This window comes from Nomascus leucogenys, unplaced genomic scaffold, assembly GCF_006542625.1.
Source record: "Nomascus leucogenys isolate Asia unplaced genomic scaffold, Asia_NLE_v1 001042F_57941_qpd_obj, whole genome shotgun sequence".
In the NCBI taxonomy this organism is placed as follows: Eukaryota; Metazoa; Chordata; class Mammalia; order Primates; family Hylobatidae; genus Nomascus; species Nomascus leucogenys.
Genome location: NW_022097908.1, coordinates 1 through 58,547, shown reverse-complemented (window position 1 = coordinate 58,547; position 58,547 = coordinate 1). Strand labels below are relative to the sequence as shown.

Below are 58,547 nucleotides of genomic sequence, written 5' to 3'. Positions count from 1 at the left end.
AGGACTGTCCAAAAAAAAAAATTAGGCCGGGCACGGTGGCTCACGCTTGTAATCCAGCACTTTGGGAGGCCGAGGCGGGTGGATCACGAGGTCAGGAGATCGAGACCATGGGTGAAACCCCGTCTCTACTAAAAATAGAAAAAATTAGCCGGGCGGGTGGCGGGCGCCTGTAGTCCCAGCTACTCGGAGAGGCTGAGGCAGGAGAATAGCGTGAACCCGGGAGGCAGAGCTTGTAGTGAGCCGAGATTGCGCCACTGTACTCCAGCCTAGGCGACAGAGCGAGACTCCGTCTCAAAAAAAAAAAAAAAAAAAAAATTAGCTGGGTATGGTGTGTGAACCTGTAATCTCAACTACTTGGGAGGCTGAGGCAGGAGAAATTGCTTGGAACACTTGAGGCCAGGAGTTTGCGATCAGCTTGGCCAACATGGCAAAACCCGTTTCTACTAAAAATACAAGAAATCAGCACAGCGTGGTGGCACACGCTTGTAATCTGAGCTGCTAGGGAGGCTGAGGTGTGAGAATTGCTTGAACCTGGGAGGTGGAGGTTGCAGTGAACCAAGATCACGTCACTGCACTCCAGCCTGGGCGACAGGTGGAGACTCTGTCTCAAAACAAACAAACAAACAAACAAAAATATCCTTATTGGCAATTGGTTGAAAGAGTATATCCGTTGAAAGGAATGTCTGGCTTATGATGGTGTTGTAGAGACCGAGGTTTTATTATGCAGATGAAGCCTCCCAGGTAGCAGGCTTCTGAGAGAAGAGACTGCAAATATTTTTTCCTTTTTCTTTTTTTTTTTTGACGGAGTTTCACTCTTGTCATCCAGGCTGGAGTGCAGTGGCCCAATCAGGGTTCATTGCAACCTCCGCCTCCCAGGTTCAAGTGATTCTCCTACCTCAGCCTCCCGAGTAGCTGGGATTACAGGCATGCACCACCACAACCAGCTAATTTTTCTATTTTTAGTAGAGATGGGGTTTCACCATGTTGGCCAGGCTGGTGTCGAAACTCCTGACTTTGTGATCCGCCCGCCTCAGCCTCCCAAAGTGCTGGGATTACAGGCGTGAGCCACCATGCCTGGCCTTTATGGTTATTTCTTGATGATATGCTAAACAGGGCTGGATTATTCATGCCTCCCCTTTTTAGACCACATAAGGTAAATGAGGCTGAGACCTACTGGACTGCCATTGCCAGATCGTTAAGTCATTTTAAGTTACAGGATGAGATAGGAGGTCGGTACAAGATATAGATCATAAAGACCTTGCTGATAAAAGTGGTTGCAGTAAAGAAGCTGGCCAAACCACACCCAAAACCAAGATGGTCACAACAGTGACCTGTGGTCGTCCCTCACTGCTACACTCCCACCAACACCATGACAGTTTACAAATGCCATGGCAACATCAGGAAGTTACCTTATATGGTCTAAAAAGGAGAGGCATGAATAATCCACCCCTTGTTTAGCATATCATCAAGAAATAACCATGAAGGCCACGCGTTGTGGTCTCACACCTGTAATCCTAGCACTTTGGGAGGCTGAGGTGGGCAGATCATGAGGTCAGGAGTTCGACACCAGCCTGGCCAACATGGCAAAAATAATAAATAAATAAAGCAAAATAAAAATCTGAATGGACTCCCCCCTTGGCCAGGACACTCTAAATTTAACGTGAAATTATTTCAATTTAAATTTAAAGTTGGCCGGGCGCGGTGGCTCAGGCCTGTCATCCCAGCACTTTGGGAGTCTGAGGCGGGTGGATCACGAGGTCAGGAGATCAAGACCATCCTGGCTAACACAGTGAAACCCCGTCTCTACTAAAAATACAAAAAAATTAGCTGGGCATGGTGGTGGGCACCTGTAGTCCCAGCTACTCAGGAGGCTGAGGAGGATAATGGCATGAACCCAGGAGGCAGAGGTTGCAGGAGCAGAGATTGTGCCACTGCACTCCAGCCTGGGCAACAGAGCAAGACTCCATTCTCAAAAAAAAAAAAAAATTAAAGTTCATGCCATGTTGGAAGTGGAGGTTGGCCAGGCCTCACTACACCCCTCTGTTACCAGAAAGCAGTCCTCATCCAGATCCCAAGAGAGGGTTCTTGGATCTCATGCCAAGAAAGAATTCAGGGCAAGTCCGTAGAGCAAAGGGAAAGCGAGTTTATTGGGAAAGTAAAGAAATAAAAGAATGGCTACTCCATAGACAGAGCAGTCTCCAGGGTTGCTGCTTACCCATTTTATGGTTCTTTCTTTCTTTTTATTTTTTATTTTGAGACAGAGTCTTTCTCTGTTGCTCAGGCTGGAGTGCAGTGGCCCCATCTCAGCTCACTGCAACCTCCACCTCCCACGTTCAAGCCATTCCCCTGCCTCAGCCTCCCGAGAGCTGGGACTACAGGTGTGCACCATCATGCCTGGCTAATTTTTTATTTTAGTAGAGATGGGGTTTCACCATATTGGTCAGGCTGGTCTCGAACTCCTGACCTCAAGTGATCCGCCCACCTCTGCCTCCCAAAGTGCTGGGATTACAGGCATGAGACCACCATGCCAGGCCCGGGTAATATCTCTTATAGCCAGAGTGATTTTAGAGTGACCTTCACATATCGTGACCCTTGAATGAGTTTCCTGGGTGTGATGGTTAATACTGAATGTCAACTTGATTGGGATTGAAAGATCCAATCAAAGTGTTGTTCCTGGGTGTGTCTGTGAGGTGTTGCCAAACGAGAATAACACTAGAGTCAGTGGACTTGGGAGGGCAGACCCACCCTCAATCTGGGTGGGCACCATCGCATCAGCTGCCAGTGGTGGCCAGAATAAAGCAGGCAGAGGAGCGTGAAAAGGCTAGACTGGCTTAGCCTCCAGCCTCCATCTTCCCCCTTGCTGGATGCTTCTTGCCCTGCACCACTGGACTCCAAGTTCTTCAGCCTTGGGACTCAGAGTGGCTTCCTGGTTCCTCAGCTTGCAGATGACCTATGGTGGGACCTCACCTTGTGATTGTGTGAGTTAATACTCCTTAATAAACTCCCCTTTATATATATATAACTACATACATATATATGTGTGTGTGTATATATATACATATATATGTATGTGGGTATATGTGTATAAATAGGTATGTGTATAATGTGTGGTGTGTATTACCTTCTATTAGTTCTATTCCTCTAAGGAACCCTGACTGATACAATCTATATGGTCTAAAAAGAGTACACATGAATAATCCACTCCTAGTTTAGCATATCATCAAGAAATAACCATAAAAATGGGGGGCCAGGTGCGGTGGCTTACGCCTGTCACCCAGCACTTGGGAGGCCAAGGTGGGTGGATCGCCTGAGGTCAGGAGTTCGAGATCAGCATGGCCAACATGGTGAAACCCCATCTCTACTAAAAATACAAAAAAAAATAGCAGGCATGGTGGCAGTTACCTGTAATCCCAGCTACTTGGAGGCTGAGGCAGGAGAATCACTTGAACCCGGGAGGCGGAGGTTGCAGTGAGCCAAGATCATGCCACTGCACTCTGGCCTGGGTGACAGAGTGAGACTCCGTCAAAAAAAAAAAAAAGTTGTATTCTTTTGAGTCCTTGATACCTTTGACTGAATACATCATTTATTACTTTGGTGTAGAAGTAATGGAGTGAAAACAAAACAACACCACAACCACAAAAACAACAACAAAAAACACCCAGGCACAAAAGTGCAAAATGGCACAATATCATTTGCATGAAGTGTCTAGAATAAGACTGTTTGCAGAGTCAGAGAGCAGATGGGTGATTGCTTAAGGCTGAGAGCAGGGAGATTGGGGAGTGACGGTTTAATGGGTATGGGGTCTTTTGGGGGGGGTTATGAAGGTGTTCTGGAACTAGATAGGCTGGCAGTTGTGTAAAATGCTCAGTGCACTAAATCATCTCTTCCTTAAAATGGCAAACTGTGTGTAATGTGCATTGCCCACAGTAAGAAACAACAGCAGCACAAAGGAGGTGATAACTCAGGTCATATCACACCCTGTAGGCCCCATCACCCTTCCTCCTTCCTCTGTTCACCTCCTCCCTTTCCAGGCTCTGCAGACAAGCCCGGGCAGCCTCCCCTGGCGGTCTGGACCCAGGCCTGCCTGTCTTGGGTGCATTTTAGGATATTAAGTCTGGCTGGAACCTGAGAGCGTCAGCCATGCGGTAAGTCCCCACGTCCCTCCAGCAGTCTGGGAGGGGAGCTCTCTCCTTTGCTTTTGTACACCCTGGAGAAAATGGTCAGGCAGCAGACATGAAGAGCCTCTGGGGAGATTCAGTGAGGACTGGCAGGCAGGTGTCCAGGAGCCTGAGTGACTCACGAGAGAAAGGACGTATTCCTTAAAGACAAATTCATCAAGGGATTGGTTTAAATAATTCCTGCTCAGCACATCCCAAATTAAGCTTCATCATCAGACACTGCATCTGTTGCCTTTTCTAGAAACGTGAGCTCTCAGTTCAGTGATACCGTCTGTCAGGGTTTCAATGTCTCACCCCCCAGGGGAGCCGGTTTGCATACACCAAAGCTCTCCAAGGTCCAGTTCTGAGGATGGGGAACACTGGCTGTCTGGTGACGGCTTTCAAAGCTGCCCTGTCCTCTTGCATTAAGAAAGATTAGTTTGTACTCCGGGAGGAGAGTGCAGAAGGTTAACAAGATTAGAGAGAGCTCCTGAGACCTGCCGTGAGATTCCCTGAGGGATGTGGCTAATAAAACTGTAAAACCAACGCAGGCAGTGTCTCTCACGCCTGGGTCCTGATTTCAGAGCTGGAAATGTCTACCTCTTCTAGGCAGTTTGCTACCTCAATAATTTAGGTTGTCAGTTGTGGTATCCAAGCCCCAGCAGAGTTTTTTTTTTTGTTTGTTTGTTTGTTTGCAGTTTGCAGGTGATACTTAGTTTCTAAAGGTGTGTTTTTCTATTTTTCTTTTTTTCTTTTCTTTTTTTTTTGAGACGGAGTCTCACCCTGTCGCCAAGGCTGGAGTGCAATGGCGTGATCTCCGCTCACTGCAACCTCTGCCTCCCGGGTTCACACCATTCTCCTGCCTCAGCCTCCCGAGTAGCTGGGACTACAGGCGCCTGCCACCACGCCTGGCTAATTGTTTGCATTTTTAGTAGAGACAGGGTTTCACCGTGTTAGCCAAGATGATCTCGATCTCCTGACCTCGTGATCCGCCCACCTCGGCCTCCCAAAGTGCTGGGATTACAGGCATGAGCCACCGCGCCCGGTCTATTTTTCTTAACTAAGAAATGTGTATGTGTGTGCATATAGTTGTCTGGCTGGTAGAGGTGGAGAGCTTCATGAATGTGTGTATGCGTGTGTGTTTCTGCGTGTGTCTGTGTGTATGTGTTTGTGCGTTATCTGTGTTTGTGGTTATGTTTGTGTCTGTACATATGCATGTGTCTTTGTGGATGTGTGTTTGCATATGTATGGCTGTCTGTGTGTGTGTTTGCCTGTTTGTGTATGCATGTGAATGTGTGTGTTTATATTTGTGTATTTGTGCCTCTGTGTGTATGTGTATTATGTATTTGTACGAGTGTGTTTGTGCATGTGTCTACTTGGGTGTGCATGTGTGTGTGTGCATGTGTGTGTATATGCATGCTAGTGTGTGTGCAGTTGTTCGTGTATGCACTTGTGCATATTTGCATGTGTGCATATGTTGTGTAGATATGGATATGTATCAGTGTGTATGCCTATTAGTATCTGTGCATTTGTGTGTATGTGTTTGTGTATGTGTATAATTGGGTGTGTGTGTATATATGCGTGCTAGTGTGTATGCAATTGTTTCTGTATGTATTTGTGCATATGTGCATCTGTGCATTTGTGTGTGTAGATATGTATATATATGAGCGTATTTGCCTGTTACAGTCTGTATGCATTTGTGTGAATGTGCTTGTGCATGTATATTTTTGGGTGTGCATGTGTGTGTGTGTGTATGCATATGTGCATATATGCATGCTAGTGTGTTTGCAGTTGTTTGTGTATGCATATATGCATGTGCGCATTTGTGTGTGTATATACGGATATGTATGATCATGCATGTCTATTAGTGTCTTTATGCATTTGTGTGTTTGTGTGCATATGTGCATGTGTGCATTTGTGTGTGTAGATATGGATATGTATGAGTGTGTTTGCCTGTTAGTGTCTGTATGCATTTGTGTGTGTTTGTGCATGTGTATATCTGGGTGTGTTTATATATGGATATGTATGAGCGTGTATACCTGTTAGTATCTGTATGCATTTGTGGGTATGTGTTTCTGCAGGTGTATATTTGGGTGTGCATGTGTGTATGTGTGTGTATATATATGCATGCTAGGGTACATGCAATTGTTTGTGTATTTGTGCATATGTGCATGTGTGCATTTGTGTGTGTAGATATGGATATGGATGAGCATGTATGTCTATTAGTGTCTTTATGCATCTGTGTGTTTGTGCATGTGTATACTTGGGTGTGCATGTGTGTGGGGATGCGTGTGTGTGTGCATGTGTGTATACACATGTTAGTGTGTATGCAGTTGTTTCTATATTCATTTGTGCATATGTGCATGTGTGCCTTTGTGTGTGTAGATACAGATATGGATGAGCGTGTATGTCGATTAGTGTCTGTGCATTTGTGTGTATGCATTTGTGCATATGTGCATGTGTGCATTTATGTGTGTATGTATGGATACAGATGAGCCTGTATGCCTGTTAGTGTCTGTATGCATTTGTGTGAATGTGTTTGTGCATGTGTGTATTTGGGTGTGCATGTGTGTGTGTGTATATGCATGCTAGTGTGTAGGCAATTTTGTGTGCATATGTGCATGTGTGCATTTGTGTGTAGGTATGGATATGGATGAGTGTGTATGCCTGTTAGTGTCTGTATGCATTTGTGTGTATGTGTTTGTGCATATGTGCATGTGTGCATTTGTGTGTGTAGATATCAATATGTATGAGCATTTATGCCTGTTAGTGTCTGTATGCATTTGTGTGAGTGTGTTTGTGCATATGTGGTATGTGTGCATGTGCATATTTGGGTGTGCATGTGTGTGTGTGTATGCATTGTAGTGTATACACAATTGTTTGTATGTGTGCAGATGTGCAGGTATGCATTTGTGTGTGTATATATGGATATGGATGAGCGTGTATGCCTGTTAGTGTCTGTATGCATTTGTGTGTGTGTGTTTGTGCATATGTGTATGTGTGTATTTGTGTGTGTATATATGGATACGGATGAGTGTGTATGCATCTTAGTGTCTGCATGCATTTGTGTGTGTTTGTGTATGTGAATGTGAGCATTTGCATATGTGTGTGTATATGTGTGTCTGTATGTGTGCATCTATATGTGTGTGCATGTATGTGCATGTGCGTATGTGTATAGGCACATGCTGATTTGTGTGTGTGAGGGGAGGGGGCACAGGCAGACCCTCTCTGTGTGGTCCCAGGTGGAGCCTGGTGGCAAGGAGCCTACTGCGTTCAGCCCGGGGTGGATGCGGTAGCGGAGGGAACAGCAGGGCAGCGTCTGAGGTGTGAAAAACACAACCTGCCTCGAGAGAGCCCTGTGCTCTGGGCCATCTTGGCTTCTCGGGCCACAGGTGCATTCCTCACAGGTGACCTGAGGGTGGAGGAAAGGCCGTCTCTGCAGGCCAGGGGGCTCGCTGGTTAGTGCTCACACCCAGTGTGCACCTGGACGGCACCAGAGATCTTCCTACCTCCCAGGAGCCGATGCACGATCTCAGGGAATCTGGCCCTCGTCACCCTCGACTTCGGGCACCACGAGACTCCATTTACAGACGGGAAGCCGCCTGGGGCTGACCTTGCTGACCCCTGTCCGGCCTCGATGGGTCTGAGCGGCAGGTGCCATTGTCTTCCCAACAGCGGCGTGTGACCCAACACGAGTTCGGGAATGCGAACATTCTCTTCTCGGAGCTTCGCAAGCTGTTTTAGCACAAACTCACTGCTCAGCAGACTTCTTTGAACAAGGAGTCGTCTTAAAAAATGACACTTAAGCCTGTAATCCTAGCACTTTGGGAGGCCGAGGTGGGCGCATCGCTTGAGGTCAGGAGTTCGAGACCAGCCTGGCCAACATGGAGAAACCCCATCTCTACCAAAAAATACAAGAATTAGCCAGGGTTGGTGGCTCATGCCTTTAATCCCCGCTACTCAGGATGCTGAGTCAGGAGAATCGCTTGAACCCGGGAGGTGGGGGTTGCAGTGAGCCGAGATTGCACCATTGCACTCCAGCCTGGGCAAGACAGCGAGGCTCTGTCTCTAAAATAAAATAAAGATAAAAGAGTAAAATAAAGTAGAATAAAGTAAAATGAAATATAAATATAATAATAACAATAAAAATATAATAATATAATAAAATCTGCCTACATAGGTCAGTGTGCAGGTGGCGAATTGACTCCTTGCTCCGTGGCGTCAGAGCCTTGGAGAAAAGGGGGGTCACTGAGAAGGGGGGGCGGGTCAAGTAAGAAGAAAACACCAGGAAGGCTGATGCAAATCCCAGACCTCAAAGAACAAGGGAGGGGCTGTTCTATCAAGTCCTGACGCCCAGGGGTAAAGGTAGAGGAGAAGGAATCCATTCTTTGCCTTCCCTCTCTTCCCGCCCCCTAGCCCCTGCACCTGCTCCCCATTGTCTGATCCCTGCTGAAGTCACCCAGCCAGGGTGATGTCAAGCAGAGCCAGGCAGATGTCAATTACACAGGGCCTTCTCTCTCTTCCCCCCCCCTAGCGCCTGCACCTGCTCCCCATTGGCTGAGCACTGCTGAAGTCATCCAGCCAGTTGATGTCAATCAGAGCCAGGCCCATGTCAATTACACAGGGCCTTCTCTCTCTTCCCGCCCCCTAGAGCCTGCACCTGCTCCCTATTGGCTGAGCCCTGCTGCAGTCACCCATCCAGGTGATGTCAATCAGAGCCAGGCAGATGTCAATTACACAGGGCCTTCTCTTCCCGCCCTAGTCCCTGCACCTGCTCCCCATTGGCTGAGCCCTGCTGAAATCACCCAGCCAGGGTGATGTCAATGAAAGCCAGGCAGATGTCAATTACACAGGGCCTTCTCTCTTCCCGCCCGCTAGCCCCTGCACCTGCTCCCCATTGGCTGAGCCCTGATGAAGTCACCCAGCCAGGTGATGTCAATCCGAGCCAGGCAGATGTCAATTATACACGGCCTTCTCTCTCTCTCTCTTCCCGCCCCCTAGCGCCTGCACCTGCTCCCCATTAGCTGAGCACTGCTGCAGCCACCCAACCAGGTGATGTCAATCAAAGCCAGGCAGATGTCAATTACACAGGCCTTCTCTCTCTCTCTCTTCCCACCCCCTGGCCCCTGCACCTGCTCCCCATTGGCTGATCCCTGCTGAAGTCACCCAGCCAGGTGACGTCAATCAGAGCCGGGAAGATGTCAATTACACAGGGCCTTCTCTCCCCGACCCCTAGCCCCTGCACCTGCTCCCTATTGGCTGACTCTAGCTGAAGTCACCCTGCTATAGAGCCAGGCAGCTGTCAATCACACAGGGCCCACAACAGCCCAGAGATGGGTTGAGTGCGAATTTGCTGGACCCTGTGAATCATGTCAGCGCCTGCACAGTGGGAAGGGGTCCCCCATGTCACGTTGCTGCCAAGTTTCAACAGCGCTTAGAGGGGAAGCGGCAGAAGCGATTCGGCTTCTCAATGGGCTTGCCCCGGCGTGCACTTGAACGAAGCATTGGCGGGAAGGAAGCTTACAAATTCATCTGGGACCACCAGCTTCCGGGGATCCCGTGAGATGCGGCGCATGGAGGGTTTGTGAAAACAGCAGAGTGAGTTCTGTGTCATTTACTGCTGTTCTCTTTGGTCACATTGTTCTTTTGTTTTTTGTTTAAAAATAGGTGACTTTTAGGCCGTATGCAGTGGCTCACGCCTGTAACCCCAGCACTTTGGGAGGCCAAGGCGGGAGGATCACCTGAGGTCAGGAGTTCGAGACCAGCCTGGCCAACATGGTGAAACCCTGTCTATAATAAAAATACAAAAATTAGCCTGGCGTGATGGAGGGTGCCTGTAATCCCAGCTACTTGGGAGGCTGAGGCAGGAGAATCACTTGAGCCTGGGAGGCGGAGCTTGCAGTGAGCCGGATAGGGCCACTACACTCCAGCTTGGGCAACAGAGCAAGACTCCGTATTAAAAAAGAAAAAAAAAATGTGACTTTTAGGCCGTACACAGTGGCTCACGCCTGTAATCCCAGCACTCTGGGAGGCCGAGGTGGGAGAATCACTTGAGCCCAGGAGTTTGAGACCAACTTGGGCAACATAGCAAGACCTCGTATCCATTTATTAGATTAAAAAAAGAATAAGTGACTTTTATTTGTCAGAATGAGTTATACAAATTCTGTGCTTTTTAAAATTTTTATTTTATTCTTTTTTTCTTAATTTTTTATTTTTTGAGACAGAGTCTCACTCTGCCACCCAGGCTGGAGCACAGTGGTGCGATCTCGGCTCACTGCAACCTCCACCTCCTGGGTTCAAGCGATTCTCCTGCCTCAGCCTCCTCAGTAGCTGGGATTACAGGCAAGCACAACCACGCCCAGCTAATTTTTTTGTATATATATATATATATATTTTTTTTTTTTTTTTTAGCAGAGCCTGGGTTTCACCATGTTGGTCAGGCGGATCTCGAACTCCTGACCTCGTGATCCGCCCAGCCTCCCAAAAGTGCTGGGATTACAGGCGTGAGCCACCGCACCCGGCCTTATTTTATTCTTTTTTAATTGAGAAAAATTGCACATATTCACGGGATACATAGTGATGTTTCTATGCATATAGTGTATAACTATCAGATCCTTATAGCGTATAATGATCAATGTATAATTAATGATCAGATCCATATAATCTATAATGAGATGATTGATAGCACATCCATCATGTCAAACAGCCCTTCCTTCCTTCTATCCTTCCTTCCTTCCTTCCTTCCTTCTTTCCTTCCGTTCTCTCTCTCTCTCTCCTTTCTTTCTCTCTTTCTTTTTCTGTCACTCTCACTTTCTCTCTTTTGGTCTCTCTCTCTCTCTTTCTTTCTGTCTTTCTTTCTTTCTTGTCTCGTGCTCTCATACAGGCTGCAGTGCAATGGCGTGATCTCAGCTCACTGCAACCTCCACATCCAGGGTTCAAGCAATTCTCCTGCCTCAGCCTACCAGGTAGCTGGGATTACAGGTATGTGCCACCACTGCCAGCTAGTTTTTGTATTTTTAGTAGAGACAGGGTTTTGCCGTGTTGGCCAGGCTGGTCTCGAACTCCTGACCTCAGGTGATCCACCTGCCTCGTCCTCCCAAAGTGCTGCGATTACAGGCGTGAGCTACCATGCCCATTATTTCCTTGTGAAGGGAACATTTAATATCCTCCTTCCAACTATTTGAAACTATAGGCCAGGTGTGGTGGCTCACGCTTGTAATCCCAGCACTTTGGGAGGCCGAGGTGGGCGGATCACGAGGTCAGGGGATCAAGACCACAGTGAAACCCCAGCGCTACTAAAAATACAAAAAAAAAATTAGCCGGGAGTGGTGGCGGGCGCCTGTAGTCCCAGCTACTCGGAGAGGCTGAGGCAGGAGAATGGCGTGAACCTGGGAGGCGGAGCTTGCAGTGAGCTGAGATTGCGCCACTGCACTCCAGCCTGGGCGACAGACGAGACTCCTCTCAAAAAAAAAAAAAAAAAAAGAAACTGTAGAATATATTATTGTTAACTATCATCATTCTACAGGCTTTAGAACACTTAATTTATTCACCTGCTAGCTTAATTTTTATTTTATATTTTTTCATGGACATAATAATTCTGGAAAAAAAAAAAAAAAAAATTCACAGAACAGTAATCATAATGCTGTAAAACTTATTCAGGTGTGTGTGGCTCATCCTGTAATCCAGCACTTTAGGAACGAGGCGGTGATCATTTGAGTCAGATTCGAGACCAGCTTGGCCAACATAGTGAAACCTGTCTCTATAAAAAAAAAAAATTAGCCAGGCGTGGTAAGTGCCTGTCATCCAGCTACTTGGTCCCCCCGCAAGCGCCCCCTCCCTGCCCCCCCCCCCCCCTTTTTGGCCCCCTCCCCCCCCCCCCCCCCCCCCCCCCCCCCCCCCCCCCCCCCCCCCCCCCCCCCCCCCCCCCCCCCCCCCCGGCACCCCCGCCCCCCCCCCCCCCCCCCCCCCCATCCCCCCCCCGCGCCCCCCCCCTCCCGCCCTGCTGCCCTGCCCAACCCGCTGGGCCGGGGCGCGATGCCCTTCCGAACCCCCCCCCCCCCCCCCCCCCCCCCCCCCCCCCCCCCCCCCCCCCCCCCCCCCTCGGGAAGAGACCCAGACCCTGCTGCCCCCCCCCCCCCCCCCCCCCCGCCCCCTGGCATGGGTTTCAGGTTTGGATATTTAACCTTTAATCGGCTGGCCCCAAAGTAAATGTTTGCGATGACTTAAGGCCCTGGGCCCAAGGCCAGCGCGCAGCCCGAGTGGAGGCCGCTCTGGAAGCCTCCCAGAGGAGAAGGCAGGGCTCATACACTATCTTGTTGAATGCATGAAAAATGCACGTGCGCATACTTGCACCCATGAATGAATGAATGAATGAATGAGTGCACGAAAGAGAGAAAAAATGAGTGTTCAGGCCTCAGCTGTTGAATGCATAGCGAGTGAGTGACTGGCTATACGCACGCGGTGAGTGCGTGTATGCGTGAGTGCAGGTATGCGTGAATGCATGTGAGGCGAGAATGAACAAACAACTACTCGTGACTGAGCGAGCGAGGAAATGAATGAACCAGTGAATCAACGTTTGCGCCAAGGAGGGAATGAATGCATGAGTTGAAGGCATGAATGAGCCAATGCATATATGAATGAATTTAGAGATATATGCATGAATGGAGGAGTGACTGTGTGGAAAAAATAGGTGAATGCATGCATGCATGAATGAAGGCATGAATCCATGAATGAGTGAATGAATGAGTTGAATGCATGAATGATTGAATGAACAAGTGAATTCATGCATGACCAAGAGGGAACATGAATGATTGAGTGAACAAGTGAATTCATGCATGCATAGTGCATGAATTAGTGAAAGGTGAATTCATGTATGCATGAATGAGTAAACAAGCAAATTAATGCCTGCATGAATGAGTGAACAAGTGAATTCATGAGTGATTGAGTGCATGAATGACTTAAGTGAATTCATGCATGTATAAGTGCATGTATGAGTAAGTGAACAGGTGAATTCATGTATGCATGAGTGCATGTGTGAGTAAGCAAGTGAATTCATGTATCCTTGAGTGCATGAATGAGTGAACAAGTGAGTTTATGCCTGCATGAGTGAGTGTATGAACGAGTAAATAAGCGAATTCGTACATGCATGAGTGAGCGCATGAATGAGTGAGTGAACAAGTGAATTCATGCCTGCATGAGTGAGTGAGTGAGTTCATGCATGCAGGATTGAATGAGCACTTGAAGTCATGCATCTATATGGAATGAATGAATGAATGTGTGTGTGAGTGAATGAACAGAATACATGACAAGGGAATATGTGGATGAGTGAGTGAATAAATATGTATGAGTACATGGATGAGCTGAACAAACTAGCATGTGTGTTAATGCACACACACGAATGAATGAGTGAAGACTGCATACATTTCATGAATTAATGTATTATGTATAAATGAATGAATGAATTGAATGCATGAACAAGTTAATGGATGCACGAATGAATTAAGTGAAAGTGTGAATGCATGCATGCGTGAGTGAGTTAAATGAATGAATCAATGAATGTGAGTGCAAGCATGTATGAATACATGAGTTGAATGAGTGATGATTGTGTGAATGCAAGCATGTATGAGTACATGAGTTAAGTGAATAAGTGAATGTGTGAATGCATGCATGTATGAGTTGAATGAGTGAATGAATGTGTGAATGCATGCATGTATGAGTGCATGAGTTGAATGAGTGAACTTTCTTGGAGAAAAAGAATCCAAAAGAGACAGCAAAGGAACCCAGATTCTTCCTAGAGCTGTCAATAGTGATCAATGCAAGCTACAGCCAGGCCTTCCTGATCTAGATTAATAGATGATCGATGGTCTGTGGATATCAGGCACTCTGCTGAGGTCTGTTCCTGCATCAGCTCAGCCTTGGGAACAGGTATCGGTGGTATTTTTAGGTCTACTTCATAGATGGGCCCAGAGCTGTAAATAAACAGTGGAGGCTATCTCTGACCTCCAGCAGGCTACATGCAAGAATTTAACTCATGACTACTGGGGCTTTGTAGGATATCTGCAGGGCATATTAAGCATCAAGAAAGCACCTTTATTTATTTTTTATGTGTTATTACAGCATAGGTTTTTCTGCGTTTGTTTGTGTTAAACAGGTTTACATATCTAATTTTATTGATTTATTTTATTTGTGTAAATTTATGGGGTACAAGTGCAATTTTGTCACATAGTTAGATACTGAGTTGTGGTGAAGTCTGGGCTTCCAGTGTAAGCATCACTTAAGTCATTCATGCACGCAATCACTTATGAATTCACTTGTTCACTCATTCATGCACTCATGCAGGCATTAATTTACTTGTTTACTCACTCATGCATACATGAATTCACCTTTCACTGATTCATGTACTATGCATGCATGAATTCACTTGTTCACTCAATCATTCATGTTCTCACTCGGTCATGCATGAATTCACTTGTTAATTCAATCATTCATGCATTCAACTCATTCATTCACTCATTCATGGATTCATGCCTTCATTCATGCATGCATGCATTCACCTATTTTTTCCACACAGTCACTCCTCCATTCATGCATGTATCTCTAAATCCATTCATACATGCATTGGCTCATTCATGCCTTCAACTCATGCATTCATTCCCTCCTTGGTGCAAATGTTGATTCACTGGTTCATTCATTTCCTCGCTCACTCATTCACAAGGAGTCATTTGTTCATTCTCGCCTGTACATGGTACCTATTAAGTAATTTCTCATTTTCCACCATCCTCCCACTCTCTCACACTTCTGTATCTCCAGTGTCTATTAATCCACTCTCTATGTCCACATGGACATATTATTTAGGTCCCACTTATGAGTGAGAACATGTGGTAATTGACATTCTGTTTCTCAGTTGTCTGACTTAAGATAATGGCCTCCAGTTTTATCCATGTTGCTGCAAAAGATAGAATTTCATTCTTTTGCATGGCTGAATACTATTCCATTGTACACATAAATCACATTTTCTGTATCCAATCACCTGTTGATGAGCACCTGGGTTGATATATCTTTGCTATTGTGTGTGGTGCTGTAATAAACATATGAGTGCAGGTGTCTTTTTGATATAATGACTTGTTTTCCTTTAGGTGAATACCCAGAAGTGGAATTGTTAGATCAACTGGTAGATAAAATTTTAGTTCTTTGAGAAATCTCTGTATCATTTTCCACAGGAGGTCCACTTTTAAATCTGTCCAGCCTCTGAGGCATTGGGAAAATCCTTAGGAGCCAAGAAGTGTCCCTAAGAGCCCCCTTTGCCAGTACGACCTCAGTTTTCTATCCTCTGGATGCCAGCCCCAAAGAAGAGAAATGCCAGGATGAAGCTGGCCCCTCCAAGGAAATCTCAGTTCTTGTGCAAGGAAGGGGAGACTTTCCCAGCTTCTGTGCTTTCTCCTTGTTGGCTCCAATAGTCGCCAGATGTCTGCACAGCCTCGTGCTGCCAACTCATTCCATGAGGCCTGCATTGGCTTCTCATTGCTCCAGCAGGGAAACCGTGGAGTGCTGTACTCTTGCTCTGGATAAGGGAGGATCCTCCTATGGGAAAGGGTCTTACGAGTGTTCTAACAAAAGGTGTATTTACAAATGACTCAGACACTCCTGCTTCCTGTACTGTTCAGAATGATGTGATTGTCAACCTGATCCTTTTCCCAAGGTTAGATGGAAGTTACTACTGGAGTTTTTCACCAAGGCGTTTGTGACATTCAGGGCTGGATTCTCTGTGGTGGGCGTGTCCTGTACACTGTAGGGTGTTGAGCAGCGTCCCTGGGCTCCATCTGCCAGGTGCCATTGGCACACTTTCCAGTAGTGACAATTGAAACTGACCTCAAACATTGCACAGTGTCCCCTGATAGGAGCAGGGGCAGAATTATTCTTAGGCTGTGAGCCACTGTTTAGGTAGATGATAAATGAATAGACAAATGATGGATAAATAAGTAGATCAGTAGATACATGATAGATGATACATAAGTAGATGATAGATGAGATAGGATGGATGGACAGATAAATGATAGATAGGATGGAGATATAGATAGGTGATAGATATACAGATACGTAGATACATAGATGGAGACAGATAGATGATAAATAATAGATAGATAGATAGATAGAATAAGTAAACAGATGATAGGAAGACAGATGATAAATAGAGATAATAGATTGATATAGATAAATACATGAGAGATAGATGGAGATGGTAGGTGATATACAGAATGATAAATAGAGAGATAGATGTGATAGATAAATAGATAGATGATAGATAGAGAGACTGTAGCTCACTCTCTGTGGTGGGGCTGTCATGTGCACTCTAGGGTGTTGAGCAGCGTCCCTGGACTCCACCCACCAGGGTCCAGTAGCACCTACCCCCTCCCAGTTGTCACAACTAGAAAGATCTCCAGACCTTGCCCAATGACCCCTGAGGGTAAAATCATCCCCACTGAGAAAGGCTGCTCTGTAGCAAGAGAGCTCCTTCTGGGTGGAAGCAACTTGGGACTGCACCAAGCAGAGCCACTGCCAGGCCCTAAGGAAAGACATGGGAATGCTGCCCCTTCCTCAACCTTCCCATGGCGTCTTCACCTTGTGTTTCCAGGTATTCCCAAAGTACAGTGACAGTTGTCACAATGAACCCAATGAACACAACCCCACCCTGGCAGCCTCAGGATAGATTCTGTCAGCTGTTGAGCAGCTCACTGGCAGGATAGACAGGCAGGGGCCTGCCTCCTGCCTCCTTCTAGGCAGCTGTTATCTCCCCGGCCTGGTGAACACATTTTTCTCCCCATGCATAACGGAAGCCTCTGATCTCCTTAACACACATCACCCACCCCTGGGCATCTTATCCGGAGCAGAAGTTGGGTAAAACCCATCTTCATTTTGGAGTCCCAGTCCTTAAGGGCTTGAGGTCTTTGTGGTGGCATCATCCTGTGCACTGCAGTGTGTTGAGCAGTGTCCCAGGGCTCCACCCACCTGATACCTGGAGCACCCCCCACACAATGGTGACGACATCACCAGGAGTCTCCCAACAGAGCAAAAACTTGGGCTTCTATTTCCTTGTGATGTTTTTAATGCACTCCCTAAATTAAGAAAACAAAGTAAACAGAGCTTTCCTGTGCTTTAGCAAGGCTGTGGAAAACTTCAAATTACACTGGTGGCTTCTTTAGCCTATAGCAGACTTTCTCAGACTCTTCAATGATATTTGGGGCTAGATAATTACTGTGGAGCCATCCTGTGCACTGTGCCTTGTTTGGCAGCATCCCCTGGGCTCCACCTGCTACATGCAGTACCACACCCCACCTGATCCTAACAAGCACAAGGGACTGCACACATTGCCATGTGTTCTCTGGCATCAAGTGACAGCCACTGCCATGGTTAGATGTAGAGAGATGGATCATAGATAATAGAAAACAGATGATAGCTAGATAATCAATAGATGATAGGAAGATAATGATAGATATAAATAAACAGATAATAAGTAGATGGTAGAAAAACAATGATAAATATAGATGGATGACAGGTAGATGATAGAGAGAGAGAGAGAGAAATGAGGATTGATAGATTAGAGAAACAGATAAATAATAGATAAATGTTGATAGATAATATATAAATGATGATGATACATACATAGATAATAGATACATGTGATGATGATGATAGGTAGACAGGCAGAAAGCCATAATAGATAAATATAGATAGATAAATGACAGATAATAGATAAATGATAGATGGATGGATGGATAGATAGATTATAGGTAGACAATGGACAAATAAATGATGAGGATAGATTAGATTGAGAGGCAGAAAGACAGACAGGCAAGCAGACAGATAGATATTTGATAGAAGAAGATGAAGAAGAAAAGAAGGAGGAGGAGAAGGAAGATAGGAAGACAGATAGATACTAGATAAATGATACATAATAATAAATAATGATAGATGGATGATGGATGGCTAGATGGATGGACAGATAATAGATAAATGACACATAGGTAATAGATAAAAGATGATGATAGCTGAATGGATGGATAGATAGATAGATACATAGATAGGCAATAGATAAAATTTTCTCAACTTTACTACTATTAAGTTGAATGACTCTCTGTGGCGGGCATCCTCAACACTGCAGGGTGTTGAGCCGCGTACGTGGGCCCCACCCACCAAGTGTCAGGAGCACTGCTCTTCTCTCTGGAACAGGGGTCTCCAAAATAGAGTCTCAGGCTGCGTTTTGCTGAGAACCCTCACCCCATCTTTTGATTTTGAATTCGGGGTGAGATGTGCAGGCTCAGTCCTGGTCCGGCAGCATCAGCATCACCTGGGAAAACTGTGTCATGCACATTCTTAGGCATCTGAACTCTGAAATCAGAACCCTGCATCTCGGGGCTCCCCCCGACCCCGCTATGTGAACCAGACCTCCAGGAGTTCCTAAGGCACAGCCAGGCTTGAGAGTCACTGCTTGCCTTTCTGAGATTTGAGGGTGTTGGGGAGGGGTAGCTGGAGCCAGGAGGGCTGGAGAAGGTGGGGCATGGATTTGGCAGAGATAGAAAAGGGTTGAAACAGCCAGAGACGTTGGCCCAATTGCAGGGATGTTTAAACAGCATGTTTAGGGAATGCAGGAGGCCTCGGTCTCCCAACACAAACATGTGTAGGTGTTGCACCATTCTCTGCCCCATAAATCACCCCATCCCTCCTCACCTGCCTGTTTCTCCCGTTCCACTGAGAATTGGTGCTCTGAAAGCAGAGTATAAGGCACTAAGTCACAAGACAATGCTCATGATCCCCGGGCAAAAGCGTAGCTCCGTTTTTAAACCCGGAGGAGGCATCTTCCCCGGGGGTTGCCAGGCTTCTGTTCCTGTGTGTGTTGGTCTCCAGGAAGCCATAGAGAGCTTGGCAGCAGGTCAGCTTTGTCATGGGTGCATTCGGAGTAAACCTTTCTCTCCTCCCTGTTGCCGGGAATAGGCGAGTGCCAATTTTCCTAGGGAGGCATTTGAAAAAGATGTCAAGACATTTATATGCCTGGGACAATTTTAATAGAGAGTTAGTTACAAGACCTTTTTGAAGTTACCTGTGTACTGGGAAAGGAAGGATTGAAACCCAGCAGGCAGCTGGGCATGGTGGCTCATGCCTGCCATCCCAGCACTTTGGGAGGTAAAGGCAGGAGGACCACATGAGCTCAGGAGTTCCAGAACAGCCTGGCCAATATAGTGAGATCCCTCCGTCTTTACAACAAATTTAAAAAATTAGCATAAAGTGTTGGCACACGCCTGTTGTCCCAGCTACTCAAGAGGCTAAAGTGGGAGGCTCGCCTGAGCTCAGGAATCCAAGACCAGCCTGGCCAATCTAGTGAGATACCCCTCATCTTTACAAAAAAAAATAAAAAAGAAAAACTTAGCTGGGACTGTTGACACATGCCTGTAGTCCCAGCTACTCAGAAGGCTAAAGTTGGAGGATTGCTTGAGCCTGGGAGTTCAGGGCTGCAGTGAGCCATGATCAGCACTCCAGCCTGGGTGACAGAGCAAGACTCTGTCTCAAACAACAACAACAAAAATCAAAAACAGATGTTTGTGCCAAGCTATTGGATTGCACAAAATGATTGTGACAAAGGTTCTAAGGATTGAAGACAAGTACAGACTGAGAGAACACATTTACGATACACAGAACATGCATCTATATGTATGTGTGTGGGTCACAATTGCAATTACATCTCAATATTTTATATTTTGGTAATGATTAACATGGTAATATATAAAGAACTACATTGGCAAATGACTTGACACAAAAACAAGCAAATAATTTGCAGCACATGCTACTGGCTACCCAGTCAGCCATCATTTTTCCTTATTGTTGGTGAAGCCTGTATTTTTTCCCAGGGTTACTTCATGCTTTCTCACCTGATCCCTTTATTTGTTTGTTTATTTATTTATTTGAGAGGGAGTCTCACTCTGTTGACCAGGCTGGAATGAAATGTGAAATGGCATGATCTTGGCTCACTGCAACTTCCACCTCCTAGGTTCAAGCGACTCTCCTGCCTCAGCCTCCCAAGTAGCTGGGATTATAGGCACCCAGCACCATGCCTGGCTAATTTTGTATTTTTAGTAGAGATGAGGTTTTACCACGTTGGCCAGGTTGGTCTTGAACTCCTGACCTTATGTGATCCTCCTGACTCAGCCTCCCAAAGTGGAATTACAGGCATAAGCTGCCATGGCTGGCCTGCACCTGATTACTTTTAGTTAGGGGCTGTGTGTAAATCAGGGATGAGGAATTGGGGGTGACACCTGAAAGAATGTCTTTGCTTTTAAAAGAGAAAATCTGAGAGGAAATGATCTTAATTGGGCGTCCGGATATTAGTGTATGAGGCTGTGATGGCTGGAGGTACAGCAGCTTCTTCCATGAGTGAAATGGGCTGATGACATATGAAACACGGACTGCAAGACACAGAGAACCTGGCTACTGGAGGACATTGTTAAGCCCTCAAATTGACCCAGCCAGAGGTCCTGAATCTAAGTGCATCTTGTTACAGATGCTGTCTTTATTGCTTCAACCATTTTGAGTTGGCAGAGATAGAAAAGGATTGAGGCAGTCAGACAGGGAGGGAGATTGATAAAACTGCAGAGATTTCAAGGGGAAAGTGCCATCATTTATAAAATCGAGCAGAAATTGTGAAACATGTTGGTCACAGAATTCCTTTGCCCTCTTTTTTTGTTTTGTTTTGAGACAGAGTCTCGCTCTGTCTTGCCCAGGCTGGAATGTAGTGGCATGATCTCAGCTCACTGCAACCTCCGCCTCCCAGGTTCAAGCAATTCTCCTATCTCAGCCTCCCAAGTAGCTGCGACTACAGGCACATGCCACCACACACGGCTAATTTTTGTATTTTTTAGTAGAGACAAGGTTTCACCATGTTGGCCAGGTTGGTCTGGAATTCCTGACCTCAGGTGATCTGCCCGCCTCAGCCTCCCAAAGTGCTGGGATTAGAGGCATGAGCCACAGTGTCTGGCCACCTGGACCCATTTAGGTTAAATAAGTTTACTGAGGCTCCAGAGGAAGGTCTTCAGGACTCAGACCTTAGTTATAGATTAGAAGGAGTTAATCACTGTTTTTAGATGAATGCACACTTACACGTAGACATACAACTTAGAAGGTATAGAAGCTCTAGAGAACTTTGTAATTTTGAGTTGGTCTGGCAATAATGTCCAGGCCTTCTCCCTATAACTGGTTACGGAGATAAACTTCCTCCTCTCCTAGTTCATCTGCATATTGTTTTTGGGCCACCAGAATAAGCATCCTGACCCTTGGTTTAGTCCAGAAACAAAAATTCAAACCGGAGTATGACAAATTATCAGCTTGAACCTGGGAGGCAGAGGTTGTAGTGAGTCGAGGTTGTGCCACTCTATTCCAGCCTGGGTGACAGAGTGAGACTCCATCTCAAAAATAAATAAATAAATAAATAAATAAATAAATAAATAAATAATTTTAATAGCTTATTTTTCTCTTATTTTCCTACTAAAGTAAAAGGAATAGCAAATAGCATTGTTATTATCTATTACTCCTACTGGCAGTAGGTCTTCCTAATTAGAACATTATTTACTTCATTAGCTTTCTAAAATGCTATATTTTGATAGACTGCTTTATCATTTTCTGGGTGAAACAATAAATTATTCTTCATTTTCCAGATATAAAAGGATTTCTTCTAAAATCACATTAAATGGAGAAGAATTTAATGAAAGTAATCAATTTTAAAAAGATCGTAGGCTTTTGTAATGTTCAAAATACCTATTTTTTTCTCTTTTAGAGACAAGGTCTCACTCTGTTCCTCAGGCTGGAGTGCAGTGGCACAATCATAGCTCAAAGCAGCCTTGACCTCCTGGGCTCAAGTGATCTTCCTGCCTCAACCTTCCAAGTAGCTAGAACTACCGGCACACACCTAATTTTTACAAATTTACAAATTTACAAAAAATTTACAAATTTACAAAAAAATCCAGCTAATTTTTACAATATTTTTGTAGAGATGGGGTCTTGCTTTGTTACCCAGGCTGGTCTCCACCTGCTGGCCTCAAGTGATTCTTCCATCTTGGCCTCCCAAAGTGCTGGGATTACAGACATGAGCCACTGCACCCAGCCTGAAAAATCTAATTTTTAAGAGATCTTTGGGGATATATGAATTTTAGTGTGGTCACCCCTTTGTAAAATTTTTAGTATTTTAATCATTAAATTTAGTGACAATTAATATCCAACACTCCCTCTTTTTTATTCTGAATATTTTGTGAAATTGTTGTACAGCTTATTTTAAAAGAGCTTTCATACTACAGACCTAAGAATAATATATTGAAAAAAATAAAATTTCTGAAGCTATAAGGCCAACAGCTGCAAGGCCTCCTTAATATGATATATTGTTTTTAGTTTTACAGGAGATACACACACACACACACACACATAGTAATACACATATTTTTCCTTTTGCATGAAAATGTTGTGATTAAAGCTTAAATGTCATTAGAATCACAAGATAACACAAGTGTCCTCCTTAGCTAAACTAATGAGCCTATTTCCATTTGGATTTGTGCACCCCAATTTTTTTTTCTCTGCAGCCTCAAGGTCCCATTTGCATAGAAAAGTTATGAAATGAAATAAAATCCATGGTCCTCACCACAAAACATGACTTCTGCACAGAAAACATACAGTAGGAAAAGTCTGAACTCTTTAGCAAGTCCTCAAAGGCAAAAAGTGGCATCTGTGGATTCGAAAGGCAAGTATCACCTTGACTCAAATGCTTCATATAACTGCAATCCTCACTTTATCCATTTGAAGGAAAACTGTCAACCCTGTATTTTGGATCAATGAAGCCAAGCAAACAGGACAGCTGCAACTTTTGCACGGTTGTCTAAGAGGATGTGTTTTAGATCTGTCAGATGGCATTAAAAAATCTCCTCTAGGTCTGAGTCGGTTGTCAGAATGATAAATTTCAGAAAAACCAAGCCGCCCACTTCTGACTGTTTTGAACTTCATAGCAGAAAATAATATCAGAATCTTGCCATCTGCTATTTCTACCAAAGCAGGGCAGCTTTCCAAAACTGGTGTCTCATCACAAGTTTATGGGTGAAAAGAATCAAATTTCCTTCCCTTTCTCCCTTCCTTACTCCTTCCTTCCTTCCTTCCTTCCTTCCTTCCTTCCTTCCTTCCTTCCTTCTTCATTCCTTTCCTTCCTTCCTACCTACCTACCTTTTAACAGTCTCACTCTGTTGCCCAAGCTGGAGTGCAGTGGTGCTATCACAGCTCTTGAATTTCTGTGTTCAAGTGATCCTCCCACGTAGCTGGGACTACAGGTGTGCACTATGACACCCAGCTAATTTTTTACTCTTTACTAGAGATGGGGTCTCACTATGTTGCCCAGGCTGGTCTTGAACTCCTAGGCTCAAGCAATCCTCTCACCTAGGCCTCCCAAAGTGCTGGGATTACAGGTGTGAGCCACTACACCCAGCCTAAATTTTTGGAAAACTATACCAAAGCCACAAATTTTTCAGGGTTAGTTATTACCTTCAAATGATGCCTAACTGACATTTCTGACCATCTAAATGAACTTAATTGAAAAAAAATCAAGGGCTACATGAAAATAGCATGTACTGAAAACCTTGATGGGTTCAGAGCAAGAATTTGCTTTTGGTGAAAAGAATTACATGGTTCACTGCTGATGGTTTTAGAATTTGAATCCTAAAGAAGAACTGTTAAAATGAGCAGGACTATATCTGTGCATGCATGAAAAGAAATGTCATTGTTTCAAAATACTAGAGAGGAAAAAGTTTGATGGTATTTGAAATCGACTGGCCCCATCACAGTACACTTCAACATGACATTAATCAATGAGTAAAGTGGAAAGACCTATGAGATTTAAGAGTCTCACTTAATATGGCAATAAAAGATGGTGTAAATGAAAATTTCCGTTTTCATAGATGCATAAACCTGATTTCCCAAGAAGCCAATGGATGCAAAGAAAGAGTGAGTGAATTTAATGAACAAACACAAACAATATTAGAAAATACTTGATGAAGACAGATCAGATTGCCATTCTTGGAGATGATGCGGTGGATGGTGAGCCCTTGTCATCGAGGATAAATGTATTAGAAGGTGCAGAATTGCTAGAAATCAGAAGGAATGTTGATGAAACTGATTTACGTGTTAAGGTAAATTAGTCTTTAAAATCTCTGGAAGTAAAAGCAATGAAATCTACGTGTAATTATCTGAAAGTGGATAAAATAACAGTATACAGATTGTATGAAAAGTCTCCAAAATGAACAAGTCAGAAAACACACACACAATTTGAAAGTCAAATTCCAAAATGTCTGCAGAAACATAAAGTCTTAGTAAATTGTACTCTCCCCATCAATATAATGAATGATCAGCAAAGATTGAAAGTGAATTTATCCTGGAAGGAAGAAGGAGAATCTTTCCCAAGCAGCTGAAAAGATCATCTATTCATTCAGGGAACTGAATGCCTATGGAATTCAAGCAAAAATTCTTCCAGCAAAAAAATATCAGAAAGAACTACTGATTTTTAGCAATTATCCTGAGAGGATAAGTCTCATGTTGTTTGAAGACTTAATGAGAAAACCTGGGGACTTGGTTAACTTAAGAAAATGTATGTATCAGGAAAAAAAATTGAGGGGGAAATTAAAATTTTCAAAAAGTATCTTTATGTTCTTGGTGTTCAAGTAAAGCAAGGATGGGGGGGATGTGTAAAGGTTCTCACAGAGCTCCCAGGAATTCTTTGGATAACTGGATCCCCAAGAAAAATTTAAATTTAGATTATTCCTCAAGTTATTTTTTGCATGCAAAAAACACAGGGAAAGGATTCCTCCATTAGACCTACAGGGTCCTGACACCAATTTCTCCCCAAATGCAAGACTGACTTACTATGGTGTTCCTCATCCTGGAAGACAATTTTTCGTTAAATCGTGAAAGTTATCTTTCAGCTTCAGAAATAGAGATGACTCACCATTTGCCAGAGTGCAGTCATGTGACTTCACCTACCCACAAGGGATGCTGGAAAATGTAGCTCAGCTGGGGAACAATGACCGCAGTTCCATACACCAGAAATACAGCACTATTGAAATTATTAAGACAGAAAGAAGGGATTTGGGTGGACAACGTGTGCATTCTCTAAGACTCCGTGTTTTTAGTTAGGTTGAGCAGCCTTGGCTTCACGCTCTTAGACTTCTGAAACAATTCTTTTATTTTTATTTTAAGTTCCAGAGTACATGTGCATGCAGGAAGTGCAGGTTGTTACATAGGTAAATGTGTGTCATGGTGGTTTGCTGCATCTATCAACCTACCCTCTAGGTATTAAGCCCAGCATGCATTAGCTATTTTTCCTGATGCTCTGCCTCCCCACACTTCACCTGCCAACAGGCCCCAGTGTGTGTTGTTCCCCTCTCTGTGTCCATGTGTTCTCATTGTTCAGCTCCCACTTATAAATTAGAACATGCAGTGTTTGGTTTTCTGTTCTTGCATAAGTTTGCTGAGGACAATGGCTTCCAGTTCCATCCATGTTCCTACAAAGGACATGATCTCATTCCTTTTTATAGCTGCATATATATATATATATATATATATATGCACACACACACACGTGTGTGTGTGTGTACATTTTCTTTACCCAGTATATTATTGGTGGGCATTTAGGTTGATTCTATGTCTTTGCTATTGTGAATAGTGCTCCAATGAGCATACACATGCATGTATCTTTGTAATAGAATGGTTTATATTCCTTTGGGTATACTCCCAGTAATGAGATTGCTGGGTCAAATAGTATTTCTGGGTCTAGATCTTTGAGGAATTGCCACACCATCTTCCACAATGGTTGAACTAGCTTACATTCCCACCAATAGTGTAAAATTATTTCTATTTCTCCACGATCTCACCAGCATCTGCTGTCTCTTGACTTTTTAATAACCACCATTCAGACTGGTGTGAGATGTTATCTCACTGCGGTTTTGATTTGCATTTCTTTAATGATCAGTGATGTTATGTTGAGCTTTTTTTCATGTTTGTTGCTTTTGAGCCAATCCTAAGAAATGCCCTATGTATTTCGATGAGATTGATTTTATTTACACTAAGAGAGAAGCTTGTTTTTTTCCCCAACCCCTGGGCAGCCCTTACTGCCTCCCAGGCACCACTGAGAATGCTTTTCGCACATTAAGTCATTTCTTTCTTTTTTTTTTTTTTTTTTTCCTTTTTGTGACAGGGTCTCTCACTCTCTCACCCAGGCTGAAGTGCAGTGGTATGATCTCCATTTACTGAAACTTCGACCTCCCTGATTCAAGTGATTCTAGTGCCCCAGCCTCCCAAGTAGGTGGAATTACAGGCATGCACCACTATGCCCGGGTAATTTTTTGTATTTTTGGTAGACACGGAGTTTCACCATGTTGGCCAAGCTGGTCTCAAACTCCTGACCTCAGGTGATCCACCTGCCTTGGCCCCCCAAAGTGCTAGGATTACAGGCATGAGCCACCGTGCCCAGTCTTCACACATTAAGTCTTACATCCTCAACACATCTTGGAGAGGAAGATCTTCTTAGGATACCTCCCCTTTGTTTCCCCCAAATGGGATAACCGTGGCCCAGAGAGGTTGTATAACTTGCCTAAGTGTGCACAGCTTGAAATGGAGAAACCGGGTTGTGAATCTGTAAATTGAGTGTCAGAGTCTGGTATTTAACCCTGGCTAATCTTGCGTACTACCTCTATAGGCAAGCTAAACTAATTCCCCACCATTTTTAATTAGGCGGAAAAACATGTATATGGCATGTGTTAATGCATATATTCATTCCCTGGAACTGCTATAGCAAACTATTGCAAACTGAGTGGCCTAAACAATGGATATTTGTTTATTCTTGCACAGTTCTGGGGGCCAGAAGTCCAAAACCAGGGTGTCCACAGGGCTATGCTCCCTCTGAAGTCTCTAGGGAAGGATCTGTTCCAGGGTCCTCTCCTTCTTTGGGTAGTTCTCTGGCTTGTAGTAATATCACTCTACAGCCTTCTCCTTGTGTGACTACCTATATCCAAACCCCACATTCTTATAAAGACACCAGGCATGTGGGATTAGGAACTCACCTCACTCCAGCATGACCCCATTTCAATAACCTAATTACCTCTGCAACAGACTTATTTTCAATAAGGCCATATTCTGAGGTGCCAGGGGTTAGGACTTCAACATAGGAATTTGAGGGGACATAATTCTACTCATATCAGTGTGTTAATACTGTGCTTGTGTATGTGTGTGTGTGTGTGTGTGTGTGTGTGTGTGTGTTTTTGTGTGTAACTGGGTATTCCAATTCCAGTAGTCAAAGGCAAATCAGCAGAATCATACATTCCTCTCCCCTAAAACCAGAAGAATTTCATATAGTGGTTTATACTTGGACAAAAAAGTTATTTTTCCCGTGTAGAACAAGTTAAACAAAAATATAGCTAGTATATTTGTCATTTTCCGCTTCACCCTACTAAAATTAGTCATGTCTTCTCTTCATTCCATCATGAAGATATTTATCCGTTGACCACCAAATGCATTCAAGTCCCCACAAAGAGGAGGTAAGTGTGGCTTTTAACATTATACAGTTGACCCTTGAACAATGTGGGGTAGTGAGGGGAACTGACCCTCTGCACATTCGAAAGCTCATGTATAACTTTTGACTCTCCGAAAACTTAACTACTCATAGCATACTGGTTGACTGAAAGCCTTACTGATAACAGTTGATGAACACATATTTTGCATATGTATTACATACCATATTATTACAATAAAGCTAAAGAAAATGTTATGAAGAAAATCATAAGGAAGATAAAATTAATGAATTTACTATTTATTAAGTGGAAGTAGATCACCATAAAGGTCTTCATCCTTATCATCTTCATGTTGAGTAGATGGAGGGTTGGTCCTGCTGTCTCAGTAATGGCAGAGCCAGAAGCAAATTCACATATAGGTGGACCTATGCAGTTCAGCCCTGTGTTGATCAAGGTCAACTGTAGAGTCAAGGTTATCCTTCTCTAAAATACATGGAGAAGACATCTTATCAAGGCTTTTTTCATCTGTTCGATTCTCACCTTCTCAGCATGAAAACAGAATACCCAACAGGTGGTCCTCATGACCCCTGAAAGAGAGGTTCCCCCAAGCAATCATTATTCAAATATTTTCATTTTAAGTAGATTGAACATGATCCTTGTCACTTAGGTGAATTTTATCTCATTATTAGGTAACTCTATGAATTTCCTATGTTCATAATCTATCTTGAGCTTTAAAACAGATTTGTTGCATCATATTCACAGCTATGGAGGTTCATAATTTTGGGGCCACTTCTACAGCCATTTCATGAAATTTATTTGTGAAATATAGAAAAAAACTATGCAATAATCAAATCCAGTTATTTTTCTTTTACATTTATTTACAATGATTAAAAATGGTTTATGACAGTTTTAGAAAATGGAATGGATTAAAGGCTAAAAATGTTTAGATTCCATTTAAGTAGGTATGTATGTGTGTATGTAACTAAAAACACAGAGACTTTTTCACAAGAATTTAATTAAGCTTATGCTGAAACTCTTATATAGAAAATAGTAATGGAGCATCAGACATCACCACTCCTGAAAACAACCTTCTACAAGAATTGAAAAGTGCTGTGGGACCTAATACTGAAACAGGAAATATGGACTGTCTTCAAATTGCACAAATGATGCATGAATCCACATTTGAGCCCCGCAGCTCTGAGATGCCTAATGTGAATGATTAAAGGTATTTTACAAACTGGGGAGCTCTTCCAAGTGCTTACCACTTTCAACCTTCTCTGAGACCCCAATTCATAATGGTGAGCATAAAACATGCATACTTGGAATTTTTACATTCCAGACTGCACATGAATGTCTTAATCTTTGGTTCTGATATTTATGGCAAAGTCTAAATGTTACATGAACATTAACCTTAGTTTACTCAAACTATATCAATATGCTCAAACCATCCTTTTTTCTGTCCCCACAAGTGTTTCTAAAAGAGAAGCAAAAAGCTGGTATACTTCTTGGATGCCTAAGGATTTAAGATTTCCTACTCTGGTGAATAGAAAAAGTATAAACCAAGGAATGCAATGTTGTTGCCCTAGGAACTAGTACTTACAGACTATCAAAGACTAAAACCACCAAAAAAAGGCTCAATGCCTGATAATCACCATTTCTGTCTCCTATGTGCCAAAATATATCAAAACCATATGATTTCCTAAGAAAAAAATCCCAAGATTTCCCCCAGTTGGTTTTAACACCAGTTGTTTTGCACTTAACATTTCAAAATGCAGCCTTATTTTCTTCAGGTAATAATAATTTTATGTGCAGATACATCAAAGCTGAAAGGATGATCAAACCCTGCTTGTGGGTGTCAGAAATAATGCATCCCCACTTCATTCACAATAATGAATGCTCAATGATTTTTTATATCACTGAAGAATTTAGCATCTTTGGAACTCAACAATATTCTCCATCTCCCAGAAGCTGATAACATCCCCTCCCCACCAAGATACTCTGCCTCCCTACTGCTCACTGCTTTGTGCCATCAACATGGTTAAGCATGTGTGTGTTATTGCACTATGAAGTAGCTGAAGATCTCAGAACAGAGAGCCACACTCTTTTTGTGCAAATGAATGGCCAAAGCAACAGATCAAGTAATCGTTTTTTTAGAATGCAGGGTCTAGCCGCCTAACTTATCTTTATAACCACATCACTTCCAATGAGTTGGGAATGCTTAGTGAGAAAGCTCACGTACTTCACACAGAAGAAAACACACTTTAAGTCATCAAGTTGTGTCAAGAATAAAAGGAAATTTCCACGACAGTGATAAACAACGTTCTTGTTTTAGTTGTTTTTCCTCTAAGTAATCGGGGATCTTAACATCTTCCGACATTTTCTGGTTCTGAAAGGAAGATTGGAAACAAATGTCATTGTGGGGACAAAAAAAAAAAGTCTATTAAACAAAGAAAAAGAAAACCAAGATCCAACTGTATGTTGTTACAAGAGACTCTTGCTCTATATTTAGCAGAAGGAAGATTAGACAGAAAAAAATGAAGCAGAAATGAAGTTGCACATCTTAAATATATACAATGTTTATTATGCTTTAAAAAAATCTAGAAGAATGAAAAATCTATTAAAAAAAAGAAAACCAAGATCCAACTGTGTGCTGTCTATATATAGACACTTGCCTTACTTTCAGCAGGAAATAGATTAGAACAAATAAATTATGCAGAAATGAAGTTGTGCATCTTAAATATATACAATGTTTATTTGTCAACTATACCTTAATAAAGCTGGAAAAATTAAAAATAGAAAATATTTGGGCCAGGCGTGGTGGCTCACACCTGTAGTCTCAGCACTTTGGGAGGCTGAGGCAGGCAGATCACGGGGTCAGGAGATCGAGACCATCCTGGCTAACACGGCGAAAACCCATCTCTACTAAAAATACAAAAAATCAGCCAGGCGTGGTGGTGGGTGTCTGTAGTCCCAGCTACATGGGAGACTGAGGCAGGAGAATGGCGTAAGCCTGGGAGGCGGAGCTGGCAGTGAGCCGAGATCCAGCCACTGCACTCCAGCCTGGGCAATAGAGCAAGACTCCGTCTCAAAAAAAAAAAAAAAAAAATATTTAAAAACTGTTAAAATCATATCTGGAAATAAATATCAGTTTTCAAAACATTGTTTTTTTACGTTTTGCCATTTGTTAAGAATTTTGATGATCTTAAATGAATTGAGTAACTTTCTTTTTGGTTAAAACTAATATTTGTAGGAACTTCCTTTTTTTAATATGGCCTTGTTGGTCTTTATAACTTCTGAAGTGGTGTTGTCATTTTCTCCACTTTACAAAATAAAAGCAAAGTATGATTCTTAAAAGTCCACATCAAGTGACAGACATCTGCTTCTATGTAGCTCTGTTACTACAACTCTTTACCTACAAAGTGTGCAAGCTTCAGTGTATGGCCTCAGCACGTATACAGTTCCACAGGTTGTGCACTGCATCACATCACCATGGATATGGTTAGTATACCATGCACATCATCCTTTAGGAGAGAGAGAAAATTCATGACCTAACTAAGGAGAGGTGGACAGCTGGGTACCATCAGCAGCAGCCTGGAACCTTAGAGTCAAGTTCACAGATCTCTGAGCCCCATTTGATACCAAACCCATATATAGTGCTGTCATACACATATTTCTTAGATAATATAAAGGCTTTACAGCCAGCGAGGTGATATAGGTCCAGGATCCACATAAATGTCACTGTCCACCTTGAAGAGATCTCCCTAAGATCAGCTCACTCTGTCTGCATCCTCCTGTCTGATCTCAGGAACTTTAAGGGAGGAAAAGATATATTTGGTGCTTGGGAATACTTGGTGAGAGTATCATTGAAGTACAATGGAGAAAGTAGACAAAATACATACCAGGTAGCCAAAAGGCATGAAAGAGCTTCAAGACATTACACCTCTTTAGCAAAAACGTGGTTCTATCTCAAATGGGGCAGGCATCATCCACATTTTTAAAACTACACCTATTTCAGAAACTCAACTGGCCCCCATGCCAGTGATTTTCCTTATAAAATATTGCACTAAAATATATTTGTCTTCATTATTGAGTTTATGGGTGACCCCTGTCCCCCGCCCTTACATTTTGTGCTTGTGGAGATGGGTGCCTCTCTCTGCTTACTCAGTTTCAGCCGTTGGTTAACAAAGGCTTACAACTCACTGCCACGAAGGCTGCTGAACGTGGTGTTCATTAATGATGGCTGCTATGTTGGGTGAAAGAGTGTTGTCACTGAACCCAAGAATCTGCTCTCAGGTTGTCAGGAAAATAAGGCAGTTTTTCAGAAACTCACTTTCCTCCTAGAATTCCAGGATGGGGCGTAACGTAGATGGAGGCTCACCCCAAACAGAGGTTCATTAGCTAATGGTTGATACTGCCCATTCACCAGCAGAGTGCGCGCATGGGAAGGTTTTAGGATTTTTGAGGCCAAATGCAAATCCTGAAGCAAACACCATAGGAATGGGCATCCCTTTCTGGTTTCCTTCAGGGACACAAAGAAGGTATGAGTTAGAGGCCGATTGGCAAACTCCAGACAGATTCTGATGTGAGTGGCCTGAGGTTTAAACCAAATCTCCAGGGACCCCCAGTTAAAGATCTGAGTCACTCTTTTGGCTATAAAACAATCCCTGACTGCTGTTTCAGAGATTTCTTTAGGGCATCCTCTGCTCTCAAATCCCAAGTGATTCTTCAAACCCAGGGGTGTGGAGCCAGCATTGAACCAGGAAGCCACAGCAGATCTTTCTTTTCCCCTATGGTCTGAGCTCAGCTTCGGAATTCCAGAGAGGCTTATAATTTAGTGTTTCAGTAGTTTTCCTTGTGGGTGGGTTCTGTGGAAAACATTCACATTCAACCCAGATATTTTTCCTGACTCACCTGTGATGAAAATTTCACTGAATACAAAACAGAACTATACTTGGCTAGTTCAACCAACCATCATGCTTTAGTCCTGCAATGTAGGTTAGTATTTTTTTTGTTTCTTTTTCTTTCCATTTTTTCTCCCCCTCTTTTACATTAGACAGACAATGTGCCAGTGTCATTGTAACAAGGTTTAGAGGAAGGTACAGCCTACACCTGACCATGAAAACCCAGTCGTTGGCCAGGCGCGGTGGCCCACGCCTGTAATCCCAGCACTTTGGGAAGCCAACGCAGGCAGATCATCACTTGAGGTCAGGAGTTCAAGAACAGCCTGGCCAACATGGGGAAACCCCATCTCTACAAAAAATACGCAAATTAGCCAGGCATGGTGGTGCATGCCTGTATTCCCAGCTCTTCAGGAGGCTGAGGCAAGAGAATCTCTTGAACCCAACCCAGGAGGTGGAGATTGCAGTGAGCTAAGATCGTGCCACTGCACTCCAGCCTGGGCAACAGAGTGAAACTCTGTCTCAAAAAAATAAAAATAAATTTTAAAAAATCACATTATTAGGCAAGTTATGCATATTGAACTTAACCAAGAATAACTTTGCTGGTGATAGACATCCAAAAGCAATTTTTAAAATAAAAAATCAGGCATAGTAACAAAGAAAACAATGTTTAGAGCCAAAGTTACCATTGGGTCCTGAAACAATTTCTCCTAGTGTTTAGTTTGAAATAACTGGCTACGATTTCATGCCCAGCAGTGTCACCACCACCATGGATACAATGGAAGACACGATTTTTGCTACCATATTGCCTGCAGGACTGGAGAAAAGGCAAGCTCATCTGAGAAAAAAACATGGCTGTAGGAAAACTGCTTAAATATTAGCTTGGTCCAAAAGTTATTACGGTTTTTGCCATTGAAAATAATGACAAAAACTGCAATAACTTTTGCACCAATCTAATAACTTCTCCATCACATCCCTTCCCACCCTTGTATCCACAGAAAAAAAAAGTTAATTAAAAAAAAATCCTTAGGAAGTAATTGTTTTCACAAAGAGCCAAGCTTGTCAACCACATTTTACCATTGAAGACAACCAAGGCCAGGATTTGCACAGATGAGGCATTTGGCATTTTTGTTTGTTGAACTCAATTCATGTATGCCTTTTAATTAATTTTATTTATTTACTTATTTATTTTTTGTGAAGGAATCTTGCTCTGTTGCCCAGTCTGGCATACAGTGGCGTGATCTCGGCTCACTGCAATCTCCACCTCCCATGTTCAAGTGATTCTCCTGCCTCAACCTCCCAAGTAGCTGGGATTACAGCTGTATGCCATCATGTCCAGCTAATTTTTGTGTTTTTAGTAGATGCAGGGTTTCACCATATTGGCCAGGCTGCTCTCAAACTCCTGATTTCAGGTGATCCACTCACCTGGGCCTCCCAAAGTGCTGGGATTACAGGCGCAAGCCACCACGCCTGGCCTGATTTATATTTTTAGAGATAGGGTCTCACTATGTTGCCTAAGCTCGTCTTGAACTCCTCGGCTCAAGTGATCCTCTTGCCTCAGCCTCCTGAGTAATTGGGATGACAGGCACATGTCAAAACGATTTCATGCCTTTTTAGATGTAGAATGCTCACTCATGCAAAAATATTATTCAACTAATAACTGCCAGATAGGCTTGCTTTCAAAGGCATGCTGGAACTCTAAACCCAAGCACACACTAGACACAAGCATCTTCAATGCCTCGATGGCAAATTACTCTAGAGCTTCAGTACTCCAGCACAAAGAACAAGAAGGAGCTTGATATGGCAAAAATCAACACTTCCAAAGGGAAAATTTGAAATAGCCACCCCTTTCCATGCATGCCTTTCTTCAGACTGGGTTGAACGCCTGGGCCAATACATGGCATGGCATAGGTGAGGGACACAAGGCTGCTCCGTGAATGAGGCTGCTACGCTGCGGGGAAGAGTGTTGTCACTGAACACAAGAACCTGCTCTACAGCTGATGCTGCCACTCACTGCACCCTACCTCCTGGGAGAGACAGCCCTCTCTTCTGCGCCTCCCTATGTGCACACACTCCATAGTATGATTTCAGTGTTCACCATCCAGAGGTGGAGCTGCATCTTCATTCTGAGAATCCAGGCTTTCGCCAACAGAATGTCACACAAGTGAAGACACGGTGGCTCTAAGCCCAGGCACGCTTCTCTTCATGCTCTTGGTACCCTGCCTGGTCTGTGGTGTGTGATGAAGCCTGGCCTGGCTTCCTGGAGGGATATGAGAGTCCACATGAAGCTGAGATGAACCATTCCACCTAAGGCCCCAAATACATAAGACCCAGGAAACATGGTCAAAGCGCTGGCCACACCTACAGCTGACTGCACACAAAGTAGCAGTTCAGAAGATACCAGGAGGACCACAAGAATGGTTTCAGCCCAAATTTCTGACTCACATAATCATGAACATAGTAAATGGTGGTTATTTCCAGCCACTAAGTTTTGGGGTCTTTTGTGACACAGCATAGCTGACTGATACATACCTTTTCCTCTCTCCCTTCTCTTACAAATCAATCAAGTAGAATCAATTGTCATTACCAAGTGGTCATCCAAGCTGACTGCTTCTCTTTGCCTCCCTTGCTCAGGCTTTAATTCAGCCTGTCATCATTTCCAGAGGGTACTAAACTGGTCTGAAATGGGGTCTCCCTGGGCCTTAGTGAGCCCCCTCAGGTCCATTCTTCACCTACACATCCAACAGGGGCAGGCTCTTTCCCATGAAGTTTCTATGAAATGCAGACTTCACCTCGGCTAACCTGGTGGTCTTTCCTTGTCACCGCTGCATCCTTCCCTGGTTCCTGTTGCATTCCACACTCTGGCTACACAATCTCTGGTGTCCCCATATGTGTATCCAGCTCTACCTAGCACACTATCTTCCCTGACACTTCACTCATCTCCTGGGCACCTCCCACCCGTATTTTGGGGATTGGTTTGGATATTGTTCTCTCCAGGAAGCCCTACCTCCCTCACCTAACCCAGTCTAGGAGTATCCCTTCTGCCTTGCTACAGGATCCCATATGTTCCAGCAAATTATTCATCAGATTTGACTGCAATTACTTGTTTATTTGCCTTGCCCTTTCCAACTCTGGACCTCACTTTACACCACAGAGGGAAAAAGGAGAATCAATACATCTTTCTAAGGATGCCAACATACCCCAAAAATATTGATACTAGTATTCTGCATGTTCATTGAAAAGTAGAGGTCACCTTCAATCACTTTCTCCTCCCGCATAATTGAAAACTCACTAGAGTCTTGGGGTTGAGTGTGTTTACTCTTAACTTTAACTCAAGCAGATGTCAGCCCAAATCTCTGAGAGTATGAGTCTTAGGGAAGGGGGAACCTGTTCTCCCAGCAACACAGGACACAAAGTCAGCCTTCTGGGCTTCAAGTTCTCCCTCCTTTGACCTGAGATGCACTCTGATGGCTTCCTTGGGCAGAATGTTCATAACTTCCTTTCTCCTGTCCGTCTTGGGTTTCAAGTTAATGCTGATCAAAGAAAGGGGAACAATGGTGGTACTGGGAGAAATGCAATAGTCTCAGCACTCATTCACAGCCTTACTCTGAGAGCTAAGGGGCATCTTCTGCAGCGAAAACCAATGCTTGCCTCTCCTTTCTCTGAACTCTGATTGGTCCTGTGCTGAAGATCAGACATTTCTATTCAGAAGCTACTTTATATACATACAAAGTGTGAGTGCTCTATGAAAGTTGTGAGATTGGGAAACAGAAGCCCACACAGCTCCTCCCAGCACTGATTAAGGAGAGTGTGCTCTTATTAAAGGTTGGGACCAGGTAAGTCAATCAGTTACCTTCTGGATTGCCATATGTTGAATGGTGATCTCCACTTGTAAATGGAAAAGGACGCTTGTGTATATTCAGCAGAGCTTATGGAGTGCCTTCTATTGCTGGGCACTGTTGAGGATATGATTATGAACACAGCACACAGATCACTGTTTTCAAGGAATTTACATTCTTGTGCACAGAGGGGACAGTCAACCAGCATAAGGAGGAGGAATGTGAATGTGTATGCCATGTCTAATGGTCATTAGCGGAACGGGGATAATACTGGGGAGAGGGAGATGCAGCTTTAATTTCAGGATTGGGGAGTCTACGTACATGCGCATGCAAAACACACACAGGCTGACAACCCCATGGACACACATGCGCACACACACGCCATTCACACACATATGCACGTGCAACCCACTGACATGCACAAATGTGTGCACATGCATACATACATGCTGCATGCAACAAGCATGCATACACATGTGCATGCACACATGCATTTACAGACATGTGCAACACAAATACAAATGCAACACAGAAGCACACAAGCACTCAATGCACACATCCACACATATGCACATCCCACACATACCCACATACACACACATGCACATACCACGAACACAGGCAACAAAAGCACATATAAAGCACAATTTGCCCAAACACACATATATACACGTGTGCATATGCACAGTAACGTGTGCATGTTAACACATGTGTGCAAAACACATGCATGTACAAATATGCACACATTCATCTGTGTATGTTCATGCCCGTACACACACATGTATACAATCCACATGCAGATGCACATTATATATTCGTGCAGTATGCACATGCACCACACGAGCACACCCAGATGCACACTCCTGCATCTATCCACATGCACACATGTGCTTGCACACCCCTAAATATGTGCATGTGAATGGACACACATGGGAAACATGTAATACATATGCAACCCAAGCACAAACATGCACACATGCAAAATCCACAAGCACCTGCCAACACATCTGTGCACATACAAACATGCATGTGCTCAATCCATGTGTGCACACACGTGCACACGAAATCCACGTGCACTTCTGCACATGATTACAAAATCCACATGCACATGTGCACACGCATGCGCACAAAATACACAAAGCATAACTGTGTGTGAACACATATGCATACACACATGCACCCAATAACACCTGTAAGTGGGCCATAGTTCCTTTCAATAAATTAAGTCCTCAGGGCATGCACAACATCTTCCCCCAGCATGAATGACCAAGGAAAATGCAAATTAAAGACCCAAATGGCCAGTCAGTTGTGCGTTGGAAAAAAGCACCAGCTTCCCATCAGTGCAGACAGTGTGTTAGTTATTTGCAAATGGACAGTTTTGCCTCACATATTCTGTAAGACATAATTCCTTTACCGTAAGTATTTCCATAACAAGAGGTGCGTCTATAGCCCCTTCTTCCTGCAAGATAGAAGAGAGACAATGAAATGCTAGATATTGCTTGGGAAGTCTACATGATCTTACAGAAGCAAGCACATCAGCAAACCTGAAGCAAGATGCTCTTAAAGGCTGCAGAGATTCCAATGGCTCTCCCAAGGCCAGGGAAGATGCACAGATAGCATCTGGCCCGTTTACTGTTTACACTGGTAGCTGAAGGTGCATTAGATGCACATCCCTGAGGGTCTGGAGGCCTGACAGAGATGAGCAAATGTGTTTTCTTGGACATAAAAAAAATGCCAGCAAATGTTGGTTAAATAAAGAGAATAGGATGAAAATGCAGGCCATAAGTAGTAATCATAACCCATTAAAAAAAAGAGTTTATCCAGGTTAGGTGTGGTGGCTCACACCTGTAATCCTACCACTTTGGGAGGCCACGGCGGTAAGACCACTTGAGCTCAGTTGGAGCCCAGTGGGAGAAACATAGCAAGACCCCATTTCTACTAAAAATAAAATTTTAAAAAAATTAGCTGTGTGTGGTGATGTGCACCTGTAGTCTCAGCTACTGGGGAGACTGAGGCAAAAGATTGCTTGAGCCTAGGAGGTGGAGGCTGCAATGATCTATGATCACGTCCCTGCACTCCAGGCTGTGCTACAGAGTGAGATTTTGTCTCAGAAAAACAACAACAAAAAAGTTTTTCTATATTTTTCTAATGTGTTAAGAGCAATTTTTAAAAATACAGATTTCAGATTTTTAAAACTAATGGTTTGTGCTGATTTTGAAGTGGAATGAGTTATGTGGATAATGGGTTCTACGGGCTGAACTATGTCCCCCTCCAAATTCCCAGGTCGCAGTCCTAACCCCCAGGGCATCAGACTGTGACTGTATTTGAACACGTCTTTAGAGAGGTGATTAAAATAAAACGAGGTCATAGGGTGGGCCCTAATCCAATAGGACTACAGTCCTTATAAGAAGAGGAGATGAGGACACAGACAGACATAGAGGAACGAGCCTGTGAGGACACAGGGAGAAGATGGTGTCTACAAGCCAAGAAGAGAGGCCTCTCGGGTGGAACCCACTCTGCTTATACCCTGGTCTTGGACTTTCGGCCTCCAGGACTGTGGGAGAATGAATGTCTGTTGTGTGTAAGCCACCCAGTCTATAGTATTCTGCGATAGCAGGCTGAAATGGACTAAGACATCTCATAAGAAGAGGAGATTGGAACACAAACACACACAGAGGGATGACCCTGTGAGGTCACAGGGAGAAGATGGCATCTCCAAACCAAAGAGAGAGGCCTCAGGAGGAACCAGCCCTGCCTACACCTTGATCTTGGACTCCAGCCTCTAGGACTGTGGGAGAATCAATGTCTGTTGTGTATAAGCCACCCAGTCCATAGTATTCTGTGATAGCAGCCTGAAATGGACTGAGACATCTCATAAGAACAGGAGATTTTAACACAGACACACACAGAGGGACGACCCTGTGAGGACACAGGGAGAAGATGGCATCTCCAAGCCCAGGAGAGAGGCTTCAGGAGGAACCAGCCCTGCCCACACCTGGATCTCAGACTTCCAGCCTCCAGACTGTGGGAGAATCAATGTCTGTGGTTTAGGCCTCCTGGGCTGTGGGACTTCGTAGTGGTGGCCAGAGCAGACGCATAAAGGGCTGTGATTTGAATTGTACGAATGAACATAGCAATTGGAGGGGACCAAATATGTTCTCAGGGAAACGTGCTCCTTTCCCATAAGACACTGACTTGTAAATAGCTCACATTCTCAACTGGGCCACCCATGAGGTCTGGCACTGTTGTCAAACCCTGAGAACGCAGGTGATGACAAGGGGGGGATTTGGAAGGATTTCGTGATGAAGACCTTGTTTCCTGAGCACACACTTTTGTTTTTGTTTTGTTTTTTGTAGTTTTTGAAATGGATTTTGGCTCTTGTTACCCAGGCTGGAGTGCAATGGAGCAATCTCGGCTCACTGCAACCTCTGCCTCCCAGATTCAAGCAGTTCTCCTGCCTCAGCTTCCTGGATAGCTGGGATTACAGGCATGAGCCACCACGTCCAGCTAATTTTTATTTTTTTGAGATGAAGTCTCGCTCTTGTCCCCCAGGCTGGAGTGCAATGGCATAATCTCGGCTCACTGCAACCTCCGCCTCCCGGGTTCAAGCAATTCTCCTGCCTCAGCCTCCCAAGTAACTGGGATTACAGGCACCCACCACCATGCCCGGCTAATTTTTATATTTTTAGTAGAGATGGGGTTTCACCATGTTGGCCAGGCTGACCTCGAAATCCTGGCCCCAGGTGATCCATCCGCCTCAGCCTCTCAAAGTGCTGGGATTACAGGTGTGAGCCACTGTGCCCGGCTAATTTTCATCTTTTTAGTAGAGACAGCGTTTCACCATGTTGGCCAGGCTGGTCTCGAACTCCTGACTGTACTCGTGATCCTCCCGCCTCAGCCTCCCAACGTGCTGGGATTATAGGCGTGAGCCACCGCGCCCAGCGTGGGGTTTGGTTTTGCACCAGTAATAGCTTAGCCTCATTTCACTTTCACATCCATCCTGTCCAGTGTGTGCCATCTTAGCTATCCCACGGATGGGGAACCAGACCCTCCAAAGTCACTTCAAATCCCACAGCTGACTTTGGGGCAGAAACCAGGTAGTCACGACACCAGCAATGGGAGCAGTATTGGTTCTGAGATTCCTGCAGAAGACGGAAACGTCTCGTTTGTCAACAATAGAGAGTCTGGGCCAGGCGCGGTGGCTCACGCCTGTAATCCCAGCACTTTGGGAGGCTGAGGGGGGCGGATCACGAGGTCAGGAGATCGAGACCATCCTGGCTAACACGGTGAAAACCCATCTCTACTAAAAATACAAAAAATTAGCCAGGCGTGGTTGCAGGCTCCTGTAGTCCCAGCTACTCAGGAGGCTGAGGCAGGAGAATGGTGTGAACCCGGGAGGCAGAGCTTGCAGTGAGCCAAGATCATGCCACTGCACTCCAGCCTGGGTGACAGAGCAAGACTCCATCTCAAAAAAATAAATAAATAAATAAAATAAAAATAAAAAGCAATAGAGCGTATGATTTACCGGCATAGAATAGTCGGTGTCTTTGACACACTCGATATCGGTCACATTTCTGTTAAGGTCCCAGGTCAACTGTTGAGCCTTTGCTTTCATCCTTAGGTTTGTGATTGGTGGGTTTGGATCTAAAATGGTGACAGGTTGGAGTTAGAAGAGATACATAAGAATCTTAAACCAGCATTGTAAGGGGTATGGCCAATACCTTTGGGAGGTGGAGTTCTTTTATTTTTTAAAATTTTTTGAGATGGAGTTTCACTCTTGTCGCCCAGGCTGGACTGCAGTGGCACGATCTCGGCTCACTGCAAGCTCCGCCTCCTGGTTCAAGCTATTCTCCTGCCTCAGCCTCCCGAGTAGCTGGGACTACATGCGCCTGCCACCACGCCCGGCTAATTTTTTTTCTTTTTTTTTTTTTGTATTTTTAGTAGAGACGGGGTTTCACTGTGTTAGCCAGGATGGTCTTGATCTCCTGACCTCATGATCTGTCTGCCTCAGCCTCCGAAAGTGCTGGGATTACAGGCATGAGCCACCTCACCTGGGCAAGAATCTTAAAACAGCATTGTAATGGGTATGGGTTTTTTGCCTGTGGAGTTAGCCAATACCTTTGGAAGGTCGAGTTCTCTTATTTTATTTTTTTTAATTTTTTATTTTTTTGAGATGGAGTTTTGTGCTCGTCACCCAGGCTGGAGTGCAGTGGTGCCATCTTGGCTCACTGCAACCTCTGCCTCCTAGGTTCAAGCTATTCTCCTGCCTCAGCCTCCCAAATAGCTGGGACTACAGGAACCTGCCACCACGCCTGGCTAATTTTTGTATTTTTACTAGAGATGGGGGTTTCACCATGTTGGCCAGGATGGTCTCGATCTCCTGACCTCGTAATCCGTCCACCTTGGCCTCTCAAAGTGCTGGGATTACAAGCATGAGCCACCACACCCAGCTGATACACAAAATCTTAAAACAGCATTGTAATAGGTATTTTTGTTTGTTTGTCTATTTTGAGATGGAGTCTCACTCTGTTGCCCAGGCTGGAGTGCAGTGGCATGATCTCGGCTCACTACAACCTTCACCTCCCGGGTTCAAGCGATTATCCTGTGTCAGCTTCCTGAGTAGCTGGGATGACAGGCACACACCACCACACTTGGATAATTTTTGTATTTTTATTAGAGATGGGGTTTCTCCATGTTGGTCAGGCTGGTCTTGAACTCTTGACCTCACATGATCTGCCTGCCTCGGCCTCCCAAAGTGCTAGGATGGCAGGTGCAAGCTACTGAGCCTGGCTGGGAAGTGGAGCGCTATGTAGACAGGAGACTATCATGAGCTGGTAGAAGTCATAAACCGGACGGGCATCCTGGCTGACACCCGTAATCCCAGCACTTTGGGAGGCCAAGGCGGGCAGATCACAAGGTCAAGCGATCAAGACCATCCTGGCTAACACGGTGAAACCCTGTCTCTACTAAAAATACAAAAATTAGCCAGGCGTGGTGGCGGGCACCTGTAGTCCCAGCTACTCCGGAGGCTGAGGCAGGAGAATCGCTTGAACCTGGGAGGGGGAGGATGAAGTGAGCCGAGATCACGCCACTGCACTCCAGCCTAAGCGAGAGAGTGAGACTCTGTCTCAAAAAAAAAAAAAAAAACTCATAAACCAGTAATGCCATATTGATCTAATCAGCCTTCCCTATCAGGGTGATTTTATCACATTCCCAAAGGTGTGGGATGTGGGGAGAGGGGACACTCAACCACACAGACCAATTATGCTGTCCCTGTGGTTGTAAAGGATACCTTTTATAACCAGGTATGTCATACGTGTTATTTTCAATAACTGAGAACAAACTGTGGTTTAGGAATGTCACACAAAGGCCGGGCGTGGTGGCTCATGCCTGTAATCCCAGCACTTTTGGAGGCCGATGGGGAAAGATCACTTAAAGTCAGGAGTTCGAGACCAGCCTGGCCAACATGGACAAACCCCATATCTGCAAAAATACAAAAATCAACCAGGCATGGTGGCAGGCACCTGTAATCCCAGCTACTCGGGAGGCTGAGGCAGAAGAATCACCTGAAACCTGGATGTAGAGGTTGTAGTGAGCTGAGATCACACCACTGTACTCCTGCCTGGGTGACAGAGCAAGACTGTCTCAAATTAAAAAAAAAAAAAAAAAGAAATTTCACACAAAGTCTCCTATATAGACGGTGATTTTTGAAAAGACAGTTTGCAAATTGCAAAAGAATGTATTTTTCTTTTCTTCTTCTTCTTTTTTTTGAGACGGAGTTTCGCTCCTGTTGCCCAGGCTGGAGGGCAATGGTGCAATCTTGGCTCACTGCAATCTCCGCCTCCGGGATTCAAGGATTCTCCTGCCTCAGCCTCCTGAATAGCTGGGATTACAGGCATGTGCCACCACACCCAGCTAATTTTGTATTTTTAGTAGAGACAGGGTTTCACCCTGTTGGTCAGGCTGGTCTCGAACTCCTGACCTCAGGTGATCCACCCGCCTCGGCCTCCCAAAGTGCTTGGATTACAGGCGTGAGCCACTGCGCCTGGCCAACCATGTATTTTTCAATATGAGGCATGATTATTATACTGTGGTATCCATTCTCTTACATAGCTCCCAAACTGAGCAATTCTGGTATTGATGGAAAATCAGAGTACATACATTCCAATACACGTTGAAGTGTAATGAAATAGTAACATATTAACACCACAGTGTCAGAGTAGAAGGAGGTCTCTTTAGGCCGGGAACGGTGGCTCACGTCTGTAATCCCAGAACTTTGGGAGGCCAAGGTGGGTGGATGAGGTCAGGAGTTCGAGACTAGCCTGGCCAACATGGTGAAACCCCATCTCTACTAAAAATACAAAAATTAGCCAGACATGGTGGCACGGGCCTGTAATCCCAGCTAATCAGGAGGCTGAGGCAGGAGACTGACTTGAACCCGGGAGGCGGTGGTTGCAGTGAGCCGAGATCGTGCCATTGCACTCCAACCTGGGTGACAAGAGCAAGACTCCATCTCGGGCAGGGCGCGGTGGCTCATGCCTGTAATCCCAGCACTTTGGGAGGCCAAGGCAGGCGGATCACGAGGTCAGGAGATCGAGACCATCCTGGCTAACACGGTGAAACCCCGTGTCTACTAAAAAAATACAAAAAACTAGCTGGGCGTGGTGGTGGGCCCCTGCAGTTCCAGCTACTCGGGAGGCTGAGGCAGGAGAATGGCGTGAACCCGGGAGGCGGAGCTTGCAGTGAGCCTAGATTTCGCCACTCCACTCCAGCCTGGGTGACAGAGCGAGACTCCGTCTCAAAAAAAAAAAAAAAAAAAAGAAAGAAAGAAAAAGAACGTCTCTCTTAGCCATCACAGGGCTCAAGATACTTCATAAATGACCTGTACAAAGATGTTAAAGGCAATATTCTTTCTTTTTTTTTTGAGATGGAGTCTCGCTCTGTCACCCAGGCTGGCGTGCAGTGGCACAATCTTGGCTCACAGCAACCTCTGCCTCCTGGGTTCAAGCGACTCTCCTGCCCCAGCCTCCTGGGTAGCAGGGATTACAGGCACACACCACCACGCCCAGCTAATTTTTTGTATTTTTAGTAGAGACGGGGTTTCACCATGATGGCCAAGCTGGTTTTGAACTCCTGACCTCAAGTGATCCACCCACCTCAGCCTCCCAAAGTGCTAGGATTACAGGCGTGAGCCGCCGCGCCGGGCTGGTAAAAGGCAATATTCTGTCACATTTTGCCAGTCACCAAAAGCTAGAAACACATCAGCTATTTCTCTGGGGTTTATCTCTGATCGGCCACTTAGAAAACTTGAGGAAATGACTTTATATATAAACTGTAAGGATCTTGAGTGGTTATCAAGGTCAACAACCTTGGTTTGATAAGCAGGACCAAAGCATAAGAATATCTAGACTTCTGGAATTTTTTTCTCCTAACTTAGAAGGATAATTTATCCCTTTAAACAAACTCTCTGGGAAAAAATTATAAGAAATTCATTCATCCATTCATTCATTTTGAGACAGATTCTCACTCTGTCACTCAGGCTGGAGTGCAGCGGTGCGATCCCGGCTCACTGCAACCTCCGCCTCCCGGGTTCAAGCGACTCTCCTGCCTCAGCCACCCACGTAGCTGGGATTACAGGCGCCCACCACCACGCCCGGCTAATTTTTGTATTTTTTAGTAGAGATGGGGTTTCACCATGTTGGCCAGGCTGGTCTCGAACTCCTGACCTTGTGATCATCCACCTGCCTTGGCCTCCTCCAAAGGGTTGGGATTACACACTTGGGCATGGTGGCTCACACCTGTAATCCCAGCACTTTGGGAGGCTGAGGAAGGCAGATCACCTGAGGTCAGTTCTAGACCACTCTGGTTAACATGGTGAAACCCCGTCTCTACTAAAAACAGAAAAATTAGCTGGGCGTGGTGGCGGACACCTGTAATCCCAGGTGCTTGGGAGGCTGAGACAGGAGAATCAGTTGAACCCAGGAGGTGGAGGTTGCGGTGAGCCATGGTCACACTGTTACACTCCAGCCTGGGCAACAAGAATGAAACTGTGTCAAAAAAAAAAAAAAAAAAAGAAGTTAAAGAATGAAAAGCAAATTAAAGTTAAAAGAAATTCAAGCTAAAGTGAAACCCTGCAGTAACAGTAAAAACCAATGAATAAAAAGCTGGGCACAGTGGCTCACACCTGTAATCCCAGTACTTTGGGAGGCCGAGGCGGGCGGATCACCTGTGGTCAGGAGTTCGAGACCAGCCTGACCAACATGGCAAAATCCTGTCTCTATCAAAAATACAGAAATTAGCTGTGCACGGTGGTGCGCAACTGTAATCTCAGCTACTCGGGAGGTTGAGGCAGGAGAATTGCTTGAATCCGGGTAGCAGAAGTTGCAGTGAGCCAAGATCACACTATTGCACTCCAGCCTGGGCAAGAGAGTGACACCCTGTCTCCAAAATAAAAACAAACAAAAAGAAAATGAAAAAAATAAGATAAACAATGAAGGAAACTGGAAACTGTAATTGGCGCTGTTGATCCCAGCGTGTGAGTTTCATCAAAACACCTCACATGGCGTCTGTGTCACAATCAGGTCCCTGCCTGTGAGGTCGTATTACTGTTTTGCAAGATGCTGCATTACAGGGAACTTGGCGACGGGTACAGGGATGTCTCTGAGTCATTCCTGACCACGGCACGAGACTGCCATGAGCTCATCATGAAAAGTTTCCCTGAAGGACGGCATGCTGACAGTGTGTCTGTCCCCCTGCCCCCCGCTCCCCAAAGTGGCACGTGGATTTTTTCTCCAGCTCTTACCCTCCTTTGTTTGCAGGAGACAGGGCATGGCGATAAGAAGCAGGGTGAGCCAAAGGAGGACCATCAGGAACGCAGCTCCCAAAGGCAGGACAGGTGCCTGCTGGAGGAGAAACGAGAGTCAGGCAGCGGCGACTGGCTGTGAAACTGGGTTGTGGGTAATGAAGGATGTTTGACCCTTCTGGAGCCTGGTGCTAACAGCAGGAGCTGCTTCTGGAGGGAAAGTGGTGGTGAGTGTGCATGTGTATGTGCAAATGTGCCTTTGCACACGCATGCATGTCGGAGTGTGCTTGTACATGTGCATTGTGTGCACGAATATCCATGTGCGTGTGTGTATGTGGGTCTATATGTGTGCATGCCTGTGTGTAGCCATGTCTGCACATTTGCACATGACTGCATGCATGCCTGTGAACACACAGGTACTGTGTACATTTGTCTATGTGTGTGTGCTTGCACGTGTGTACATTTTTGTGCCCATGTGTATCTGTGTGCACACGTTTGTGGGTTTTCTTGTGTGTGACAGAGTCTCGCCCTTGTTGTCCAGACTGGAGTGCAGTGGCAGCATCTCGGCTCATTGCAACCTCTGCCTGCGAGGTTCAAGCGATTCTCCTGCCTCAGCCTCCTGAGTAGCTGGGATTACAGGAACACACCACCATGCCTGGCTAATTTTTGCTTTATTTATTTATTTACTTATTTAGAGACAGAGTTTTGCTCTTGTTGCCCAGGCTGGAGTACAATGGGGTGTTCTCGGCTCACCGCAACCTCAGCCTCCCGGGTTCAAGTGATTCTTCTGGCTCAGCCTCCTGAGTAGCTGGGATTACAGGCATGCGCCACCACGCCCAGCTAATTTTGTGTTTTAAGTAGAGATGGGGTTTCTCCATGTTGGTCAGGCTGGTCTCGAACTCCTGACCTCAGGTGATCCGCCCACCTCAGCCGCCAAAGTGCTGAGATTACAGGCGTCAGCCTCCACGCCCAGCCTACTTTTTGTATTTTTTAGTAGAGATTTCACCATGTTGGCCAGGCTGGTCTCAGACTCCTGCTTCAGGTGATCCACCCGCCTTTTCCTCGAAAAGTGCTGAGATTACAGGTGTGAGCCACCATGCCCGGCTGTGTTTGTGTGTTCTCATGCATGCAGATACACACAGTGTTTGTGTGTTTGAATGCGTATGTATCTGTGCATGCATTCCATGTGTACATACGTGCATACACAAATATACATGCATGAGAGTCTGCCTGTATGCATGCATGTGCCTAAAAGTGCATATTTGTTTATGTGCATATGTGAATGTATGTGTACAAATGTGTTTGCATGAGTGTGTACGTGTGCATGTATGTGCATTTGTGTGTGTATGCATCTGTGTGTGTCAGCTTTTCCATTTTGAAAGAACCCTTGCCGGCTGGGTGTGGTAGCTCATGCCAGTAATCCCAGCACTTTGGGAGGCCGAGGTGGGCAGATTGCCTGAGGTCAGGAGTTCAAGACCAGCCTGGCCAACATGGGAAACCCCGTCTCTATTAAAAATACAAAAATTAGCCAGGCGTGGTGGTAGTTACCTATAATCCCAGCTACTCGGGAGGCTGAGGCAGGAGAATCGGTTGAACCTGGGAGGCGGAGGTTGCAGTGAGCTGAGCTTGTGCCACTGCACTCCAGCCTGGATGACAGAGTGCTGGGGCAACAGGAACAAGCTACCATGTGCAGCTAAGTTTTTGCATTTTTTTTTTTATGTGTGTGATGGAGTCTCACACCATTGCCCAGGCTGGAGTGCAGTGGCGCCATCTTGGCTCACTGCAAGCTCCGCCTCCCAGGTTCACGCCATTCTCCTGCCTCAGCCTCCTGAGTAGCTGGGACTACAGGCACCCGCCACCACGCCCAGCTAATTTTTTGTATTTTTAGTAGAGAATGGGGTTTCACCATGTTGGCCAGGATGGTCTCGATCTCCTGACCCCGTCATCCGCCCGCCTCGGCCTCTCAAAGTGCTGGGATTATAGGCATGAGCCACCGTGCCCGGCCTGCATTTTATTTTAAGAGATCGGGGTCTCAGTATGTTTGTCTCACTGCGTTGCCCAGGCTAGCCTCAAACTGCTGGATTCAAGGGATCCTGCTGCCTCAGCCTCCCAAAGTGCTGGGATTATTAGGTGTGAGCCACCACACCCAGCCCAGACAGCTTGTAAAGCTCTTCCCACTTCTCAAGGTGTGGTCCATGGGAGCATTACTAGCACCACCTGAGAGCTGCTGGGAGGTCCTTGGCCACCACCCAGAAGTGAGAATCCGGTGCCTGAAGGTGGGGGACATTGCTGCCCTCTAGTGGCTGAGGACACGCTCCTCTCTGCAGCCATCCCTGCCAGTCCTGACCAGTAACTAGGGACGCTTAATAGGAATTGTGGCCGGGCACTGTGGCTCATGCCTGTAATGTCAGCACTTTGGGAGGCCGAGACGGGCGGATCATCTGAGGTTGGGAATTCGCGACCAGCCTGACCAACATGGAGAAACCTTGTCTCTACTAAAAATAAAAAATTAGCCGGGCGTGGTGGCACCTACGTGCCTGTAATCCCAGCTACTTGGGAGACTGAGGCAGGAGAATTGCTTTAACCCGAGAGGCGGAGGTTGTGGTGAGCAGAGATCGTGCCACTGCACTCCAGCCTGGGCAACAAGAGTGAAACTCCGTCTCAAAAATAATAATAATAATAATAAAATAAAATAAAAATAGGTTATTTCCTAGTTCTGCAGACCAGAAGTCTGAGAAACACATCTCAGGGCCATGCTCCCTCCGGAGGCTCTAGGGGAGGATCCTTCCTACCTCTCCCAGCTCCTGGGGCTTCCAGGCATCCCTGGGCTTGTGGTCCCATCACTCCAGTCTCTGCCTCTGTCTCCATGTGGCCTTGTCCTCTGTATCTGTGTCTCCTCTTCTGTCTCTTACAAGGACACCTGTCATTGCATTTAGGGTCCACCTTAATCCAGAATGATCCAATCTCAAGGTCCTTAACTTAATCGCATCTGCAAAGACCCTATTTCCAGATAAGGTCTTACTCACAGGCTCTGAGCATTAGGATATGGACAAATGTTTCTGGGGGCCACTATTCAATCCACTACAATTGTATCCAGTTCATTCTGGAGGCTCTAGGGGAGGATCCTTCCTGCCTCTCCCATCCCCTGCGGGCTCCAGGCATCCCTGCCTCTGTCTCCACGTGGCCTTCTCCTCTGTGTCTGTGTCTCCTCTTCTGTCTCTGATAAGGACACCTGTCATTGATTTAGGGCCCATTCTAAATTCAGGATGATCTCATCTTCAGATTCTTTTTTTTTTTTTTTTTTTTTTGAGACAGAGTGTCAGTCTGTCTCCCAGACTGGAGTGCAATGGCATGATCTCAGCTCACTGCAACCTCTGCCTCATGGGTTCAAGCGATTCTCCTGCCTCAGCATCCCCAGTAGCTGGGATTACAAGTCCTTGAGACCATGCCAGATAATTTTTGTATTTTTAGTAGAGACAGCATTTCACCATGTTGGCCAGGCTGGTCTTGAACTCTTGACCTCAGGTGATCTGCCCCCCTCAGCCTCCCAAAGTCCCTGTAATCCCCCAAAGGGATTACAGGCATGAGCCACTGCACCAAGCCCATCTTCAGATTCTTTACTTCATTACATCTGCAAAGACCTTATTTTCTATTTTATTTTATTTTATTTATTTTGAGATGGAGTCTCGCTGTGTCACCCCGGCTGGAGTGCAGTGGTGTTATCTTGGCTCGCTGCAAGCTCTGCCTCCCGGGTTCACACCATTCTCCTGCCTCAGCCTCCCGAGTAGCTGGGACTACAGACACCTGCCACCACGCCTGGCTAATTTTTTGTATTTTTAGTAGAGACAGGGTTTCACCATGTTAGCCAGGATTGTCTCGATCTCCTGACCTCATGATCCGCCTGCCTCGGCCTCCCAAAGTGCTGGGATTACAGGCGTGAGCCACCATGCCCAGCTCATCTTCAGATTCTTCATTACATCTGCAAAGACCTTATTTTGAAATAATGTCCCATTCTGAGGTTAACATGGACATCAATTTTCAGGGTCACTGTTCAACCCACTAGAATTTTTGATCCGAAAATCTTTCAGTGAGCAGCTTTGGAGGAAGGATGTCGCTCTGTCCACTGTGTGGATGTTGAGTGGCTGAGCCAGGGACATTCAGGAAAACCATGGATCCTCCGAAAGCTGCCCTGTGACCACAAAGGGCCCCACAGCTAAACAGTTCCATGAAATGAGGGCTGAACTTGGAGGTGACTCATGGCCCAATCATAGGATGTCATTGAGAAAGAAAAAGAGACTTACAGGATCTTTCTTTGGGGAGCTACTCTGTAAAAAAAAGAACAACACCATTAAGATGGTAAGTGGGCCAGGCACGGTGACTGACGCCTGTAATGCCAGCACTTTGGGAGGCTGAGGCGGGCGGATCACGAGGTCAGGAGATTGAGACTATCCTGGCTAACACGGTGAAACTCCATCTCTACTAAAAATACAAAAAAATTAGCCGGGCATGGTGGCAGGCGTCTGTCATCCCAGCTACTTGGGAGGCTGAGACAGGAGAATAGCTTGAACCTGGGAGGTGGAGGTTGCATTGACCCAAGATGGCGCCATTGCACTCCAGCCTGGGCAACAGAGCGAGACTCTGTCTCAAAAAAACAAAAAAGATAGGGTGTTATTATATTGCCCAGGCTGGTCCTGAAATCCTGGGATCAAGCAATGCTTCTGCCTCAGCCTCCAAAACTTCTGGGATTACAGGCATGAGCCACCATGCTGGGGTAATTTTGTATTTTTGGTAGAAAAGGGGTTTCACCACGTTGGTCAGGCTGGTCTGGAACTGCCGACCTCATGATGTGATCTGCCCACCTTGGCCTCCCAAAGTGATGGAATTTACAGGCATGAGCCACCGCACCCAGCCAATACTTGGGGCAAGTTTGTGGCCATTCACAGGCATGAACAGTGTGGCAAAAAATCTGAGTTGCGTGATGTGGATGTTCTCAGCTACACTGAAGAAACAGGATTCTGCCTTTTTGTTACACTTCCTACAATACACAAGGGTCTCCTTTTGCAGTCCGTTTAGCTCCACATTGCTCACATTTTAAGATTTTGCTTGGTGATGGTCACTGTTTAAGCTAACCCCCAGGCATGTACTGAAATGCTGTCTGCAGTTCTTTTTTTTTTTTTTTTTTTTGAGACGGAGTCTCGCTCTGTCGCCCAGGCTGGAGTGCAGTGGCATGATCTCGGCTCACTGCAAGCTCTGCATTCGGGTTCATGCCATTCTCCTGCCTCAGCCTCCTGAGTAGCTGGGACTACAGGTGCCTGCCACGTCGCCTGGCTAATTTTTTGTATTTTTAGTAGAGACGGGGGTTTCATTGTGTTGACCAGGATTGTCTCGATCTCCTGACCTCGTGATCTGCCCGCCTCAGCCTCCCAAAGTGCTGGGATTATAGGCGTGAGCCACCGTGCCCGGCCGCTGTCTGCAGTTCTTAAAAGGGGCCAGAATGGGTCAATCCAAAATATGCCAAGTTGGGGCTGAGTGTGGTGGCTAACTGTAATCTAATCCCAGCACTTTGGGAGGCCAAGGAGGGCGGGTCACGTGAGGTCAGGAGTTCAAGACTAGCCTGGCCGACATGGTGAAACCCCATGTCTGCTAAGAAAAATTATAAAAATTAGCTGGATGTGGTGGCGTCTGCCTGTAATCCCAGCTACTTGGGAGAGGGGGGCAGGAGAGTCGCTTGAACCTGGGAGGTGGAGGTTGCAGTGAGCTGAGATCACGCCACTGTACTCGAACTTGGGTGACAGAGTGAGACTCTGTCTCAAAACAAACTAACAAACAAAAAACAGAGATCATAAGGTTGACGAAACAGGCTGAGCACAGTGGCTCATGCCTGTAATCCCAGCACTTTGGGAGGCTGAGGTAGGTGGATCACAAGGTCAGGGGATCGAGACCATCCTGGCCAACATGGCAAAACCCCATCTCTACTAAAATACAAAAAAAAAAGAAAAGAAAGAAAAAAATATTGGCTGGGCATGATGGTGGGTGCCTGTAGTCCCAGCTACTCAGGATGCTGAGGTAGGGGAATCGCTTGAACCCTGGAGGCTGAAGTTGCAGTGAACCGAGACCACGCCACTGCACTCCGGCCTGGGTGACAGATGACACTCCGTCTCAGAAAAAAAAAATAGCCACATTGGCATATAAATTATTCTGAACTGAGACATTTGAGAATCAACGGATCTAGAAAGAACCTTCTTGGAGCTTCCCTTTTCTGACTAAAAGCAAAAACCTCTGAGAAATGATGAGTGTTGTAAATTCTCTCTCTGGGGAAGTTGTATGACCATGAAGAAGACAGCATTAGCCGGATGCGGTGGCTCACGCCTGTCATCCCAGCACCTTGGGAGGCCGAGGCGGGTGTATCACCTGAGGTCAGGAGTTTGACACCAGCCTGGACAACATGGTGAAACCCCGCCTCTACTAAAAATACAAAATTAGCCAGGCGCGGTGGCAGGCGCCTGTCATCCCAGCTACTTGGGAGGCTGCGGCAGGAGAATAACTTGAACCCAGGAGGTGGAGGTTGTAGTGAGCTGAGGTCGTGCCACTACACTCCAGCCTGGGCAACAAGAACAAAACTCCATCTCAAAAAAAAAAAAAATTCTATCTCCTTGTCTTGTCTCTAATACCCCAAACAGCTCAAGGAGAGGCCAGTGTGTGTAACTTTTTGGGGCAAATAGAATCAACACATAAACCTTCCCCTAATCCAGAAAACCTCTCTACACAGCTAGAAAGCAAAGGCAATTATTGACTGGGCCCAGTGGCTCACGCCTGTCATCCCAGCACTTCGGGCAGCTGAGGCGGTTGGATCATGAGGCCAAGGGTTGGAGACCAGCCTGACCAACATGCTGAAACCCCGTCTCTACTAAAAATACAAACTTACCTGGCTGTGGTGGCGCATGCCTGTAATCTCAGCTACTCAGGAGGCTGAGGCAGGAGAATCGCTTGAACCCAGGAGGTGGAGGTTGTGTTGAGCCAAGATTGTGCCATTGCACTCCAGCCTGGGCAACAAGAGCAAAAATTCCATCTCAAACAAGCAAAAAGGTAATTATTTCATTACTGAACTGGCATGAAATCTGAATGGGATGAACATGTCAGGCAATCTATAATAAAGGATTGCAAGACAGAAAGAAATCTTCTGGCCAGGCACAGTGGCTCATGCGTGTAATCCCAGCACTTTGGGAGGCTGAGGCGGGCAAATCATGAGGTCAGGAGTTTGAGACCAGTCTGACCAACATGCTGAAACCCCATCTCTACTAAAAATACAAACAAATTACCCGGGCATGGTGGTGGGTGCCTGTAGTCCCAGCTACTCGGGAGGCTGAGGAAGGAGAATCTCTTGAACCTGAGAGGTGGAGGTTGCAATGAGCCAAGATTGTGCCACTGCACTCCAGGCTGGGTGACAGAGTGAGACTCTGTCTAAAAGAAAAAAAAAAGAGAGAGTAAAAGCGTAAAGAATGGCTGTAATTCCAGAACTTTGGGAGGCTGAGGCAGGAGGATCACTGGAGCCTAGGAGTCAACACCAGTCTGGGCAACATAATGAGATTCCATCTCTACAAAAAACTTGGGCTAGGCGTGGTGTATCATGCCTGTAAACTCATCACTTTGGGAGGCCAAGGAGGGTGGATTGCTTGAGCCCGTAAGTTCAAGACCAGCCTGGGCAACATAGGGAGACCCCGTCTCTACTAAAAATACAAAAATTAGCCAGGCCTGGTGGTGCATGCTTCTAATGCCAGTTACTCGGGGAACTGCTTGAACGCAGGAGGCAGAGGTTGCAGTGAGCCAAGATGTTGCCACTGCATTCCAACCTCGGTGACAGAGCGAGACCCTGTCACAAAAAAAATTTTTTTAATTAAAAATTAGCTGGGTGTGGTGACATTCAGCTGTGAGATAAGTGAGTACTCACATGAGCTTGCTAGCTGGAGCATTGTTATAGAGAATTCTTGAAGCATTGGCTCTTGAATGTAACATACAGTCTCCATAGAAGTTTTCTGTTAAACTAAAGAGCTTCTGCACAGCAAAAGAAACTACCATCAGAGTGAACAGGCAACCTACAGAATGGGAAAAAATATTTGTAATCTACTCATCTGACAAAGGACTAATATCCAGAATCTACAAAGAATTCAAACAAATTTACAAGAAAAAAGCAACCCCATCAAATGTGGGCAAAGGATAGGAACAGACACTTCTCAAAAGAAGACATTTATGCAGCCAAAAGACACATGAACAAATGCTCATCATCATGGGTCATCAGAGAAATGAAATCAAAACCACAGTGAGATACCATCTCACACCAGTTAGAATGGCGATCATTAAGAAGTCAGGAAACAGGTGCTGGAGAGGATGTGGAGAAATAGGAACACTTTTACACAGTTGGTGGGACTGTAAACTAGTTCAACCATTGTGGAAGACAGTGTGGTGACTCTTCAAGGATCTGGAACTAGAACTACCATTTGACCCAGCCATCTCATTGCTGGGTATATACCCCAAAGGATTGTAAATCATGCTGCTATAAAGACACATGCACATGTATGTTTACTGTGGCACTATTCACAACAGCAAAGACTTGGAACCAACCCAAATGTCCATCAGTGATAGACTGGATCAAGAAAATGTGGCACATATACGCCATGGAATACTATGCAGCCATAAAAAAAGGATGAGTTCATGTCCTTTGCAGGGACATGGATGAAACTGGAAACCATCATTCTCAGCAAACTATCACAAGGACAAAAAACCAAACATCGCATGTTCTCACTCATAGGTGGGAACTGAACAATGCGAACACTTGGACACAGGAGGAGGAACATCACACACCGGGGCCTGTCGTGGAGTGGGGGGAGCGGGGAGGGACAGCATTAGGAGATATACCTAATGTAAATGACGAGTTAATGGGTGCAGCCCACCAACATGGCACATTTATACATATGTAAGAAACCTGCACATTGTGTACATGTACCCTAGAACTTAAGGTATAATAAAAACAAAAAAGGAAAAAAAAGAAAGTCAAAAATAAATCCATATCAAATTTGGTCTTACCAACCTCACATTATGAAATCTACTAAATATCTTGAGACTTTAACATAGATTCTTATAATCAATAAATGAAAATATTTGTGATATGTAAATGTATGATGTTGCTTTTCCTTTATGTAGACATCAAGTGTAGAATATTTTTATTTTCAAACTGTAGTAATACTATATAAATTAACAATATTTTACAGGACGCTTATTCTGTTCCAGACACTATACGAAGTCATGTTATATAGATTATCTTGATTTACACATAATCTAGTTCTTTGATTTAATGAGAAACCTCAGAGGAATATACACTGTGTCTATTTTAAAGAGGAGGAGCCAAAAGCAAGAGAGGCATTGATCATACCTCATTTACAAGGAGGAACTAGGGTATACCTGCTTGAAATGGTAGAAAACATTGTTCAGCTGCACCTAACAAGGGAAGTGAGAAAACTTCTTTTAAAAAATGAGTAAGAATGTACAGAAAAAATTATTATGTGATGAGAAAATGATATACTTAAGGAATAATGCAGGCTGAATTTGTCTATAATTAAAATTTTTTATAAAAATGCTTTTCATAGTGCTGTTTTAAGCACCACAAGAGAGATAAAAATTTAACTGATATTATTTAAAGGAAAATGAAGGATTGCAACTGAACTGGTGGGGGTATAATGATATTCAGATTGGAAAGGAAGAAGGGAAACTGTCTTTATTCACAGGTGACACTATCATGTATATAGAAAATTCAATGAAATATACAAAAATGCTTCTGAACATAACAAAAAATTGGGAATTGCAACTAAAAAAATTCTACATATAATAGTATGAAAAACAATATTTAGGAAAAATCTGGAGAGAAAACGATGTGAAAGGCACATACACTAAAAAACACACAATATTCCTGAGAAAATGAAAAATCACATAAATAGAAAGCTGTACGTTTCTCAGTGGTCAGATTTCCTATTGTTAACATGCCAATTATCCTCAAATTGATCTATAGATTCAACACAATCCTAATCAAATTCCCAACAGGACTTTTTTGACATTGACAAACTGACTTTAAAATTTCTATGGAAATTCAAAGGACCTAGGAAGAACTAGCTTTGTAAAAGAACATTGTTAAAGGACTAATACAGCCTAATTTCTAGATTTATGATAAAGCTAAAGTAACCAACAGAGTGTGAAATTTGTGTGAGAGAAAAATCAATGGAAGAGAAAAGAGTGTCCAGAAATTGACCTTCAGAAAGTATACACAACTGATGGTCTACCAATTTCCAAATGTCATGCAGTGGAGAAAATTTAGTCTTTACAAAAATAGTTCTAAAATTATCAGATATATGTAAGCAATAGGTACATTTTTAAATAAAACTTTGATCTGTACCTTGTGCTGTTTACAAAAATTAAACCTTGACCTTTGGATAGGCCAAGTTTTCATAGATACATCAAGAGAAGCACAATCCATGAAAGAACAAATTGATCAATTGGATTTCATCAAATTAAAAAACTTCTCTTTCCTTTGCCCACCTTTTGATGGGGTTGTTTGTTTTTTTCTTGTAAATTTGTTTGAGTTCATTGTAGATTCTGGATATTAGCCCTTTGTCAGATGAGTAGGTTGCAAAAATTTTCTCCCATTCTGTAGGTTGCCTGTTCACTCTGATGGTAGTTTCTTTTGCTGTGCAGAAGCTCTTTAGTTTAATTAGATCCCATTTGTCAATTTTGCCTTTTGTTGCCATTGCTTTTGGTGTTTTAGACATGAAGTCCTTGCCCACGCCTATGTCCTGAATGGTATTGCCTAGGTTTTCTTCTAGGGTTTTTATGGTTTTTGGTCTAACATGTAAGTCTTTAATCCATCTTGAATTAACTTTTGTATAAGGTGTAAGGAAGGGATCCAGTTTCAGCTTTCTACATATGGCTAGCCAGTTTTCCCAGCACCATTTATTAAATAGGGAATCCTTTCCCCATTTCTTGTTTTTGTCAGATTTGTGAAAGATCAGATAGTTGTAGATAATGCAGCATTATTTTTCAGGGCTCTGTTCTGTTCCATTGATTTATGTCTCTGTTGTGGTACCAGTACCATGCTGTTTTGGTTACTATAGCCTTGTAGTATAGTTTGAAGTCAGGTAGTGTGATGCCTCCAGCTTTGTTCTTTTGGCTTAGGATTGACTTGGCGATGCGGGCTCTTTTTTGGTTCCATATGCACTTTAAAGTAGTTTTTTCCAATTCTGTGAAGAAAGTCATTGGTAGCTTGATGGGGATGGCATTGAATCTATAAATCACCTTGGGCAGTATGGCCATTTTCACGATATTGATTCTTCCAACCCATGAGCATGGAATGTTCTTCCATTTGTTTGTATCCTCTTTTATTTCATTGAGCAGTGGTTTGTAGTTTTCCTTGAAGAGGTCCTTCACATCCCTTGTAAGTTGGATTCCTAGGTATTTTATTCTCTTTGAAGCAATTGTGAATGGGAGTTCACTCATGATTTGGCTCTCTGTCTGTGATTGGTGTACAAGAATGCTTGTGATTTTTGTACATTGATTTTGTATCCTGTGACTTTGCTGAAGTTGCTAATCAGCTTAAGGAGATTTTATCAACTCAAAGTTAATGCTTAAAATGTTCCTTTTTCAAGGCTGTGTTGCATACATTTTTCCTGACCTATTTCCACTTGTAGCAAATGACATAGTGAATGAACAAGTGGCAAATGCATATTAATAAAAACAAACTGAGAAATAGTTTGATTGTCGTGGTTTATGTTTTCTTAGATACATTTATTCATGTCACAAATATTTTTTGAGCACCTACTATATAGTCTTCTTGACAATGGGAATACAATAGTGACCGAAGCAAACTAAACTCCCCATGACATTCAATTTTATATGTATAATAATAGTCATTTTCTGCTAACAAACTGGCCACACAGAGAGTAAACCATTGGGGTGCCTGGGGAAGTAGGGAGACAGGTTGGGAAGCTGGTCCAATCATCTGTCTTGAGATGATATGACTTGGACCAGAGTGGTTGGCAGGAAGGAAGCCCCTTATGATGACAGACTCTGGGCTGCTTCTCACTCCTCCCAGCTCTTCCTCTCCTTCCTGAATCAGCAGCTTCTTTGCCTGAAGAGCATCTTTGCTGAAGTAGGGATTCCCAGCAGATTTACCATTTTGGAGGAAACCTCAGCCCTACTTGTGTCCCACAGGTGCTTTATCAGTTTTCGTTGGC

At 44.6% G+C, this 58,547-nt stretch overlaps 1 long non-coding RNA gene across 1 annotated transcript; it reads right to left on the bottom strand.

The window, feature by feature from the left end:
• Positions 1 to 29,068: 29,068 nt before the first annotated feature.
• Positions 29,069 to 36,647, bottom strand: LOC115834396. The gene is made up of 3 exons (XR_004029280.1): positions 36,485 to 36,647; positions 34,656 to 34,878; positions 29,069 to 30,119 (listed from the first exon to the last, which is right to left on the bottom strand). It is a non-coding gene; the product is annotated as an uncharacterized LOC115834396 (long non-coding RNA).
• Between the last annotated feature and the right edge of the window lie 21,900 nt (positions 36,648 to 58,547).